At 35.9% G+C, this 72,089-nt stretch overlaps 1 protein-coding gene across 3 annotated transcripts; it reads right to left on the bottom strand.

The window, feature by feature from the left end:
- Positions 1-19,381: 19,381 nt before the first annotated feature.
- On the bottom strand, positions 19,382-63,967 carry ppargc1a (peroxisome proliferator-activated receptor gamma, coactivator 1 alpha). Of its 3 annotated transcripts, none has more exons than XM_051114039.1 (13): positions 63,705-63,967; positions 60,491-60,670; positions 44,937-45,131; positions 43,976-44,098; positions 42,084-43,281; positions 41,226-41,271; positions 40,970-41,043; positions 36,996-38,034; positions 35,941-36,033; positions 34,708-34,828; positions 29,752-29,873; positions 27,987-28,138; positions 19,382-22,145 (listed from the first exon to the last, which is right to left on the bottom strand). In XM_051114039.1, exons 1-13 carry the CDS (start codon positions 63,750-63,752, stop codon positions 22,042-22,044), a joined length of 3,495 nt encoding a protein of 1,164 aa, XP_050969996.1. In that variant the 5' UTR covers positions 63,753-63,967; the 3' UTR covers positions 19,382-22,041. The 3 variants fall into 3 exon arrangements, with proteins under 3 accessions (XP_050969996.1, XP_050969999.1, XP_050969998.1); XM_051114042.1 differs by having other exon boundaries at positions 42,927-43,281; positions 44,937-45,128; positions 63,705-63,907; XM_051114041.1 differs by having other exon boundaries at positions 42,927-43,281; positions 63,705-63,898.
- Between the last annotated feature and the right edge of the window lie 8,122 nt (positions 63,968-72,089).

Below are 72,089 nucleotides of genomic sequence, written 5' to 3'. Positions count from 1 at the left end.
TTAAGTTGAAGTAATCGCGCCGACACACACAAATACAACCAAACACCACCACACCCGCCCCACTGTGTCACCGTTAGAACACGACTGATGTACAAAGCCTATAATTTACAAAATAATCTCCTGTATAAGTTTTTGCTTCATATTACGTATTATATCACGTATCACACAATATCACACGGGCAGCAAGAGCAATATGATATGAGTGCTGATTTTGTCCCAATCTGTCACAAGCAAAAATGTGATTTTATACAACGATTCAGTAAATAAGAAGTATGATATAGTTATATATTTTAAACACAATATTATGTGTTTTTGCTCAATTTTTGCAGAGAACATATTCATTTTGAAGCCACTGCAGAACTGCTGTTTCCGAGCAACACAGCAGTGTTTAGTTTCTAAATGAATCTGCGTTTTGAACGAATCGCGTGAATCAATGATTCAAAGGCCCATTCATAAAGAGAGACGTTTATTTCATTCCTGAATGAATCAGCTGTTTGAACTAATCGAATGACTGAATGACTCATAAAGACATTTACCGCCACCTGCTGACATAATAAAACATAAGAAAAATTAAAGGGATAGTCCCCCCCCCCCAAAAAAAATACATAAATAAATAAACAAACATGTACTCATCATTTGCTCACCCTTATGTCTTTTCAAACTTTTCTTTAGTGGAACATAAAAGAAGGTATGTTGAAGACTGTTGGCAACAAAGCTGTTTTGGTTAACAATGACTTTCACTGTATGAACAAAAAATCTTCTTTTATGTTCCATAGTTTACGATAAATGTTTATGTGTAATAAATTTTCTGCTAAATCAAACAAAATATTTCTTTCTAAAGCTACAATTTGTAATGTTGTGTAAAGTCGTACTGATTTAGAGCAACATGAGGGTGAGAAAATGATGTTTGATTTTTGCCTGAATTCTTTTAATTGTCTAACTCCAGTTCATCCGCATGTAGAGATCTTCATCTGCATTCCTGTGTTGACATTTGAATCTTCCGAACTTTCAAACAGAAAGGTCTGTAATGTGTCTGCGAGAGAAGAGTAGTGACATGCCAGCCATCAATCAGGAAACATTGCTTATTATACACTTGCCATTAGTCTGACAGCCGCACCTGCCATCAGCATTAAAGCAGAGAAACTCAACAGACACGGATGCATCTAAAACCTTTAACTCTCTTTATCATGCTTCATGCATACAAATGATTGTTATCCTTTGTCCTCAAGAACTGTAATGCTAATTCACCACAGAATAAAAAAAGAAAAAAAAAACAAAAAAAAAAAAAAACATTTAGTCGTTGTCGTATGTTGGAGCACTTTGGCAGTGGCTCGTCAGCTTGGCTGATTTGTAATCCTCAAAAAGTGACAGTACTCACTGCATGCGTGCACACACAGACTCCTTCAGCTCTCCAAGTAGGTCATGGAGAATCAGCTACTCTTGAAATAATAATAGAGACTGACCCAGCTGTGAACAGGTATGAAGACTGGCCAGTGGAACAATGGAGAAGCATGCTGTTAATGCCATGAATGAGGCTTTTAGGCTTTATCAGGCTTTATTAGTCATACTGGGAAAATGCTCGTTAGAAAATCATAAATGATAACAATGTAGTAACGCTTATATGTGTGTTTTGTTTTGCTGTTTTGAGGTCCTGAGATTATTTAGATATCAGCATGTTACTGTTACATAATGCTATGTACTAATACCAAATAAAAATGAAAAATAAAACCATGTCAAAAAAATGTCATGCTATTAATATTCAAAATTATTTGTTTTATAATTTTTTTTTACCAATTATTATAAATGATTAATATATTTATTTTGTAATTATGAATTTACATTTTACAGTGTATATTACATATTTGAAACATTATTACATCTGTGAGTTTTATTGAATAATAATAAAAAAAACTATTATTTTTATTATTATTATTTTCTGTCTATTGTGTTATATATGCTGTGCATATGCTAGGCATTGTGTTTTTATTTTTATATTTACATTTCAGTCTTACTGAATAATAATATAATATCATATAAAATATAATATAAAATATAATATAATATAATATAATATAATATAATATAAATGCATTCCCATCTTATTGAGCCTTATTGAATATTATTATTATTATTGTTATTATTATTCTGTCTATTGTGTTATATAATGCTATATACGCATTGCATTTTTATTTTATTTTATTATTATTATTATTATTATTATTTATTTATTTATTTATTTTTTACTTATTTAGAGATTTTTACCGGAAAACATGCTCATTAATAATTTACATTTCACAGTGTATATTATATATTTAAAATAATAATATATAATAATAATAATAATAATAATAATAATAATAATAATAATAATTATTATTATTATTATTATTATTATTATTATTATTTCTGTCTGTCCATTGTGTTATATAAAGCTACATATGCATTGTGTTTTTATTTATTTTATTTTATTTTATTTTTTTTAGAATAAATTGTTTCAAGATTTTTACTGGAAAACAATAACGTTAATTAAGAGTTTAAATTTCACAGTGTATATTACATATTTAAAATAATACAATATTAGAATAATGTAAATTATATACATGTAAATGTATATAATATAAAATATAAAATAGTATATATTTACTTTCTTATTTTAATGTTAATGTTAACATTAATCTTAATATTGTGAGATTAACTTAATTATTTTTATGAAAGAGAAGAAGTCTATTTATCTTTAGAGGTCAGAAGTGGAGGCTTTTATGTAACTTTCACTTTTAACACAATATGACTATGCTCTTTTTAAAAAAAAAAAAAAAAAATCCAAAGCACAAAGGCGAAAGTGGCCAAGAAAGTTGCAAGCGGCAACTTCCGATAGCACTCTGTGTAACAGCAGCGGTGTGTGAATCCCAGAGTTGTTGGCCTGCTCTCCCCCGTACAGCGAGTGTGTTCTCTGGTGTGATGTCCAGAGACTCGGCTTCATGCACAGTTAATGTCTCTGCTGTCTGGATGATTAACGTGGGCCGTTTCACTCTCCCGTATGGGCCCCAAAAACTTCGTCCCACCTCACCTCACCTGCTCTGCCCGCTGCACTCATGGCCTCGGTAAAAATAGACCCATCGACTATGTGAGCTGCCTTTTGTTCTGATTTCTAGGCAGGAACATACAGCCTGTTCTTATAGACTGCTGGATATACAAGCGTGATGGACACGACAAAATAAAAAATTGACCTTAACGATATTTGTTTGTTTATGTACACTGTTTATGTACTTACCGGTCAAAAGTACAAAATACAAAGGTACAATTTTTTTTCTTTACTAAAAAATACAGTAAAAATTGTAATATTGTGAAATATTATTACAATTTAAAACAACTTATTCTATTTCAAAATATTTCAAAATGAAATTTATGTTTATTTTATTATTATTATTATTATTATTATTATTTTTTTTTTTTTTTTTTTTTTTTTTTTAGAATTTTTGATTATTTAGAGATTTTTGCTGGAAAACAATAAAATGCTGATTAGAATGGAGTAAATTACATTTTAAAACCTATTCAAATAGAAAACAGTTTGTTTGAATTTGTAATAATATGTCACATTTTTACTCTATATTTCCAGTAAAATAAATGCAGGCTTGGTGAGCGTAAGAGACTTAAAAACATCACAAATTCTTAATGATTCCAAACTTTTTTTGTTGTTGTTTTATTTTATTTTATTTTTTTGCCTTAAAATTTGAAGTTTACTCAACTTAAATATCCACGTTTTCATGTAGTACAACTTAACATTTTATGTTGACTAAACTTAAAATTTTAAGGCAGCACGAACACTTACTTTTTTAAGTTGAAACAACTTTTTAAAGTTTTTTTTTTTTTTTTACAGTGTAATGGCAATATAATATACTGTAATATAATTACATCTACAGGCAAACTGCTCAGGAAAGCCTCAAAAAGACACTCATGTATTCTCCTCTATCAATACTGATTAGTAGCACACTCACTTTTGCAGTCCACGGTATCGATCCGACATGTCAATAGCAAGTCCCAAGCTGTAGCATTAATAAAACTCTTTATTGAATCGAGCCATGGACCTGAGGGTGTGATAAAAGTGGTTTGAGGACAATTAATTTCCCTGATAGCGTAGAAACGGCAAGGCCTGCGCCTGCTGCGGGGAGTGGAGCGGCTCCGTCCTTCACACTGTCTGATCTGCTCGCCAACCGCATTCAAGTCTAATGCTAATTTGAATGACACCGATGGAAATCTTGGCTCGCTTTCAGGGGACTAGATTTGGGCTGGCCCGACGACCTTCTCCACAAGAACATGGAAAACGTCTTTGCTCAATATGTCACAGCGGCGGTAATAGAGGAAGACAAGAACGACGCCGGGATCATTTTAAAACTGCAGCAGGACAGTTTGGAAAAACTAAAGAAAGTGTGAGATGATATGGCACACGCTTGACAGATGCTAGATGAGATATAAAAGTCTGTTCTCAATAGGGGTGGGAGAAAAAAATCGATTCTCCGATGCATCCCGATTCTCTCTTCAACGATTCTAAATCTGAGCTTGTTTTTTTTTTCCCCGCATATGGCACGTGTGCTCGCTAGAGACGTGGCAGGCTTCATTGCACAGAATTTACGCTGTGAGACACGTGCGTATTGCTTGACAGTGTGTGCTTCCACCCACCGTGTTTTACTTTAGATATGCTTTCATTAATGCCATTTGGAATGCAGTACTATTAAATACACGAAACTTGTGCACTGACGCACTTTCACGTGCGCTTTGTGTTTGTTGTCCTGAAGATCAGTTGCAGCTGCGGTTAAATGTAGGGATGCGAGGGGCACAACCTAATACTTTTTGAATTTCTCAGTTTGTGTAAATCCACATGCGGTTCAGAGTATATTTTTTGTCCACGTTAATTTCACACTTGTCTTGTAAAAATATGTCGCTTTGTTTCAGAGTTACAGAGTATACGTTTATCGTTATTTGCCTCAAAAGAAAGGAAGTGAAAAGTGACAACATGCCCCGTATGTGGGGTACATTGTAACATGTGAGGGGCACGTTGTAACATGACCATGACAGCTTAAAATGTTATCTGATAGAATGAAAAAAATATACACAACAAACTAAAATATTTTGTAAATAACATAAAATGATTAACTTTTTTCAAATAAAATAATGGCATTTTTTAAAGAATAAGAAAAATCTCATTTTTGAGGTTCACAATGAACACATCGCAACCATGCGTGGGACGCGGCCCTGACTGCAAAACACAGCAGTTCAAAACAATGTAAGCAAACAGATGAAACACATTAAGACATTCAAAAAAACACTTCCCTCCCTCCACACACAGCTCTCATAGAACACCTGACACATAAACGAAAGCCAAAATGCTTTACATTTTTTTGAGATAATAATTTATCAACATTAAACGTCAATTGTGAGTTTTTATTCATCGGTTTATTGTGGTTTCTTTTTAAAATCCATAAGAGTAAATAGTGAAAGTTACATGGCTAATGTCATAGAATAGCATAGTTTAATAACAGTGGGGCAGATTGTAACGCAGTGTTACAACTTTCCCCATCAGTGCCACTGGAATATAAAAGTGGTTCATGTCTTCTGTTGACTTGCCAAGCATTAATAAACTATCTAAACTGATAAACAACAGATTGGCGATTAAAATAATAGCAGATTTGTCTCATTTTAAATGAATACTAAAAACTGAGAAGAAAAATTTACTTCAGCCAGAAATTTACTTTTACTATGGTAAAATATAAAAAGCGATAAAAATAAAAATATTGATATCATCAAAAGGCTTTTGAATTTTGTCGCACTTTTTACTCTGTATAGTGTTGCCATGTAATTTGGTTATGCTAGCGTGTGTGGAAATATTTAAACCACGTGTGTTACAATTAACTAACAAATTAGTTTGTGCCCCGCACACCCCTACTTCCATTTTCGAATACTTTTATATGAAATTGATGTTCACACAGTCATTAATGCTGAGGAAAAAAGAACTATTAGCTGTAAACTTCTGGATACTTAAAGAACACTTATTTTAAATAAGTAATTGTTTTAAAAGTAGCCTGCTTATATAATAATAATAATAATAATAATAATAATAATAAAGTACATTTTGCACAAAATAAATTTGATATCAAATTTATATGAGAATGTAGCCATATGCAGTAATATAAAAAAACGAGAATGTGACGCATCGTGATATTAAGTAACTGAATTGAATCGTGAAACCAGTGAAGATGCGCATTCCTATAGTACTTTTATAATGGCAGTAGCCCACTGACATAAAGAGATTCCATCTATAAACAAAAAGCATAGAAACGTTAGAATTAATTGGGGAAAAGATGTAGATCAAGAATCGTTTTGGAATTGGATCGTGACTCAGGTTGAAGCGACCCCCATAACATGATATTTAGCCCCAGAATGCAAATTTTACCAGAGGAACCCCATCAAAAAATGTGTATTTTGCCCACTGGAACGCAATTTTTACCGGGGGACACCCTTGAAACGCGATTGGGCTAGTTCTGAGTAGCAATTGGGTCGGTTTTCTTGTGAAAACCTGGCAACCCTGATTTTATGTCCCTTTCAGGGAGAGAAAGGTACATTTCAGATCATATTCCTCATCTGTTACTATGGTGCTCCTCAAGGCTCTGTCTTGGGCCCTCTTTTATTTATAATGTACCTATTACCTCTTGGTCATATTTTAGGACATTTACTGTATCAATACTGACAATTAATTTACATATGATTATTAAAGCAATAAGCCCCATGAAGCTGTGGTATACAGTGAATTTTATAACAGCTAAGGAGCGTTGTTAGGCACGACATGAAACGGAGTTATAAATTCACTGTAAACCACGGGTTCACAGGGCTTATTGCTTTTATAAAACGGTTATTTGTAATTTGTAATTGTAAATGTAATTTCTGGCAACCAGTCAGAAAATCACAGCGCCTTCAAAACAATCCAACCGGGGTGCATAGACCATAGACTTTTTTGTCAAAAAGTAAAATAACTGAAAAATGTCTGCACACTCCATCTAATCACAAGTGAGATGAAAAATGTAGTTTATATTAGGGCTGTTAAATGATTAATCACATACAAAATAAAAGTTTGAGTTTGTCTAATATATGTGTGTGCGCCGTGTGTAATTATTATGTATATATAAATACACACAAATTAATGTATATATTTAAGAAAAATATGATATTGATGTACAAAATATTTGTATTTATATATAATATAAATTATATAAAAATAATACAGTTATAATATTATTATAATATAAATTATATTATATTACAATTAATTATATATTTATTAATAATAAATACATATGCTTGCAAATATGTCCTAAATATATACATGAATGTGCTTGTATATATATATATATATATATATATATATATATACACATAAAAATTAGTACACACACATATATTAGGCGAACTCAAACTTTTTTAAATTTTGTATGCGATTAATTGCAATTAATCGCGATTAATCGTGTGACAGCCCTACTTTAAATTTATACTATACTGTATACTATACTTTTTTCTACTTTATGTCTTTATATTATATGTTGACTTTTTCCATCTGGATCAGTGCTTGTTCTGGTTGATCATGTGATCGCTTAAATCATCATGTGATTTCTTAAATCAAGATGGCTCCTAGTTCCAGCATTGTTAGCTTGGTGAAAATGGTCAACATGTCAACAAAACAATTGCTTTGTTGCCTTGTTTTTTTGTTTGTTTGTTTGTTTTTTGAGTAAATTGCTTTCATCTTGCTTGATAGACTGTGCAGACTTTTTTCAAGTATTTGAATTTCTGCCAACAGCATTTACCTTTGTTTATTTTAGGAATAATTTGGATTAATTTACAGTTAATTTTGATCATTTGGATTTCATAGCAAGACATCATTTTACCGTCCTGTATATTAGAAAGCAAAGCAAATCAGTGTGCTAAAGACATAAACATCCTATGCTTGTATACTTAGAGACCAAATTATTTTCAAATCTTAATTACGTTTAGTGGAGTTAAATCTGAAGCAAATTAGCCTTCTAAACGCAGTTGAAACAAAAGTGTTAAAATGGGGTTAATTGAATTTTAAGCCTTGTCACAGAAGATTACGAAGTCCATGAAACACCACTTTAATTATGCTATTAGCATGTGGATTAAGGTCACCAATATTTTTAACAAGCAATTATGGTCTCACTGTCAATGCGGTTTGTATATGTCTGCTGGTTTGCCATGCTAAACATTTAGCATAATGTAGGATGTTACCGATATCTTTCTAAAATGACTATAAAATGACGTGTCTTCCATAAGACGCATTTATAAGCATTCAGTGGCAGAAACCTCATGTGCAGGCAGTCAGTGTGATATTTTCTCTCGTCCTTGCATGTCAAATCATATTGACAGAAAGCTAAGGACATAACAGTGTTAAAGAATTATTCGTGTCAAATTGTTCAAGTTATGACAGCCTGGAAATATTCACTTTCTTTTAAATCTCTGCAGCATGTTGTTGTGTATATGGATGGATGGATCCTCTTGGTTTGAAGCAAACTTTCATCCCACAGTGGAAGTGAAGTCATTTGGTCTGTCATTTCAAGCAAAGCGACTCTCGGCTATTACATTAATGAGTATTGATGACAGTTGATAATTACCGAATTAAACCAAATTACTGATGATATGGAAAATAATTGCACATCATTACATTTGCATGTTTTATTCAACAGGAGTGGATATGAGTCGGAATATGGCTTATTGCGATTATCAAAACGCAAAGTGGATTTATGTGTCATGTGTTTTAGAGTGAAGCACAGCACTGTGTTCTTTTACATGTGAGCAGCTCATAATCTGCAGCTGTTTTCAGCAGCTCGATACACAGTAAATAACTGAGTTTTGGTCATTTTAACATGATTTGTGCAACATGCGCCAACTATGTTCTCATATGAAATGAGAAGTGCTTATCAGCAAAACATCAGAAAAAAAGACACTTTAATGGCTTCCTAATAATAATAATAATAATAATAATAAATTATTATTATTATTATTATTTTACATTTATATATTTGAGATTTATAGAGAATTTTACTTGAAGTTTACTTTAAAACCTACAAATATATATATGATATGATATGATATTAATTATATTATATTATATTATATTATATTATATTATATTATATTATATTATATTATATCATATTATATTATATTATATTATTTGACTTACTCTACTGTAATTTTACCATTGTAATGTCAAGTAAAATAATAATAATAATAATAATAATAATAATAATAATAACAACAACAACAATAATAATTATTATCATTGTTATTATTATTATTATTATATTAATGTATTATTTTCTAAAATATATTTTTTATTTATTTAAAATAAAATCTGACAATAGACAGTCATAAATATTAGTTTTGTAATTTTACAGTTGTAAATTATTATTATTATTACTATTATTATTATTATTATTATTATTATTATTACTTGACATTCTATTATTAATTTTACAGTGATTCTGCAGCCTTACAAACAAGCATAGCAAACCAGGATGCTTTTAAAAAAATCACAATCATAATTTATTGTAAAACTATTTAAAATGAAATCTGACAATACACAGACATAAATATTAGTATTGTAATTTTACAGTTGTAAAATATTATTATTATTATTATTATTATTATTACATTATTTTTCTTAAATACCATTTTTTTATTTTAAAATTAAATCTGACAATAGTCATAAATATCAGTATTGCAATTTTACAGTTGTAAAGTATTATTATTATTATTATTATTATTATTATTATTATTATTATTATATTTGACTTATCTCTATTTTTACTTTTACAGTGACCTTGCAGCTCTACAAACAAGCACAGCAAACCTGGATTTTCTTTTTAAAATCACAATCATAATTTATAATAAAACTATTATTATTATTATCATTATTAATAATGCATTGTTTTTCATAAATACTATTTTTTTGGTTTTAAGGTGAAATCTGACAATAGTCATAAATATTAGTGTTGTTATTTTACAGTTGTTTATTATTATTATTATTATTATATTTGACTTATCTCTATTTTTCATTTTTTATTTGTGATTTTGATTTTTTTTTTTTTGTGATTTTGCAGCCCTACAAACAAGCAGCAAACCTGAATTTACCTTTTAAATTTGCAATCATAATTTTTCTCCAAATCGTGATGCCCTACATTGTACACCATTGTCCATCTTTCTGTACTTGTAATGAGAAGCCATTATCAACAAAAGCAATCTTTAAGGGCTCCCTGCAGTTTTTAAAAGTTTGAAAATTAAGGAATTACTAAAGCCATAAATATGAGTAATTTCAAATTTGTGTGTATATATATATATATATATATATATATATATAGATATATATATAATTTTATAGTGAAACATTACAATAAAAAATGTATATTTGTATTTACTGAATAACAATAATTATAAGATTTCATTAATATTATTGATTATTATTATCATTTTGTAGCTATAATGATTTGCAATCATACATTTTTGGGCCAACTTGTGCAGACCTACAAAAAGGCACAGCAAAAATTATTATTATTATTATTATTATTATTATTATTTTTAAAATCTCACAATGCAATTCGATTTTTCCCCAAATCGTGCAGCACTAGACATCCCTGTCAGCTACCTTAAGTTCCTTCCCTCTTTTTCCCCCACCACTGTGTCAATCTCTCATTCCCATCCCACTGTTCCCATCGTTCTCTCTCCATCCATTCATCTGTCTATCCGTCCCCCATCGCCCCCCAAGGTAAAGCACTGACGAAAAGAACATCCCATCTACCTCTCGCCGTCCTAACCGGCTCTGTCAGCGTCGGTCCCCTCGGTCACGCGACTTTCTGCTGATGTCCCGGGCGGCGCGCGCTGAGACTTGCACGCCACAGCAATCTGAAAGGCCTGCGTTAGCCTCGGGGCATGATGGGTACCTCCCTCAGAAGAGCCTGAAAATCCCGCCACAGTCCACAGCGCCTTCTGAACGTCCTTAAAACCCTTTTATTTTCGCTTTTAATTAATAAAGGCATCTTAAGCGCACTCGAGGTAATTAGCGCTGCGTTGCGTCGGCGCTGCGGAGCAGATGGTGATTGACAATAAAGGCAAGTTGCTCAATCAGTCGCCATTTGTCTGGTGTCATTAATTATCAAGCGAAGTTTACGTTTGGTCCCCAAAGTTGATAGTTTGGGAGAAGAAGAATACCGTCCCTTCTGTCGCTCATTACTCTTTAAAGCGTAAGATGGCAGCGTGTGGATGGAGATGGAGGACGGGCTATTGTTGAGCAGCTGCTAGAAAGCACCAGAAATCTCACACTCAGCTTTTTGCTCATTACTTGACTAATTGTTTGGTTTTGCATATTGCTTTATCGGCTTATTTAACACACTTAGTAAAATATTTGATGTGGACTTGGCAAACAATTTTGTCAAAGCAGCATTATTTTAGTATTATTTATATACTATTATGGTTTTGTTTTTTTTCCTCTACTTTTATTTTAATTTTAGTTTTAGTTTAGCATTTCAGTCAAGAGTCAATTTTCTTGTTATTTTGTTTTTATTCTTTTGTCATTTTAGTACTATTACACTAGTTACTATTGTAGTATTTTAAAATATTTTGAATTAGCTTTTATTTTTAATATCTTCAATTTTTATTTCATTTTAGTTTGTTTTAGACAAGCTTTGTCATTTTTTTTTTTTTTTTTTTTTTTTTTTTTTTTAGCTTTAATTTATTTTTATTTTAGTTTTAGTAATTTCAGTATTTTAATAGTAGGCTATATGCTTATATACTACCATTTTCAATATTTAGTATATTTATTTATTTTATTTTATTTTTTTGCTTTTAAATTTTCAAATTTAATTCACATTTTAGTCAAGCCTTTGTCATTTTTATTTTTTATATTTTTTATTTCAATGTATTTTTAATTTTAGTTTTAGTAATGTTAGTATATACTTGTCATTTTTAATTTTTTTAATTTTCTATTTAGCTTTTATTTTTTATTTTAGTTTTAGTAATTTTAGTACTATTACAGTACACACTATTATGTACTATTATTTATTTATTTATTTAAATAAGTATAAGTATATATATTTAATACGATCTTTTGGCTTTTATTTTTTCAAATTTAGTTTACATTTTAGTCAAGCTTTTGCCATTTTATTATTATTTTTTATATTTCTATTTAGTTTTAATGTATTTTTATTTTAGTTTGAGTAATTTTATTTCTTTTATAGTAAATACTATATACTTGTCATTTTTATTAAATTTTTAATATTTATATGTAGCTTTAATTTATTTTATTTCAGAGTTAGTTTTAGTATTATTAGTACTTATACTTACATATTTTACTTATATTTTTATTATTTATTATTTTAATGTGCTTTTAATTTTTGTTTTTTTATATTTCTATTTAGTTTTAATGTATTTTTATTTTAGTTTGAGTAATTATATACTTTCTATTATATTTTAATAATTATTTTTAGCTTTAATTTATTTTATTTCAGAGTTAGTTTTAGTATTATTAGTATTTAAACTGGCATATTTTACTTATTTTTTAAAAGTATTTCTTACTTTTTTTTCATTTCTAATATCTTAGAATTTATTTTAGCTTCATTTAGCTATATTTAGATCAAATTTATTTTATTTCAGTTTTATTTTTAATATTTTTTTTAGTACTTCAGCCTACCTATTTTATGTATTTATTTCCTGTTTATCTAATTCTAATTCATTTACATCAGTGAAGATTATTTTTGAGCGTTAATAATTTGTAACAGTTAAAGATAAAAACCCTGTGACAAAAATGAATTTCGCTGTCTGTGTTGAATGTCAGGTTAACTAAATGAATTATGCAAATCAGGTGAAAGTTCTAGATCAGTAATGGCACCTTTAACCTCGACAGCAGCAAATGTCAGTCTCACAGGTTTGCCATCTAGACACAACCAGTTTTTTTTATTACTTTGAAACTTTGCCAGCTTTAACTTGAACTTCAAACGTGGTAAACAACTTTAATGTTTTTCTGCTCCATATCAAACCCTTATAAAAATGTTGACATTAATCTGGTCCCTTGCCCACCTTACTGTGGTTTGTAACTTAAGCATTAGACCGAATAACAACATATTTGCTACCCTCAGTGATATTTAAAAGTTTTCAAAGTTAATATTGAGTGAACATCCAAAATGTTCCTTATATACTCATTTCTAAAGGTGGCGATTGGCTGGATGTCTGGGGACTTGCAGCTGTTGTCCTACATGAGAGAGTAAATCTGATAGACCTCGAGACAATGGAATTTTGTGGCGCTTATAAAGCTCTCTAAAAATAACTAGAGAGAAGAAGATGGAGCATGAGGCTGGGATCGGTGTCGATGACGCCTCAAAATACCACACTGGTGAGCTCACTGGATCCTGGACTGTCAGCTCACTCTTCCTTTGATGTGATTTCATCATCATCAATAACAGCTTCTGAACTCCATCCTAATAAATCTCACAGTGAATTCAGCTCATCTTGCTTTATTCCTGCTGCCATTATTTGTTTTCATGCAGCTGAAAAGAGAATATGTATTTTCAAGCAGCATACACTACAAGAGAACTCAGAAACTTTGGGGTCAGTGAAATAATATTTTTATTCAAATGATCAAAAGTGGCAAACTTAAAAAAAAAAAAAAAATCTCTCTCTCTCTTTTAAATAATAATAATAATAATAATTATTATTATTATTTAAAAATCATTTAAAATACATTTAATCAAGTAAAATCATTTAAAATAACTACATTAAATTTTTACTGTGATGTTAATGTTAATAACGGTCAATAAAATAAAATAAAATAAAATATAATAAAAAGGTTATACATGCCTTGGGAACTAACTGAAATAAAATAATGCACTATTAAATTACTAAAATGAAAACTGAAATAAAAACTAAAGTTAAAAAAAAAATATATATATATATATATATATACACTGTGTGCAGAATTATTAGGCATGTTGATATTCTGGTCATATTTTTTTTCCAAACACATTTTACCAATTCCAAACCACATCAGTCTTAGTAACTACTGTTAATTTTGTATTTAATCATTTATATGTGATGTATAATTGTCCGTGAAGGCTGGAAGTGAAAAACTCCTTATATTCAGGTGTGCAGGATTATTAGGCATGTTTTCGTTTACAGCTAAAATGAGCCAAAAAAGAGATTTAACCCAGACTGAAAAGTCCAAATTATTAAATGCCCATGAGAAGAATGCAATACTAATGCAATACAAGAATTTGCAAAGTTAAGGCTTGACCATTGGACAGAGAAATGCTTGTTGAGTCTGCATGGTCAGAAAAAACAGGTGGAGAAGAAAAGATGCATGTTAACTGCAAAAGAATTAGGAATTAAGGTGAAGAATTAGGTGTGACACCATCAGGAACCGTTTAGTCTCCAGCGCCACCATTTTCCAGAACTGCAACCTACCTGGAGTCTTCAGAAGTGCAATGTGTCAGGTTCTCAGAGACTTTGCTTGGTAAAAAATCCTAAAAAATGCCCCTTACTTAATAAGAATAACAAGCTGACGTCTTGTGAAATACATGAAGACAGTTTTTTTATATGCTTTAGAGACAGATAAGTTGAGAGTGACTCTTGAAGGACAAGCATCACATCCTCTTGCACCTCTGATTCAAGAATTTATCTTCTAAAATCTGGCAGTACGTTTTGGGAGTTCATTTTAGTCCATCTCTGCAAGTCAGACTTTTCAGGATAAGAGACTAAACATGAACTCCCAAAACTTACTGCCAGATTTTAGAAGATAAATTCTTGAATCAGAGGCACAAGAGGATGTGATGCTTGTCCTTCAAGAGTCACTCTCAACTTATCTGTCTCTAAAGCATATAAAAAAACTGTCTTCATGTATTTCACAAGACGTCAGCTTGTTATTCTTATTAAGTAAGGGGCATTTTTTAGGATTTTTTACCAAGCAAAGTCTCTGAGAACCTGACACATTGCACTTCTGAAGACTCCAGGTAGGTTGCAGTTCTGGAAAATGGTGGCGCTGGAGACTAAACGGTTCCTGATGGTGTCACACCTAATTCTTCACCTTAATTCCTAATTCTTTTGCAGTTAACATGCATCTTTTCTTCTCCACCTGTTTTTTCTGACCATGCAGACTCAACAAGCATTTCTCTGTCCAATGGTCAAGCCTTAACTTTGCAAATTCTTGTATTGCATTAGTATTGCATTCTTCTCATGGGCATTTAATAATTTGGACTTTTCAGTCTGGGTTAAATCTCTTTTTTGGCTCATTTTAGCTGTAAACGAAAACATGCCTAATAATTCTGCACACCTGAATATAAGGAGTTTTTCACTTCCAGCCTTCACGGACAATTATATATCACATATAAATGATTAAACACAAAATTAACAGTAGTTATTAAGACTGATGTGGTTTGGAATTGGTAAAATGTGTTTGGAAAAAAAATATGACCAGAATATCAACATGCCTAATAATTCTGCACACAGTGTATATATATATATATATATACACACACACACATTCTTTTTATATAAAATAAAACTGAAAAAATAAAGTTAAAATAAAAAAGAAATACAAATAAAAATAAAAAAAAGAAAATATTATAACATATAGAGAAATTTAATAAGTAAAATAAAATGAAATACAATACAATAAAATAAAATAAAAATAAATAAAAAAATACTGTTATTCATGCCTTAGGAACTAACTGAAATAAAAAAATAAAGTTAAAATATATAAAAAGAATACAAAAACAAAAACAAAACAAAAAATAAAAATAAAAACAAAAGAAAATATTATAAAATATATAGAAATGTAAAAGATAAAAATATATAAAATGAAATCAAATAAAATAAAATAAAGGAAAATAAAGGAAAATAAATAAAATAAAATAAAATAAAATTTAACTGGAACACATGCCTTAAATTACTAAAATTAATACTGAAAATATATATATATATATATATATATATATATATATATATATATATATATATATATATATAAAATACATAATTACTAAAACTTAAAAACTGAGAAAATACAATTAAAAATACTAATAAATAATATATTAACCATAAAAGAATATAAAGAATACCAAAGAACCCACAAAACTCAACACTGATCTTAATAATAAATGTTAATAAATGTTTTTTTTTTTTTTACATTAGGATAATTTCTGAAGAATCATGTGATGCAAACTGTATATAGAAGTTGTTAAAATATTTTTGTATCATTACATATTTTGATACTGTTTTTCAGAATATAAAATAAAAACAAAATATATATAAATAAGGGAAAACTAATAAAAAATGGCTAAAACAGCTGAAAAATGGAAATGAAATAAAAGTGAATTCAAAATATTAATAAAAATGAATAAGCATATAAATAATACTAAAAGAAAATTTGAATTTGTCAGTGATTGTGGTTCAGACATTTGACTGTTGTGTATAAATATATCAAGTACAGTCATATATATTTAGGACAGCAGGTAGAAATAGACCCTCAAAAACTGCAGACATGGGCATTTTCACCATTGGCTGTGTGAAATGAAAGATAAGGACGGATTGCCGGAGTAAGTACCTGTATCACACAAAACGACAGAGGTGAAGTGAAGCTCTTGCGCTTCCAGCTTCATTGTGTGGAAAAGGGCAGACGCCGAGAGACCTCCCGCCTGCAACATTGTGACGGCAAAATGAAAGAAGTGTCTCTTTTCTCCGAGGCTAAACCCAAGCATTAATGAAAAAAATTAAATAAATAAATAAAATCCACAATTGGATCCTCTTCTTTGAAAATTTAATGTCCGCTCCTGCCACATCTCTCACAGAAGAGAAGAGGTTATTCACCTCCTCTACCATTTCACAGGCTGAATAGTAATGATAGAGTATTACATTTCAGCCGGACAGATGTGCCATCAAACTCTCTCGGCCCCTTTACAGGCACGAACGCGCATGCAAAAGCCATCAGAGGAGTTTATGGGAATTAAGAAACAAGCTCCACGGGATAGTCATCACTCATTTTCCAGGTTCGTGTGGAGCTGATGAAAACACGAGCATTCGCCAAAAATAACTGAGTCTGCAAGTGAGTCATCCAAAACAATGTGCTGTGATGTTACGCACAAAACAGCAGGGCTCGTATGATGTTCGTATGCATGCTTTAACATCACAATGCAGTGCTTGCTAAACGTTTGGAAACATTATGATTTTTAAAGTCTCCTAGGTTCACCAAAATCCCAAATAAAAAGTAAAAACTGTGAAATATTACAATTTAAAAGGACTGTTTTATATTGGTATATATTTTAAAATGTAATTTATTCCTGTGATGCAAAGCTGAATTTTTAGCATCATTACTCCAAGCTTTAGAGTCAAATGGTCCTTCAGAAATCATTTAATATGCTGTTTTTTTTTTTTTTTTTTTTTTTTGCTTAATTATTATTGGTGCTCAGTTATTAATAAGGGTTCTTACTATCAGTGTGAAAAAATATATATATATATATATATATATATATATATATATTTTTTTTTTTTTTTTTGTGGAAGCATTAAAAAAGTATTATTAATAATAAAATAAAATATAATACAACAAAATAAAATGAGCTGGAATACATGCATTACTAAAATGAAAACAAATAAAAATAAAGTTAAAAATAAATAAAATAAAATAAAATAAAATAAAAAACTATATAAACTATATAAAAGATATAAATAAATATAAATATAAATATAAATATAAATATAAATAAAATAAGCTGGAATTCATGCCTTGGGAACTAACTGAAATAAAACAACACATTATTAAATTACTAAAATGAAAACTGAAATAAAAAAAAGTTAAAACAGATAAAAAACAATATATAATACATAAACGTTAGAATGATTTATAAAGAATGATGTGACACTATTTCCTGTATCTTTACATATTTTTCATAGTGTCTTTCAGTATACTGTATAAAAATAAAGGTGAAATATATAAAGAGCAATTTAGTATAAAACATATACAATAATAATAAAAAAAGTAATACAAATGACAAAAGTATATAAAGTTAATACAGCTTAAAAAACAAAAACAAAACAAAAGTGAATTCAAAATATTAATAAAAATAAATAAGTATATAAATAATACTAAAATAAAACAGACTTTCTAGTCATCAAAGATTTTATTATCAATGTTAAAAACAGAATAAAATAAAATAAAATAAAATAAAGCTGGAATACATGCCTTGGGAACTAACTGAAATAAAAATTAAATAAACATTATTAAATTACTACAATGAAAACTGAAATAAAAATAAAGTTAAAAAAATAAATAAAAACAATATATAAAGAAAATAACGTAAAATATATAGAAATATAAAATTACTAAAACTTAAAAACTGAAAAAATACAATTTCTAAACACTAATAAATAATATATAAACCACAAAAGCATATAAATAATACCAAATAATACACAAAAATTGATCATAATAATACATTAATAAATGTTTCCTAAACGTTAGAATGACTTCTGAAGAATCATGTGACACTAGCTGTATATATAAGCTGTTAAAATTTTCCTGTATCTTTACATATTTTTCATACTGTTTTTTAGTATACTGTGTAAAAAAAAAAAAAAAAAAGATAAAAAAAAGATAAAATATATAAAGAGCAATATTTAAAGATATATGAAGATTAGTGTAAAATATATAAAAATAAAACACGAAAAGCAAAAAGCATATAAAGTTAATACAGCTTAAAAAAGTGAAGTTTAAAATATTAATACAAATAAATAAGCATATAAACAATACTACAATAAAACAGACTTTCCTAAAGTTAAAAACTGTTTTTGTGGAAGCATTTTCCAATCTTCTGTAACATTTAAAATGTCTCTACTGCCACCTTTGATCAATTTAATGCATATTTGCTGAATAAAAGCATTCATTTCTATTAAAAATCCCAAAACCACAAACATTTGAATGGTGGGATATCATGGTTACTGCATAAGTACAATGAAGCACAACAGTTTTCAACATTGCTAAATGATTTTTTAAGCAGCAAATCAGTATATTAGTAATGATTTCTGACAGATCATGTGACACTGAAGGCTGGAGTAATGATGCTGGAAAACTCAGCTTTGCATCACAGGAATAAATTATACTTTAAAATATATTAAAATAGAAACAGCTATTTTAAATTGTACAAATATTTCACAATTTTACTGATTTTACTGCATTTTTAAACACAAATGCAGCCTTGATAAGCAAAAGAGACTTCATTTAAAATCATACTGTAGTTCTAATTGCATTCAGTTGCACAAGAAAAAGGAGGGGAAGAATAAATTAGACACAATTCCCTTTATTGGCATGGTGAGGCTGATGAAAACTACACATAAAAAAAGAAAATTCACAACAAAGATTGTACAATACGTACAACTACAAAGGCATTGGTTAGGACTCAGCAGAAGGCAACATGGATAGGAGACAGATAGAAGATAACAGCCAAACACAGTCCCCTTGACCCCCAATACACACACACTCTATCAAATCCACACACAAAACCACACACAGCCTCATTTTGATAGATCTGCTTCTTCATGAAACACAAAAAAAAAGAAAAAAAAGAAAGAAAAAAAAAAAAATCATCCAAAGCGGTGGCAAAATCCTTCAGTAGTTTTTACTATGGTAAAAAGTCTGCCACTCCAAAAGATACACCTCATCAGGTGTCGTAACATATTGCTACAGCAATTTACAAAGCAGATTTGCAACAGACACGTTGCAATGAATAAAGCCACACATATCGAACGCGACATGACGCCGTACCCAAGCTCTGTGCACAAACCAACGCTCTGTCGATGCCTCTTTCAGTGCGGAAACCGGACGTTTACGCTGTGATTCTTTTATTATGGGTTTCGCATTCAAAAACACATCAGCACAACAAGAAAACTTGTCCTTAATTGACAAAGAAAGGTTACTTCAAGTGTCAGTGACAAAGGCCTGTCGTATTTGGGCGATCTGAATTATTTACAGTTCCTCTGAGGTACCTTCAAACCACAGCAAAGACAAAAATAGCTCTCGCTTTGGAAAGAGACTTGATCTCATAGATGCAATTTTTGGCTTTTTAACCCTTTGAGTCATTGCTTGTATTGAGTTCTTCTTTCACACTCACACATACGCAAGCTATTTCTCTTTCCGACGGCGGTCTGACGATCTTTGTGGAGGCACTGGAATGGATCCTCGCGCTTGAACAGAGTCTGGGTAGTCTGTCATGTCTAAAACCATACAACAACATGAGCTAAAATACAGCTTTGAAAAATAATTTATTGCTTTTTTATTATTATCATTTTTTTTTTTTAAATTCACATTTTCATTTTTCATTATTACTTTTCATTATTTTGAGTTATTGTGAGTAATGACAAGATTAGCATCATTATATATATATTAATTTTTTTTTTTTTTTTTTTTTTTTTACATCAAATACATCTTTTTTTCTTCTTTTTAAAAAAGTCAGGAAAGAAAATTGTAAACTTCAGTTTGGCATTCACATAATCAAAAGTGTGGAGCAAAGACACAGATTTTCTGTGGTACAACAAAATACCTGCAAAATTATTTTATTGCTTCATGTAATAAAAAAAGAGATGAAAAAGGGGGATGAAAGTGTTTCAGAGCTAGAAAAACAAATGAGTTTGGAGCAGCAAAGTTCATCATGAGCCTAAAATGTGATTTATACAATTTTTTTTTTTGTTCTATCTCTGAAGGCATATATAAAAACGATATTTCTTTTAAATTTACATCCTTTCCAGTGATTGTTGAATAACAAATAATATAAATAGCAAAATTTGTAAGGCGCATCACGTGAGATGGCTGCCATAAATATTTTGATTAGAATACTGAGATAAATACATAAATAAGCATGAGTAATTCTGTGTTAGAAGAGTAATCATCTCTGTGAAAGTGTATTATCAAACAGGAACAATAACAATGATTCGTGTGCACAGAAATTAAATAAAAGCTCTTGATTCCTTCAAGACATAAGGGATAAAAAAATATCTCGGGGCTTATCTTTTTTTCTTTTTCTTTTTTTACACAATAGTGAACATAAACTCTATCTTACACACTGCATGTATATACGGAAAACACTGAGTTATTAACTTCAAAATTGGATGGAGCACATGGAGTTTTAAAACGAAAGAAAAAAACGAAAGAAAAAACTGTTGCATGCTCCCCCAAAAAAGAGCGATAAATCTCCATACATATTTTTTTTACAATCAAATCACGTCATCTAAACGCCATGTAGGTTATACATCATCGTAATGACTACAGATCAACATTCTCGATTAAGAAAATTTTGTCTTAAAAAGGCTGCGTTTTACAGTGCATAGCTGTAACAAACAAAGAACGCTGATATGCACATCAAATAAAAATATTCATTTTGTAAATAGGCGACTACATTTGTCCCCCCTCCAGAAATGTAGACGACGTTACCTTGAACATCCGAGAGATTTTCCCCAAACCCTTCTCGACAGTGTAACACCACATCCAAACACCAGATTAAAAAAGGAACAGAAAAAAGCCCACAAAAATAAACTCCAAACAATAAAAACAGACTGAACGAGCTGCGCTCTTCACCTCTCGAAAGTGCCGAGGGTCACGCGGAGCGAACTCCGGACGAAGATTCGTGTCTCTTCCAGAGCGGCACGCGGGTCTGTGTAGTCCACTAAAGCAGCGTCCGCCGCTTCGCTGGCTATTCCCACAGGTAAAGTCTCTCCTCGGCGTTGCAGCAGCTAGGTTCATGTAAACTTTGCTTGCAGATATACATATATATATATATATATATATATATCCCTTCATATACGTAGAGCTTTTTTTCCATCCACATATATACTCTTTCCGCTTAGATAAAGTGTAAAACGTCTTGTAGTCTTGTATTCAAAGAACAGAAACAACAGTGAGGTATTGCGAATCCCTCTCTTTGCAGCCAGCTGGTGCAGCGGTGCAGCTCATTACCTTCTCAGGCTATACTGGGCCTCTCGCAACAAGCTGTCAAAATCCATGGAGTCGTACTTGCTTTTAGTGGAGGCTGGATCAAAGTCGTCAGAATGGGAATCTGAAGGAAGAAAATGGCACATTTGAGCATCTGTGGAAATCACAGAAGCTGGCCTCATTTTAAAAGGTGCTACTGTGTGTCACTCGCTCCACAAGAGCTGCTTTGCATGGAAGTCTCTTTCTGACACATGCATAACAAAACATGCTTTGGTAAATCAATTATGAGATTAAAAAGTCATAATTCTGACAATTTTGACTTGACTATTATTGTGCATTTCTGTCTCATAACTGTGCCTTTTATGTCAGAACCTCAACTTATCTCACTGAATTAAAGCTCTTTGTCATAATTATGACTTATCATCATTTTGACTCATAATTCCATCTCATAATTGTGATTTAGTATGCCATAATATTGACTTTTCATAATTGTCATTTTATCAATGTAGACTTTTTATCTCATAAATTACTTGTCAGTTTCAATTATGCATATTTATCTCATAATTTACACTTTTTATGTCAGAATTAAATGAAGTAATTTGGACTGTGTCATACACTGTAAAAACTTAAAATAATTTGTAACCTGGCTGCCTTAAAATTTTAAGTTCAGTCAACTCAAAAAAAGTCTATTCAACTTGAAATGTTAAATTATACTAAGTGAGAACTTAGATATTTGAGTTGAATCAACTTAAAATTTTAAGGCAGCTGGTTTACTTACCCATCTGTTAAGTTTAGCAAACACAAATATCTAAGTTGTTACTTAGTACAACTTAACATTTCAAGTTGAATAAACTTATTTTAGTTGTCTGAACTTAACATTTTAAGGCAGCAGGGTAACAAATTATATTAAGCTGACTCAACAAATTGTGTTTTTTTATTTTTTACAGTGTACTTAAGAACTTTTATCTCATGATTTAGACAGTCTATATACTACATGGTCATTATACTAAATAATTCTGAGATAAAAGTTGAAATTATAACTTTTTATCTAATTATCATAATTATTATTTAGTATTTCAGAATCTCAACTTATAATCATGAAATTTAGACATTTTACACATCATTTTCTTTTTGTAAATTTTGACTTTTGACTTTTTGTCAATTATGCATTTTTATCTTATAATTTAAATTTATGTCAGAATCTTGACTTTTTATGACTTTTTTTAATTTCAGAATTTTGACTTTTACTGTCACAATTACGCATTTTTATCTCATAATTTTGCCTTTTATGTCAGAATCTCGACTTTTTATCTCATTGAATTAATGCCAGTTTCAGCTCTTTGTCATAATTATGAAGTTTTACCTCATAATTTTCACTCATAATTGCAACTTCTTATCCCATAATTGTGATTTAGTGTGCCATAATCATGACATCTCATAACTGTCATTTTGTCAGTTTAGACTTTTTATCTTAGAATTTTGCGTGTCAGTTTTGAATTATGCATTTTATCTCATAATTTACACTTTTTATGTGGGAATTAAATCAATTAATTTTGACTTTGTCATACTTTTCAAGAACTTTTATCTCATGATTTAGACAGTCTATATACTATATGGTCATTATACTAAATAATAATTATGAGATAAAAGTTGAAATTATAACTTTTTTATCTTAACTTAATCTTAACTTTTTTATGAAATTTAGTCAATTTAGACATTTTACACATTTCATCATTTTCTTTTTTGTAAATTTTGACTTTTTGTCAATTATGCATTTTTATCTCATAATTTAGATTTATATCAGAATCATGACTTTTTATCTCATAACTGACTTAATGTCACTTTTAATATTTGATTTCGTAATTTTGACTTTTAATGTCACAATTATGCATTTTTATCTCATAATTGTGCCTTTCATGTCAGAATATTGACTTTTTATCTCATTGAATAATGCCAGTTTAGACTTAGATTTAGACTTATACTGTCATAAATTAAACTTTTTATGTCATAATTATGATTTAGTATGTCATAATCTTGACATTTTTGACTTATTTAGACTCTCTCATCATTTTCTTCTTGTAAATTTGTCAATTATGCATTTTTCATCTCATAATTTCTCTCATAATTTAGATATAAATAAATTCAACTTTTTATCTCATTATTACGATTTAGTATGTCATATCACGACTTCTCTCATAATCATAAAATTATATCAATTTAGATATTATCTCGACTTTTTATGTCAATTACGCATTTTTATCTTATAATTTTTCTCTCAGAATTTAGACTGTCATAATTTCAACTTTTTATCTCGTAATTATGGTTTAGTATGTCACAATCTTGAATTATCTCACAATTATGACATTTTGTCAATTTAGACATTATCTCACCATTTTCTTTATGTAAATTTAGACTTTTAATGTTAATTATGCATTTCTATCTTAATTTTTCTCTCATCATTTTGACTCATAATTTATCTCACAATTAAAAATTGTATATTTATAATAATTGTATACTTATAATTATGACATTTTGTCAGTTTAGACATTGTCATTATTTTCTTTTTGTACATTTTGACTTTTTATGTCAATTATGCATCTGTCATAATTTTAACTTTTTAGCTCATAGCTATGATTTAGTATGTCAATCTCGACTTATCTCATATTTATGACATTTTGTTAGTTGAGACAAAATTTTAACTTTTTATGTGAATTATGCACTTTTCTCATAATTTGGACTTGTGTCAGAATCTTGACTTTTTATCTTATAACTGACTTAATGTCAGCTTCAAGATTTTATTTCATAATTCTGACTTAGTATCTCCTTTTTTTTTTAATCATGATTTACCAAAGCAGGTTTTATTTTATAAAATACATAAATAAATAAAAGTAATAATAATGAAGATGAGTACACTTACTTTTCTAGAAAACAGTACAAAACGTGTTTAAAACCATATGAAACCAACATGAATACAATGAACACATCTCTAAAAACCTGGCACATGTGATTTAAACCAGTTTTTTTATCAAATTGTGAAGATTGAAGAAAATTTTGTCACTTTGGGTCAGTATTATTCAATATTATACACTGTACTCTAAAATGCAGAGGTCTTCTGTTTAAAACCCAACAAATCAGTCTTCCAGGCCTCCATCTCAACCTCTGCTGTAATACACTTCTCCACTGTCTTGAACCACCTAGTTTAATAATTAAACAGTCAGAGGCAACTTCCTGAAGATGAGAATCCAACGACCATTACACATACAGTTTGATTCTCATCCAGGATAACAAATACGGCTCTAGTGGCAGACAGCTTCACAAATGGTGCCCCCATATGCACGGCGGCGCAGTCGGGGTGAGTGAGAAATGAGAATGACCGTGGCATGCAGGAGATGCCAGTCGTGATCTAATACTATGGCTAAGGGGAGAATGGTGTCATGCCGCGCACCTTGAAAGATGAAAAATGCCCCTGCGCTCTACTTAGAACTAATGGACAGTGTCTCAAAAAACAAGGAGGAAAGAGGAAGAGAAAGGCGGGAGATTGAGAGGAAGGTTTTGAGGCTGTTGTGGCTCGGCATCATTTTAGTCACTTGCTTCTCCGTCCCGCCATTCCCACTTTATCTGAACCCGTCGATGCGCTTCAGCCTACGCTCACCGTAAAACCCAACGTCTAGCGAAAAGGCCTCAAGAAAATGAAGGTCAAGCCATTTATCTGCCCTGAAGCGGGAGTATATTCCCAAATACAACGACTCTGCTATATGGCCCTTAACCAAAGCTTCCGCGTTCACCTTTGGAGAGTGTATTATGTCCACAATCTCAATACCTTTGGCCTTACCATGAGCTTTTGAAATGCACGCTAATGTCCTCATTATTTGAGCAAAAGTGCTCTTGTTCCTTTCCATTGACCTGCAGTACCATCAACGCCACTGAGACGGATCATCCCAACGTCCCGAGCATTACACGTCCCTGACCTCACATTTTGCAGAAGTGGAGCATTGACTAAATATTGAAGCGCACCATCGTTCTCCAGCTTCCCATTTGTCCTGTTATAACAGGAGGTAATAGTCTCACGTTGCATGTTGGCACATCTCGCCTTCACTAAAGGCGCTGCCCTTAGGATTCAATTCCTTCGCCTCCTATCTCGTCCCTTCCCCCAAAAGACACTTTTCCCCTTTGGGTGGAGATGATGATTGCCTATTACTGCCACAATCCTATCACAGGCATCATGGGTGGAAAAAAGCCCCATAACATTTTACAGAGGAATTTGTCACTCAGAGATCCATCATTCTGATCTAGATTGTCACCTTGGGAATCCTGGACAGAGGGATCGGTGCATATGAAACGAAAGCATGGGTGCCTAAAAGCCTTTGGGGAAGAGGGTAATAGGATGATCATGAAAGAAATGCATCAAGATGGGACACAGATGACCAGTGTTATTTTAGTAGTATTTTATATTATTATACTATTTGTTAATATTTTGAACTAGCTTTTTTAGGTGTCTGATTTCATTTTGATGTTTTTGTTATGATTTTAGTAATTTTGTTATGATATATATATATAAAGTATATTTCCTTTTAAATATAAGATTTATATTTTATTTTATTTTATTTATTTTAACAATAACAACACTGGAGATTTTTGTAATTTTGTTACATGCTTTTGTTAATTTTTCGTATTTTTATTTGGATTTATATTAATCTTTATTTTTATTTCAGTTTTAGCTTTGTTAATTTTAGTATTTCATCTTAAACTTATTTTCAGTGTATTTCAGTATACTTATTTTTAATCTAATATTTAGATTTTATTTTATTTTAGCTTTTCAATTAACCAACACATTCTAATAATCATATTTTATTTCATTTAATTTTAGCTTTATTCAATTAACAAAAACATATTTTTAATAATTTTATTACATGCGTTTGTTGATTTATTTATTTATTTATTTGAGGTTTTACTTTTTTTATCTAATATTAATATTTTATTTAATTTTAATTCAGCTTTGCAATTAACCAAAACAGTTTAATATTCATTCATTCATAATTTTAGCTTTATTTTAATTAGCATTTGTTATATATTTTAATTCAGCTTTGTAATTAAACAAAACAGTTTTATTTATTTATTTATAAAAAATACAAATATTTTTAGTTATACATTTGTTACATATTTTGTTGCACAACACTGGAGCTGACAGAGGATAATACTTTTATTTATTTATTTATTTATTTATTTATTGCAATTTTATTACATTCTTTTGTTGATTTCCTTGATTTCATTCATTCATTTATTCATTCATTCATTTGTTTGTTTGAGATTTCTGTTTTGCTGTATTTTTATTTCAGTCTAATATTTAGATTTTTTTTTCCAGCTTTATTTTAAATGACAAACTAAATTTTAGTTCTATTTAACAATAACAACAGTGGAGACGACACGGGAAAAGACACACAAAAAAATAGCGTGCAATAAATTTGCATGAATTCCCATGCTGGTCCAGCTGGTGGATTTATCCAAAATTGTTGGTCAACCGGCATGGCTTAGAATAGGAAAGAACAGAGATTGGACTGGGGCGGATGGAGATGAAGCTGTTTATGAATCAGTCATTTGCTGACAGAGCTCTTCCTCCCATTTCTCTTTTCTGTCTATCTCCTTCTGCAGGCTGCTCACTCCTCAGTGTCATGATGAGGACTTGATGCTGTTCAACATCCCAGCAGCAGGCAGAACGAAGCTCGTTTTAGAAGCAGAGACTGATGGAACGTGACCTTGCTCTCCTACCCATCCTTACTGTTTTCACATCTCACATAAACCATTCAGTGCACCAATGCATGAACATAAGTAAAGCAGAAATACTATATAGAGAATTCCCATTACTATCTGCTTTCCTAACAGTTTTTCATTCTGTATTAAGGTGTTGGTTTTTATCTGTTGTGTCTCTAGTCAGTTGTGTAGAAATGCAGTAAGCCTGTGTACTTACCTAAGTCTGTGTAATTCGATTTACTGTACTGCTTTTGTCCACCAAGGCAAAGCTCAAAGTGAGGGTCATTCGACCTGCGCAGGGTGTGTCCATTCTCAAGGGCAGCGAGCGCATCACAAGTGTAGCGGTAGGTGATGAAGCCAAAGTTATCCCTGGGTTGAAATATAGAAAATGAAGTGTCAAAGAGAGTACAGGAACTATGTGTGCTTCTTTCAGCTGCCATTCAAAATGGAATCAGTAAGAGACAGATTTAATAAACAGGGCAAATTAATGTGATATTACAGTATCATAAAAGCACCGATGGGTGTAGAAAGTTTTTCAGGTGATCTAGAGATCTACAATGTGAAAATGAACCCCTCTAATGCTTTTCACATGGTGGTCAATTTTTTTATATATATAATTTTTTTTTTTCTAAATTAAACGGACATACTATATTTTAGTTTGATGTTATTATTTATTTATTTTAATTAACATTTTGTATATTTAGGGGGTTTCATGGTACTCAAATATATTTATTGAATAGTTTTGATCCATTTATTACCTGTTAACCACTTTTCGAGCATAGACCTGAAAATAAAATTTCCAACTTAAACTGTCGTAAATCTTTAATTCTTTGGAGTTTGGTGTCTTTTCTTATGAAAATTAAACATGGTTGTACTAAAACTAAGACAAACAAATAAACAAAAAAAGGTTACTATAGTTAAATCACGGGAATCCCAAATTAACCATGGCTTTGCTACACTATAGTTTAACCATGATATTTATAGTAAAACTGTGGTTATACAATCAATACGCCAATAAATAAATAAATAAATAAATAAATAAATGAATGGTTACTACACTTTTAATAAACCATGGGTATTTTTTATAATGGAAGTGAAAAAAATGTGAAACTTAAAATGAATGAATAAATAAATAATAGTTTAAGTTATTATGAAAAATGCATAAAAAATACTATTTTCAAATTTTACATGAAAAATATATTTTGCAAAATTGTTTAACTCTAAAACAATATGAAAATCAAAACGATAAATCTAATCAAGTTGTGTTCCAAATTTGAGGTTGATATATTAAAGAAAAAGTACAATTTTGTTTGGGCGCAATACCAAATGTTTCCACTAGATGAAATTCACTTCCCATTAATTTCCAAAGTCATAATTTTTGGCTGCAAAGAGTACAAGTGTGACTATTTCATCAGGACCATTTAAACTTTTCTAATCATGTATATAATATGTAGTGTCACAAACATGATAATCAGATGCACACAATGGATAAAACATGATTTTTGGGGCAATAAATAATAGTTCAATTACCAGTAAATTGATTAAAGCAAACTTTCACCAGAGATAAAAAATTCTGGCATCTGAAAGGGAAACTCCTACAAATGCATATGCAATGAGGTCAGGCACAAAAGTCACTATCACTAATGTTTCAGTGCATGTCTTTAGTAAAGCCTGACGGTAGTTTTTTAACGCCAAGAAAGTGTTTACACTGGCTTTTCACAAGCTGTTAGCAAATGTGGCCCTAAATATGTGACTTCTCACTTTCTGTTATAGCATAAGTCTATTTGTATTCAAACACGCACTTGCATGTGCAGTAAGAAGCAGTGAAGTCTGCTTTACTAATCACCGTCCAATGGCCAGAAGTACGTCATTAACTAGATTTGGAAGATTCCTTTTATGCTGAAGGAAAATATTGACTCCCTTTAACCATTTGACACTCACACAATCCAGAAAAGCACACAGACGCAGGCGCACGGTCTTACCCGTCATGTCTCAAGTTGACTGTGCACTCCTCAATCTCGCCGAAGACTTCAAAGCGGCGTTTGAGCTCTGTGCGTGTGCTGTCGGCACGAAGACGTCCCACATACACCACTCGCCTCTCCTCCTGGTCATAAAGGGAACGAGAGAAAAGAGATTAGTCTAACATAGTGCTTCTGCTTTCTTTTTTCCCTCTTCCCCCTCTCCTTGACTTCTCTCAACCTCACCCCATGACTGTAATTAACATCCACCACTGTGGGAAAGCCAAGAACAGTCTGGAGGAAATGCCTGGAGGACTCTCCTTTATCTTTTTCACTCCGTTTTGTGTGTGTGTGGACAAGAAGCAGCTAAACTGAAAGAGCCGGACTCTCTCTTAAACGATGGCTATCCATGGGATTGTGCAAACTGGGAGAGGGAATCATATTATAGAGCTATGATACAATACAACTTTGGTCTCTGTTGATTTTAAAGCAAATTTTTTTTTTATCAACTGAAAGTGTTTTGAGCTTTAGAAATGCTGCAGACGTGTTTTGGATTGAGAAACGGAGTCTAAATCTCTTCTACAATATGTGCAGAATTTGTTATACTTGCAGGTTGATGACTTTCATCAATCTTTTACCGTCGACTGTGTTTACAACTAGAGCTGGGCGATACAGCTAAAAAAATCATCTCAATATTTTTCAGTCTTCTGACATATATTCAATATATCTCTTGATATTTATGTTTTTGTTGCGAAATGGTTTAAAGGTACCTTTTCAACCAAACAACATCATCAAAATAAATAAATAAATAAATCTGGAATACATGCCTTGGGAAATACCTGAAGTAAAACAACACATTATTAAATTACTAAAATGAAAACTGAAATAAAAATAAAGTTTAAAAATATAAATAAAATAAAATAAATAAATAAAAAAAAAAAATAGAAATAGAGATAGAGATATAAAAAAATAAAAATTAAATAAAACTAGCTGGAATACATGCCTTGGGAACTAACTGAAATAAAACAATGCATTATTAAATTACTAAACTAAACTAAACTAAAAAATAAAATAAAATAAAATAAAATGAAATAAAATAGGCTGGAATACGTGTGTGAACTGCCTGAAATAAAACAACACATTATTAAACTACTAAAATGGAAACTAAAATAAAAATTAAAGTAAAAAAAATATATATATTAGAAACATATATAGTATATAAAAAATAAAAGAAAATAGTATAAAATGTAGAGAAATTCCTAAAACTTAAAAACTGAGAAAACAATATTCTAAATGCTAATGAATAATATATAAACAATAAAAGCATATAAATAATACCACATAATTCACAAAATTGATCATAATAATAAATGTAAATAAATAAATAAATAAATAAATACAAGTTTTCCATTAGTTTTTATTGTATGTCATGTAATATTATTTAATTATTTTTAATTTATTAAATTATTTAAAATACCTAATCATTAGGTAATCTCAAAATCATTATTCAATTAGAATCAATAATATTATCTAATATATTCATGAAAAATACAGTGAGCATTTTTGAGAGATGACATCATAGAATCAGATGGAAAATGGATAGGATGCAAAACTAGAAATTTTAATTGAAATTTAGGAAATACAAGTTGCAAATGGATCCTAAGAATGTCACCAAACTACAGCATTGTGATGTACAAACATTTATGGTAACACTTTAGATTAGGGAACACATATCCAATCAATAATCTCCTAATTTGCTGCTCATTAATAGTTAGTAAAGTAGTTGTTACGGGGAATCTAAATCTATTGTCATGCAGAATAAGGCATTGATATGTTCTTTATAAATACTAATAAACAGCCAATATGCTACACTGTAAAGAGTTTTCACCAGTTTCAACTTTCATATTGTAAATTATATCAACTTAAAAGTCATTTTAACTCACTTTATTGTAGTGAGTTGAAATGACTTGTAGTTTTAAGTTGATTTAACTTACAATTTTAAGTCAGCTGCTGAACTTAAGTTTTTAGGTTGAAACTGGTGAAAACGTTTTACAGTGTAGTAATAAGCGACTAGGTAATAGTGAGAATTGGACCTTAAAATAGAGTGTTTCCACATTTGGTTATAATAAAAATATATATAAATATAATAATAATATGAATAATTATTTTTTCCCCATATAATACAGTTCAAACACCTAAATGTAGAGCGTTTATGCCAGGCAACTCATCGCATTAAATTAGAAATCAAGAGATGTGCGGCCACAGGTGTGCATTTATCATCAATTTTAGCCACAGGCTACTATCACTTTGTTCCATTATTCAATGAAGCACAAGAAAGAACACATAGATTGAGAAAACGTAAAGACCCCACCAGGCTGAATACATAAAATGGAGGTATTTAATTCAGTTTGCTAATCTTGAGACAAAACACAAGCCTCAGGCCTTATTACGTGGCATTATTTATTCATATGCTCATGTACCTGCCATTATGTGTGACAAAATATACTTCTGATCCTCAACAATAACCAGAGGTCTCTTGTAAGTCATACATAAAATTATGATACAAATCTATGGGCCCTCCACAGAGTCATAATTCACTCGTGTACATGATGTCACCGTGTCATAACAACAGCTACAACAAAAAACCAAAACCTACAAATTAGCCAGAACACCTGGGAGGGACGTTTCTTTTTTGCATTTCCTCCGAAGCTCCCCTCGCGCTTCCATCACGTACAATAGGAGACAAAAGTGTTTGCTGAATTGGTGGTTTTGTTGCTGACAGCTGATAAATGCGGTGAGGTTTTAAAGATGACACCCTGAGACTAGCGCTTCATATGAAGCTCTCACATCCTTTGCCCCCCCAAAACCTCTTCTGACAGCTCAGCCGCCGCTGCTAGTAATTGTCTCGCTGCCGCAGAACACGGAGAAAAGAGAAAAAAAAGGGGGAAAAACGTACGCCGGGGCCGAGTCATGCGTGCATTATTTGACGTGTGCATTTATCAGTGAACTGAGTTGGAAAGCCGTCTCATTTCACAGTCTGGTCAGGCACAGCGAGAGAGAACAAAACTGATATTTCATCTCGGAGAACTGCATTTCAAATACGTGAGTGTTCGAAATTAAACCCCTCGTTTTGAGCCCGAGTATTAACATACCTTTGATTTGAGGGGGGATCTTATTTCAACTTTTCCCTCGTCTGGTCGAAAGCATTTAGCCCACGGTGTGATTAATAGAATCCGGCACCGTTCGGAAACGCCACAGAGATGTTAAAAATACACATCTGGGAGATAAAGAGGAAACGCGTGTAGTCTGAATGATTCAGAGCGCCGTCTTTGCATGAGTTCACTTTTTGAGTGAGAGAGACAGAGAGAGAGAGAGCGCTGGGATGGCAGTGTGCTTCGAGCTTTCTGTAGGCAAACACAGTGATGGAAGCAGAGAAAGCCTGAGAGAAGGATAACGTCTGTGCTAATGTACGATTCCTGCCAGCAGGAGAGAGACCACAACTGAAAAACACCTCCAAGCATTATCAGGTTTTCTTCAACTATAGGCATGTTTGGCCCTGTGGACTTTTAGAAAACCAACAGCTTTAAAACACACTCTCACTAGTTTGCTTAAATTGTTGCTACTAATTATGTCCAACAGTGGACAGACATTTGAAACGTTTTCTAAAACATTTTCAACCCAGTGTCATTTCCATTGCTGACTAATTGCATTCTGAGATAGAAATAACAGATTCATTTTGAATGAATGAACATTTGGTAACAGTTTAGATTAGGGAACACTATTTACTATTAACTAGTTTCTTATTAGCTTGCATATAGCTAGCATATTGGCTGTTTATTAGTACTTATAAAATATTAATGCTTCATTCTGCATGACCATATTCTAGATCCCTTAAAGAGGTAGTTCACCCATTAAAATTCTTAATGAATCTTCTGTTGTACACAAAAGATTGCTGGTAGCCAAACAGCTGACAGCAGCCATTGAGTTCCATAGCATGGATTTAAGGTTACACTTATTTGAGGGTGTCCCTGTTACAGTGTAATTATGCATTTAAGTACTGAGTAATATTAATTAACCACATGTACTTACTATATGGTTAGTGTTAGAATTAGGGTTTGGTTTAGGGTTACTTGCATGCAATTATACATAATTTATTGTTATTATAATAGTAAGTGCATGTAACATGTAACAAGAACACCTTAAAATAAAGTGTTACCAAAAATACTATGGAAGTCAATGGCTACCAGCAACTGTTTGGTTACCAACATTCTTTGAAATATCTTCTTTTGTGTTCAACAGAAGAAAGAAAGTCAAACGGGTTTGGAACAACTTGACAGTGAGTAAATGATGACAAAACGTTCATTTTTGGGTGAACAATTCCTGTAACCCTACACTGCAAAAAAAAAAAAAAAAAAAAAAAAAAAAAAAAAAAGTTTTTTCAACTTAAAAGAGCAGGTTTTCGTGCTGCCTTAAAATGTTAAGTTTAGTCAGCATGAAATGTTAAGTTGAAAAAATGGATATTTGAGTTGAGTAAACTTCAAATTTTAAGGCAGCACAAACACTTACTTTAAGTTGAAACAACTTTTTTTTTTTTTTTTTCTTTTTTACAGTGTACCCTATATCTAAACATAACGACTACAAATAACTACATTATTTATTATCAATAAGCAGCAATTTCAGAGTTTATTGAAAGCAAACTCTTAGTGAATGTGTTCCCTAATCTAAAGTGTTAACGAACATTTTTTAGATTCAAAGTCTGAGTCAAAATCTAAATGTTAAATGCATTTAAAAAGTATTAAAAGTAAGTTATTAAAGCAGTGAAAAAGTTATCAAGAAAGTTTTATATGCCCTTTATATAACAAACCAGCAGCTCTATTTGTAGTTTTAACCTATAGGTTTTAATAAAAAACAAGCCCAGGGATATAAATGTGTCCATAATTGAAAAAAACGGCCAATAAGTACTTAGGTGGGTACACTTACTATTGCCTTTTGCCGTTGTCTCTCCCTCTGCTCGGCCCTCTCGCATTCCCGTTTCTCGTAGTCACGGCGGTACTCTTCCCGCTTCAGACGCTCGTGCTGGTATTCCTCGTAGCTGTCATACCTGCAGTTAAAAAAAAAAAAAAATCATATCAACTTCTTTATAAACACATAACTTTAAGAAACAAAAAAGAGATTATCTTTAGTATCTGAATTGTTTCTCCAAGATGAGATTAGAGAACAGATGGAGATACTTGTTTAGGTCTCCTGCATCTCAGATTCTTTTTTCTGAGGAAAAATGTCCCTAGTAATTATCAAGTGTCTCTTGTTTCAGAAAATATCTCAAAAATGTCACAAACACCAGTTCTGCAAATGAAAAAGATTCATTGGGAACTCTTGTCAAATCTTTTGAGAACCAAATTATCTCAGCTGTGTGATCCAAAAAAAAAAACAATTGTTAGGTCTTCTGTTTTTATTTTTGTAGAAAAAGCGCAACTGAAACATAATTGAAGACTGTGAAAGAGCAACCACTGAGCAATAAAACTTTTCTCTGAGTACATAGATGTATTGTTTGCTGTTTTGCTCAAGTGGCCTTGGGAATCAGCTCGCTCAGAGCAGACTGCTTTCCATTCTTCTTAGCGTGGAAGACAAACAAACACATTAATAAGATGTCTCATTACATCGCGAAAGGTTACAGCTCCCAATGGCGGGACTCTTAAGGGAATATAGCAGAAATTTGGCAGCTGTGTCTGTCAGCACAACTTCACATGCCATTACTTTTTGCTTAGTTTGAACTTTACGTCCAAAAAGTGCAACTTTTTCTATAGCCATTTGCAACAGAGGCAACATGGTGTAAAAGCACAATATGAGCGGACTAAAGCACCATCAGGGAAAAGGTGTAGCTGGGCGGTAGTGGGTCCCTAATGCAAGCTGCTCTTGCCAACGAAAGCTTTATTGTAAAAGTTTGAAAAGTTAAGGCCTTGAAATGATGTATCATCATAACTCATCATATCAATTAGACAGAGTCAGCAAGTGACTTGCTTCCTTTGCATAAGGACAGACTCTCAAAGTATTGCAGACACAGTATATTATCTTGCAGCACTTATTTAAGTCTGTCTCATGTACAGGTCTATAATATCAGCATATATGAATTTTTTTAGCTTAAGCGTCATAATATATGCACGGTATATTAAAGAGTTATAAACAGTAAAGTATTTGCCATGCAGAAGCACTTACCTGGGTCTCCGACCAAAAATAGAATGAGCTTGGGACTGAGGGCTTCTATAAATCCTGGGAATAAAAGTGCTATTGTCCATATTGTGAGGAGACCTGTGTACAAGCAGAAAGACAACAAAATCCTTAGAAAAATGTCAAACGCAAAAACAGACATATGCAATAAAAAGGGAAATAATGTGGAGATATCACTTGATATTAAAAGGGGGTATACAATCCGAGAAATCTCCTTTATCGGTACTATCGCTTTATCATGTGTTGCTAAAAAAATATAGAAATAGGTATATCAAAAAAGAGGCATTGTAAATATTGTCTTTCTGGCATGCTATCTGGATGTAACCCACTTTAAAGTGTCCAGGACTTCACTCACTGGGCGTTTCTTTCATCTCGCGGGGATGGAGCGGGCAACGCTGTCGAGCAAAACAACAGCTGCTACTAAAAACAACAGAGCTCCATCAAAGAGTGCTGGAGAGAAATTAATCTAAAATTCAAGCTAAAGGCATGGAGGTCCGTTGAGGAAACAATGTGAGACTTCCATAAGTCTCTCAAGTTTCTCAAGTGACACAAGCTTGTTTGCCCAAGAAATGACTGTGCTGGACTCTATTTGTCATCCGCGCTGTTTGCGAATGATGAGAGATGAAAAACTTCTAAATGAAACTTCAAAATGCCTCTGAAGGCATTTCTGCAATTTATAAAAAGTATTGCTATAACGGTGAGCGAATGTCTGAACTCAGGTTTGGAATGGCTCATTTGGAGTAACAGCAAGTGTGCAGATGAGCAATTTACCACCTAAGACACTGTTTATCTTCCAAGCTCATTTTATCTTGTGTCTCTCAAAGCCTACGCTTACCGTCTATTGTACGTAATTTTTCTCTGGTTGTGCAAAATCAGCCGTAACGACTTCAGTGGCCACGCTGCGAGACCCAGACTCGCGCTTCGTCGCAATGACAGCCACAGAAAGATGTTTACCTTCCTTACAGCCCCTCCTGCTGAGACACGTGGATTTGTGTCCAAAGAGATTGCTAGGTAAACGTGTGTCTGAGACAGGCGGAACTTACCGAGAGGGAGAACGGCTGTCGGGAGACTCGGAGCGGGAGTATGGAGACCTGGAGAGGGATCTGCGTCTGTGGTGAGATGAGGAACGGGAGCGGGAGCGTGGGATGGAGCGTGGCCAGCGGAGGTGCTGTGGGGAGAGCTGAGTGGAAGGAGGCGAGACAGAGCTCCATGAGAATGAACTGCTGGAAGGGGAGCTGGAGGGTGACCCTTCGAGGAGCAGCTCGAGTGGAGAACCTTCCCCCAAGTAGAACAGGCGCTCCCGGCCTACCTCCAGGTCCTCAAAGTCAGGCAGACCTGGGTGTATGTAGTCATCGAGAAGACCGGGGTACTCGTCCCCAGAGTCACTGTCCTCGAGAGGCCGGATGCCCCTCTGCTCTCCCACTACCCCGCTGTAGAAGGCTTGTTGAGGCTTTCCAAAGTGCTTGTTGAGCTCTTCCCGGATCTCCTGGTCCCTAAGTAGTTTCCTGCCAGCAGAACTGCCGTCCGCTGACGCTTTGGAGCCCGAAGTGGAGTCGTGGTCCTGTCCGTGAGCATCCGTGTCCGGACAAGCCTCCTGAGCTTTGGGGGAAAGGCCCTGAAGCTGCCTGGCTAGAGAGGAAGACGAAGGGGAGGCGGAAGACAACGATGATGTAGAAGTAGAGGAGGTCGGCATGTTCGAGTCTTTACATTCCACATGCCGGCCCTCTGTTGGCCCAGTTACCGCTGCAGCTGTGGTGGTGCTGTCTCGTTTTGTGCTTGTAGACTGGCAATAGTCGTGATCGCCAAAGACGCGGGGCATGGGCCGCTTGCCCCGACGCTCCTCCAAGCCCCCTAGGGGCATTGTAGAGGATGCCTTGCTCAACTGGGCATAGAGCTCAGTCTGCTCTGGGCCCTTCCGAATAGAGCCGCTGGTTGGCTGAGGGCAAGAGCCCCCATTGCTCAGCCTGGGCCTTTTGCTTGTCAGGGCCGAGGGAGAGCATGAAGACAACTTGTTTTTGAGTGATACTTTGAAAGGGTTCTCTTGACTGGCTTTGTGAGGAGGCGTGGTAGGTGGTGTCAGACCTGGAGGGAAGAAGAGACAACAGATTAACCAAACGAGATCCCTTTCCCATTCCTTAACAGTGCTCGGTCTGTCTCTGAGTGATTGAACGAGCACACGCCTGAGCATGATTAAAATATTCCCTTTCATTTAGACCTAATCCTTATCCGCATTTTATTGCAACCCTGACAGATTAATGTGACCTCAGATTGCACCGCGATACAGACACAGCTACTCAATTAAACTTCCTCCAGACCGTAAACAGTCCTAATTCATTAGAAAGTAAACAGTCAGATCTTGTAATAATACTGGTGCTTTCGACAGATGCATGAATGCCGTACTCCTGGGACTGCGATGAAAGCACAGTGATGTGGGAGCTGTTATCATTCTCTTCATCTTTGCCACCTTTTCTCCTCATGAACCCCCAGCCATCTTGACAGATTTATGTGCCAACAGATGGCATTTATATGGGAAGTCTTGAGATGTGCTGCTTTATGGCATGGTTAATGCACTTGCACAAACAACCGGAGGTAGTTCCTCTTTATTTTCCTCTACTTCTCCTTCTCTCTTTCTATTTCAGCATCTCTCTGATTTTTGTTTTCCTGATTTATACACATTATGACAGCAACCTGTCTATAAATGATCCTTTTTTTGATTAAACACACCATTCAGTGCATCCAACTACAGCCATTTTCTGAACGTTTTCAGGACCGTGTCCTTTTACGACCATATCCTAAAACCGCTATTTCAAACAAAATACCCATTAGTTAAAGGAACGTCCCCCATATCTCTCTTTTTCTTTCCTCATTCATCTACGTCAATCACTGAATTAAATGGATACAGTACTGCAGCCGGCACGAGCCTGATTCGGCATACAAAACAACAGCGGCCATGACTAAATTTATCATTATGCCAATGCAATGAGCTATGAAAAGAAAGCATGCACTGCCAAAGGAACTTCTGCTGCACCAATCAAACACCATCTGGGCATACAATGCACGCAGGGTCATAAACCAAGGACCATTATCGCCTTTACATTACATTACATAAATTACATTACATAGTATTACATAAATATGTGCTGTTCAGTCAAAGGCAGCCATGATGAATGCACATGGATACAAACACTAATCATATAGTGGCGGGTTCTCTCGTCTGTTTCTGGCAGGGTGTGAATTACGCAGGGACCTCTGAACGAATTATTACTTAAAGCTTACAGAACTGATCCCCGTGGTAATCTTAAAACGCCATGCAAGGAGCGTAACACAGACTGACCTGGGTGTCATATGATACCATAATTAAAGGAACCCCCCGCTCAAGTTAATCTATTAGAGGGATGGGGATTAGGGAACGGTATTAAATCTGGCACTTTCATAGCACTGGCTATTCTGCAGGTGTCAAGGTGTTTTGCTCTGCAGTGAAACGCCTGGGCATTTTCTAATTCAACAGCACCATAAAAATGGTTTCTCGCGCTGCTGTCATGATGCCACAAACCCCAATGGAAATTTATTTTATGACTTCAGAGTCCCATCTGGCTTTACAGTGACTTGTAATCAGTTAATCTGGTACGATCGTCAGTAAAGACATACGAGTATGAAGGGTTAAGGTAATCTATAGGACAGGAAAATGTAAACTAATGCTCAAAAGAGAACTTCAACAAAGCACTTCCCCTTAGCATGGCTGTTTTAAATTAGCAATGAATCCCAAATCTGAAAAGAGGGTCTCGGCCAAAAAAAATTGTGCAGCTTTCTCGAGTTTTGCATTGAACAGGGGTTGGATTTGCCTCAGGCTAGTAGGCACAAACTCATGCATTAAATACAGAGATAAATGAAGCCTTTAGCCTTGCATAAGAGGCTATAAAGGTGTCCTCACATGACTCTTAAATCTTGAAACTAACACACATCTTTAATATAGGAAATCAAGAACTCTAATAGCTTGTCGAAGTCGTAACATTCCTCGAAATGTGTAGCTTCACTAAATAGCTATGACATAATCCACATTTGAGCAAAAACACCAAACACAGAGTTACATTGTACCCTCGGGCTAGGTCAAATCTGTACACCGAGGGCCATTACCTTGTAGTAAGTGAATACCAAATGGCCCATTCACCAAGACACATTGTGAGAGGAAAAGGGCAGCCATTTTGTTTTTATTGACCTGGAATGATTAATCTCTGCACGGGGGATACAGAAATAATTACCTGCATGATTTATGCTGAGAGAAAGAAAGTGAGAAAGGGGAGAACTGCTGAAGAGTTGTGTTTCAGCCCCGGCTGACATACACTTCGTCTGGGTTTAATTACTGTGGGTCAACACCAATGTATATATATATATATATATATATATATATATATATGTGTGTGTGTATGTATATATATATTCCCCTTTTTATATAAAAATGCTTAGGCTCAATTTCACAAATGGACCCTTCGCATAAATAGCAGAATTAACATAGGAAATTGCCTTAATGTCTCTAATCAAATTGACTGTCTGAAAAAAAAAAGATCCAGATAATATCGGCAAAACCAAATTGCATGGCAAAACCAATTAAAACAATAATAATGCCACAACAATTTATCTCTGATGTACTGAAGCAGCGACCTGCCCAGTCAAAAAGCATTAGAGTCTAAATGAGAAAGAGAGAATATTAACTCTTCAAAGGGGAAGAGTGAAACTTTCCAATAAATCAGCTAAAGAATGAAAAAAGTAATCAATGAAGGACTCTGTAAAATTCTGACCATGTTCCATCGGTTCACCTTGAACCTTTTGCTTTAATTAAACTATCAAAGTAGGCTTGTAAGAGACTTTTCACTTTGCTGAAGAAATGTTACCTTTACTAGCGATATTTCAGATTAACAAGCATACAAACAGAGGAAAGGGGGGAGCTTTTCTGGCACTCATTAGATACAATTTTCATATTCTTTTCTTGGTTATGAGCAAAAACCTTGTGTTTGTTTACCTGGGGTTCCACAGATCTCCACACTCAATGTGTGTTCAATGGTTTTGTTCTCAAACGGAGATCCCTTGTGGTCACTGTAACACAAAGGGGAAAACAATATATGAGAACTGGGATGGAGTGCTAAAAGTGTTTGTGTGAGCTTACAAATGGAAATGAAATTAACAAAATGCCTCATCATTGTTCTGTTGTTTTTTTTTTTTTTTTTAGTTCAGATTTTGTCTGCTCTACAAAAGTTGTGAAAAACTCTCTCACTTACTTTGGAGACTCTGGGGTCAAAGGAAGTGGCAAGATGGTTGGTTTGGCTGCAGAACACAAAGGAGCATGGGTAATTAATTTACTAGTTCACACTATGCCCAAGATATTTCAGGTCTACAACTAAATATCTTAGACTCAATCAGTGACAGCAATGATGTTGTAAATCCAACCCTGCGCTGAAAGGCTAGAAGACTCTCCAGCCAGACAGAAATTTTGGGAAAAACCAATAGTTGGACTAACTTGACCCCATAGTTTTTGTCTTTATATGACTGCATACTTTGTGAGGCAGGATGAAGTGATGACATGTGTTCAGTTCCCCAGCCCATCATACAAGGTCCACCACATTCCAAAAGTCAGAATGAGTAGAAAACGTAACAAAAAAACAGACTATGACATGAAAAAGAACGGCACAAATGTTTCATACAGCTAAAATTAACTCTAACAAGAAGATATTTTGCATGCAATTGAAACCAAAGCAGAGGAAGAAAGAAGAGTCAAGGAAGCGTGTGCAGTTGCCTGAGGCTGCGACCGTCTCCAACTGCAGCTAGGGAGTATCTCTCAGTTAGACAGCTATATTATGGCAGCCTGAGAAAGAAGCTTTTCAGCACAGATCTGAGTTTGAAATCGGGCGACGTGATAGTTCAAAAGTGTTGCAGGCGTTCCCCGTCTTTCATTTATAATTAATCTACAGACAAAGGTTTGTGCCAATTCAGAGGTTTACGCTTCGGAGCCGCATCAGTTTTCGCTCCTGAGTAAATGTTAGGTTTGGGTTAGCGCTGTGGTTAGTGTGTGGTCAAACTGGGAAGCAGTTAAAGGAGGAGAGGCAAAGGAGAGAGGGCAGGGATGCAGCAATGATTACCTAACATTGGTGGGACTTGGTCATCGAGGTGCCTGCGGAGTGCCTGTTTTTGTGAGTCGGAGGGCGTGCGCTCTGGAACTAAAGAGTCTGGGAACAATGGGCTTGGCAGGCCCTGTGAGAATGACATGGGGCTGCCTATGACATCATCAAAAACATCCTCCCCGGCCTGGCCCACCAGATCATGCAAGCTCATGTCTCCTGTCACCTGTTCTGGCATGCTTAACCAACTCTCTAGTAGGTCTAATTTAAGCTCTGCTGAACACTCAAGATCGCTCTTGTCGGCGACGCTAAATGCCTGCTCGTGTAAACTAGGTGCCTTTCTAGGGTGCTCGCGACTAGCTCGGTCTAAGCGTCCCTGGCTCTTTTGGACTCTGGAAGCCGTGTCAGCTAGGTCTCGCCTTTTACTCTGGGGGACACTGGGCAACTGCAGGTGAGCCCGGTATCGGGCCGGCCTGGGCCTGGAGGTGAGCAGCTGACTGAGCATGGGGTGCTCTAGCTCTTGCCTCCTTTTCCTAATGGTCACCGTGACGTGCCTGTTAGCACGGCCAGCCTCAGCCAAGCCGCCTGCCTCAAGGCAATGACCACAGCTGCCTGCATGACCCGTCTCTCTAGGCGGGAGAGAGTAAGAGTGCATGTACCTAATAAAGCGGGCAGCGGCCAAGCTGCCTGGGTCAACACCTGGCTGCGGGCCTGGCGGCCTTCCCTCTTCGCCGGAGCAGGCATGGCCACAGCCGCCTCCATGGGACAGCGCAACGGGGGCGGAGTGCTCCCCTTGAGTACACCGCCGCCACTTCCCCGCCCCCTCACCAGCCACACTACACGTGCCGGCTGCCTGGCTCTCACCTCGCTGGGCCTGCACTGCCAGCTGCTGCTGCTGTTGCTGCTGCTGCTGCTGCTGCTGTGATGATGGGGAGGCAGAGGACGTCTTCTTTTTGGAGGCGGTGGAAGAGGAGCAGGACGACAGGGAGGAGAAAGAGGAGGTGGACGAGGACGATGGAGAGGAAGAAGATGAGCAGGAGGATGTGCAAGCCCCTCCCCTGTCCTTGCCGCAACCTGTCCAGGTGCTCTTGGCTTCCCTGGCTTTGGTCTGGAAGGCCTCGTCGCTAGAGGTGAGGTACTTGAGCAGCTCAGTGCAAGGGCGTCTCACGGACCGGTTGGAACAGGACCCTCGTGGTTTACTGTTCCAGGGGTTTTCTGTCTGAAGAGAGAGAGAGAGAGGGCAGAATGAGCACAACAGTAACATAGGGAAATCAGAACAGGGGGTTAGCGTAGAGGTGGTTTAGTCTCCCAAAAGGCAACGTGAGTGTGCTTTGCCCATCATCTTAATTACGAGGTCTTGGGACGGCTCCAGGAAGATCTGCACACAGGCAGCAGGAGGAGACAGCGGTGTCCTCTGGGACCCTGCCATGTGCAGAGCTCCAGAAACAGAGGAGTCAAAGTCATTATGGAAAATTAACTCCTCAAAGAGAGCTGCGCATGTGCACATGCGTGAGCGTGTTTGTGTGGAGGGGAGAGAATTATGCATGATGTTCACCTCAAGTAACTACTCATTTTTCTTCTAGTTTACAACATGACTGGGCCTGTGGTAATAAATCATTGTTTTTGAGACAACGAGACCAACAATGCTAATTCTATCAAGACATCTCAGCGTTTTCTTTTTTCATGGAAATGAGACGGTGCCATTCAGAAGTCCTGAACGTCATCAAGGGTAACACAACTTTAGATGAGACAGCCACAACACACCTCCATCACACACACAACTTAATCAAGCTTCAGCTCCCTGGAGGGAGCAGACTATTTGTATAATTTATCAGAAAGGAAAAAATTACATGGAACTAGCAGATGAGCTCACACACCAGGCCTTTGATGCAAGAAGTGCAGCGAGCAGCTACCTTGGCAACAGCAGGTGTTGGTCTGATCCGTTGGTTGCTGGCTGCATGGTTCTGTGCCTTGCCACCTGGGTATTGATTATAGCTGAGCTGGGAGTTAGCAGGCGCCAGGAGGAGCTTCTTCAGCTACAAACAGAGCAGAGAAACAGATCACGGGGATTACAGCTATGAATTTAAAACGAAATGCAAAGAACCCCAAACAATACTTACATTCACATCGCATTCATGCATTTGGCAAATGCTTTATTCAAAGCGACTTACATTGCATCTGAGGTATGCAGTTTATCAGTTCATGCATTTCCTAGAAATTTTTGCATGCGTTTTTTATAGGATTCTCTCTGTAAGTTTACAAACTGTTTTGAAAAAAATGCAATACATGACTATTTGTATGCTTTAACATTAAACTATAATGATTTCATTTTGCAAGGAATGAGTCAGATAGATCAGACTAATAGTGTGGCAGCATGTCAAGCAGAGCAGGAGCCTGGTGTAAACATTAAAGTGCTAATATTCAACAAAATAATTGCAAGGGGGATTTTGACTTTTGCTGCTTACTGTTGTTTATTAGAGAAAATGCAGATTAAAATAGTCACTTGATTAAATTCCATTCTTTCAGCTTGACACTTTTGTGCATGTTCCTTTTTGCAGTAATGAACAATGCAATTAACACCTCAGGAACACTGATCTACTTAGATTTGCTGTTTCGTGAGCACCGCAGCTATGTTTTGTGCACAGACATCAATAGGAGACAGCCAGAGCTGCTGTCTGGCGAGTCTGTACCCATTTTTGGTGACAAGCCTGCAGCATCTCCTTATCTGGTGCTAGTGAAGACCAGACAGTGGGAGCAAAGCGAAACACAGTGGGACCGAGACAGAGCGAGGGAAGGAAACAGAATGAGAGGGCCATGCTTCATGGCAAAATAGGATTGGGCACATGGGAGGCACGGGCGGGGAGGATCTCTTACCAGGGAAGGCTCCTCTGGCTCTGGGGTGCGTGGCGAGCCGTCTGGGGTGGAAGGACAGCTCTGATCACTGGCATTGGTCACGTCCCCATCTGCCAGGGCCTCGAACGAAGGCAACCCGTCTTCGTCCACTGGGATACTGTCCAGGGTTTCTGTGAGCACTGCCAGCAAGTTGGCCTCATTTTCCTCATCTATCTTCTTAAGGGGTGAAAAGAAAAGGGGAAAGAGAAAGAACAGTGGAAGAAAATAGGACATTTTAGTTTGAAGCAGTCGATTTTCTCTGTTTTCAGGCTGGGTGGAGCAGTGCTCCATAATCGCTTATAGAGGATGGAGATTTTTTATTTATTTTTTATTTTGCAGCATAAACTTTTTTTTTTTTTTTTACTACAAAATCTCTTTCAACTACAAATTGCTTAAGCCACATGAGTCAGCACTGTCAGTCATACATTAAACATGCAGCTTACTGGACCAAAATAATATCTCCCCTAAGAAACCCATTAACTGAGCTGACACACAGCCACTACCCAGGGAAGTAGCGAGAAAGAGGTAAGAAACAATATGAGGGAAGTTAAGTTCCCCCAGTCCCTAACTCAGAAGTCTCAAATGGCTCATCAACAAAATTCAAGCTGGCAATCCATAGATAAGCAGCCTTATTGTGACTTGAAATAGATGCAGTTTTTTTTGAGCATATGAAGTGTGATTACAGAATCAAATGCTAAACGCTAAACTCTTTGATGTTTTCGTCTCTGTCTCCGTCTGCAGATGGTAACGCAGGAGGGGCAGTATCTGTGGAGCGGTGGCTGTGTAAAAGTCGCAGGCACTGGAAGTTCCAGCACCAAAACCCACGGGACTTAGCAATTGCAGAAGATAAACACCAAAATTGCTGGGGGACATGGCGTATGCAGGCCAACAAGAACAAATCCTTTCATGCACACCACAGGATTAGTATCGCTTGCTGATAGCATTCGGGCACGATCGTGGTGGCTGCAGGGGGACTGTCCTCTTTAGATAGAAGTGTTGCATTGCTTAGCCTCCAGTCCCATGTGCAACGATCACCCTGTTTGATCCCTTTTCTATTAATAGTTTCCCACGATTACACACCAGCGTGTTCATATGCTCACGGGAGCTGCTTTTGAGACATCAAAACAAGGCCATTTTACTTATCTCACTCCATTTAAGAGATTTCAGCGCTGATAGCGCTAACGTTTGATTAGCCACTGACAGGGAGGAAAATGCTTTTCACTGAGTTCATAATGCCCTCCTTGGGACATGTTTCCTAATTCTGCTCTGGAATTGATAACATAACATTCGCAGAGGCACCTGAGTTCTGACGCAAGGCAGCTAGAAAAAAAAACGCAGCCTGTGACTTTGCCTACTGTTTAATGGTTGGATAATAATGTCCTTCCAATGAGCTACGCTTTTGCTGTCTCCCCACAATTTGTCTTCTGCAGCTTCATAAAAACCTAGGCAGCCACTAAAACAGAGGGCAATAACAATAAGCATTTCCTTCAAGCTAATTATAATCCTGGTTATTTAGGATGACCTCCCATAGATGCTCAGTGTTTGATTTAAAGGAAAGCTTTTATTCATTTGGAGATTTTCCATAGCTCTCACTGTATCAGTGCTTAACCAAATAAGGACTAGCAGTTAGTAAAACCACTCGTTACAAGTGTGAACTCTCGGTCAGACTTTATCTAGCACGACAGAAGGTACTGCAGGGTTTATACAGCAATCAAAAGTTCTGCACTCCTCTTACAACATCGGTTATCTGTCGGCATTCTATGCAACAGGCCCAATAAGCTTTGTCCTCCATTCAAAGTGTAACCAGCACTAGCAAAGCACATGTGCCAGAGTGGCTGGAATTTCCAGGCAACCTCTGGAGCCGCGTCCGCAGCCATCGATTGCCTCTAAAGAGAAACGGTCTGAATAAAAAGGGAAGAAAAATAGATAGGACCTTTCCCATTCCGCTTAATGGACCCCACCGAATTAAACAGATCTTAACAATCGTGGGCTAATTGTGGGATCACAATATATTAACCTGCTCTAATTCTAAAGGGTGCCATTCATGGCTGTTTTACCACAAATGCTTCAATTAGCCATAAAACACACTGGCAAGCGCTCGGCAGTCACACTCCATCTAGCTCCCCTCCCTTCCCCAGTACTTCAGAGGCACGCCAGCGCTCACCAGTCATTCATTATCAGGTACGCTCTTTTGTTATCAGACAGGCTGTCTTTGAAATTGTCCTTGCTTTAACTCTTTTATTGAGTTCCACCTAAGCCATTGTATTCTTGAGATATAACTTATGCCACTGATAACAGGTAGCACGGTCCTTTTCTTTTACTCTGACTTCGCGGCTGGAAAAAAAATGGTCCGATATCATTTGGGGATCTGAGCGAATACCCCACCGGTAACGAAAGGATATAAAACGAGTAAAATCTGAGGTTTGTATTTTGATCGTGTCTGCGGCCTTGCATCTCCACCGTGACGGAGAGGGAAAACTCTGCAGGTAATAAAACCTAGAAAGTCAATTACTCAGAGTGCGTTTTACAACCGAAGGCTTGCACCATCACAAAGAAGACATTAAATGACCTAGAATGTGTGGAAAAAGGTTAAAGTGAAGATTGATGTATTTTTCTTTTTCTTTTTGTTCTCTCTGAAACCAAAATAGAGTTCGTTTCCATCTGATAGAAACTATTCGCTCTATTCAGTATTTGTCTATAATTTTACCTTTCCTAGCTGTGACCCAAACAAAGTTTGTACACCGTTCAGAATTGAACTTAGAATGTGTTTTAAATTTCAATTCAACTCTTGAATTTGAAACAAATTTGAATAGAGGTATTGGAATTTGAAATTGTAATTATTATAATAGAAATTTTGTTGGATTGGATGCTAGTTGGTCAAAACCTCATCTGATAGTTTTGAAACAGGTTTAAAAAACTTGAAAGTTTAAAGGACAAATCCACTTCCAAAACAAAGATTCACATATAATGTACTCACCCCCTTGTCATCCAAGATGTTCATGTCGTTCTTTCTTCAGTCGTAAAAGAAATTATGTTTTTTTGAGGAAAACATTTCAGCAATTTTCTCCATATAATATGGTGCCCCGATTTTGAACTTTCAAAATGCAGTTTAAATGCGGCTTCAAACGATCCCAAATGTGGTTTTAAACGATCCAAGCTGAGGAAGAAGGGTCTTATCTAGCGAAAGGGTCAGTTATTTTCATTAAAAAAATACAATTTAAATACCTTTTTAATCTCAAACGCTCGTCTTCCCTTGCTCTCCCTGAACTCTGTGTATTCTGACTCATGACAGTTAGGGTATGTCGAAAAAGAACTCCAATCGTATTTTATCCCTCAACTTCAAAAATCATTTCAAAATCATCCTACATCGCTGCAGAAGTACCGACCCAGTCTTTGCAATGTGAACATGCAAAGAAGTTCAAACACCCCTAAAAAAAAAGGTAAAACAGCGATATAGGACGATTTTGAAGTTGAGGGAGAACATGAGATGGGAGTTTTTCGACATACCCTAACTGTTATGAACTGGAAAAAAAACAGTCCAGGCAGAGTAAGACAAGACGAGCGTTTGACATTAAAAAGTATATAAATTGTATTTTTTTTAATGAAAATAACCGATCGTTAAGCTAGATAAGACCCTTCTTTTTCAGCTGGGATCATTTACAACTGCATTTGGGATCGTTTGAAGCCGCATTTAAACTGCATTTTGAAAGTTCAAAATTGGGGCACCATATCAGTCCATTATATGGAGATGCTGAAATGTTTTCCTTTAAAAAACATAATTTCTTTACGACTGAAGAAAGAAAGACATGAACATCCTGGATAACAAGGGGGTGAGTACATTATATGTGAATCTTTGTTTTGGAAGTGGACTTCTCCTTTGAAGGCCTTACATAAAAATAGAACAATAGGTCTCTTTATTTCTCTTTTTTTTTTTTTTTGGTAAATTGTCTCATTAATATCTGATTCCACAGATAACAAATCCAAGTGACATCCTAGTCATAGCATTGTAGGTGGGGAGAAAGAGGATACACACGAACAAAGACATTTTTGACCAAATCCAGACCTCCAATAAAAGCAATAAAAGACCTCACATATATAACAAGTCAAAAAAGACATTGTTCTCTCACATCATCAAAAACATTCCAACGTAAGCCTCCCTCGATAACCCTAACCAGATTGTGTCACAGTATACGTACACGGCACAGCAGTCATATGTCATACTCAAAAATAGGATTCTGCCAGTGGAATCACCAGCACTATTTCAAACCTCATTTCCCCCGCAAATGATCCTGCAAGCTGGGCACCGAGGCATGCCTGCTCCAGAGGCAATGATCACAGAGAGACCGAGTATGGCAAAGATTAACTTTTCATAACCCGCACCAACATTACCACCCTTTCTGACTCGGTCTGGACCAGAAGCTCGAACAGGTAGCAATCAAGCTCATCAGCAACAAGTATAAGTTATTTTTGCGTGCAAACAACCAGAATAATGCATAGTGAAGAGGGAAATTAAAATATAATACTGCTAAATTAATATGTGCTTGCAATTTCTACCTCGAGATAACTGCTGAAAGAGCTGAAAGCAAACTGACATGATCTAAACGGATGCACTGAACATAAACAGAGAAAGAGCAGTTTGCATGCTGTTTCTTAGCTGTGGTGCAACAGATGGCCCACAGCTTTGCTTCTAATGCAATTAGAATAAACTTAGTTTTCGGTGCTCAGACATATTGATGCACTGCTTATTTTAGAAACCCGCCCAATAATGCTGACACTAGGGTGCTCGGATTCCTAAAGAGCTGGAGTCTAAATATTTTAATGCAGCGGAGAAAAGAAAACACACATCGTTATTCCTTTCTGAAATGCATGCAAACAAAACTTCGCTTAAGTCTGAGGTGGCAAATCTGCAGAGGTAGGCAATCTTTTGTGAGCATAAACATATAAAGGATGGTGATCTTGCTAGGAAATACAAGAGGGGGATGAAAAAAAAGAGTCCTGTTTCATTCCAGCGCAGCAGGAAACGCCATCCATATGGAAACAAGAAAACGTAGACATATAAAGCTGGTATTTAAGCATGTAAAGTCACCCTTTTTCTCTTATTAAAAGTGCTTTGTTACCCTCCGGATCCTCCTCTGACCTTTCGGCTGCTGGCAGGCTTATGAGCAGCACACCGGCAGGGCAGCCCGTCATTTCTCACCCTGATATCAGCAGCGGGGCACATCATCACCGGCACTGCACCAAACATGCGGAGGAGCGACAATAAAGGGGAAAGACGAAACTACAGCAATCTTTCTATAATAAAGCATGTGTTAACTGCACAAGGGTCAATTGCCTGAATACGTCTGTGTGAAAGCAGAGGGCAAAAAAGCGCTTACTGGCTGCATGACTGCATGCGTGCGTATTTTATGCTCTTGTACGACTATCCATGAGGAACGAGTGAGGTTACAGACTCCAATATCAAAAAATGTATGGTAATTGAAACCACCGAATGTGTGTAGAAATGCAGTCGATTTGATTCGGCTGCAAAAAGGTCATGCTATTCAATTTACACTCAATGCTGAGTACAGTAGCCAGCAAAACACCTGAAAGCAAATGATCTTATCAGAAGCCTCTGCAACGCTCTCACCTCACTGGATAAAAGCTATTTGCTGATTAATAAATAAATGCATTATCTTTTACCTTGACTTCCATCTCCTGTAGGTGAGGGAAGATCTACCAGACCTTGACTTTGTGAGACAATTATTTCCATGTTTCAAGCCTGCTTTTTTTTTCTTCTTTGATCTTTTTGTATGTCTATATGTATGTTAAGTCTGCAAAACATGCCAGATGTTGGCTTTTAAGCAATATCAACATTATCCTGGTTATTTTATTTTATTATTTTTTATTTTATTTTATTTTTGCAACTTGACTTCACAACACTATGAATGCTTATTTAAAAAAAAACCTGAATAAATAAATAAATAAATAAATAAAATTAATAGTTTCAGAACCTAGAAAAATACCATTTCTAAATTATTTCTAAACTTCTGATTGTTTTGTGATAGATAGATTTTTAGAGTATGTTTTACAAGAAAACACTGTTTCTACTTCAAAATGTTGGGTTTTATTTAAAGTGTTACTTGCTCTAATTAATTATGAAATTTATTAGCAATTTCTGAGTAAAAATTGCAGAGAGACCAAAAAAAAAAAAAAGTCATTTTTAGTTAAGGTATAAGGTGTGATGACTCAATAATCTTAAAAAATAACAAAACAAAAACAGACAAAAAAGTTGAATCCATTAATCAGCCATCACAGCTTCCAAAGGGGAGCATCTGACTGTGATGTGTATATATTGCCATAATTATGCATTCAAAAAGATAAAAAATATTGCTGGTGTTGTAAAGTAATTTCAAATTACTTTAATGCATTTATGCCAAGAAGTGATAAGGATTTATGCTCACGTTTAAACACTTTTGAAGGCACTGTGCTTATGCATGCATGTAAACCTTTACAAGGTCTGATTTGGCCTGGGCCAAAAATTAAAACACCAGCCAAAACTAAATTTGCCTTTGCAATGCACTTCTTCACAAAAAGATTTTTTACAGCACTTCAACACATGTTTTAACTAATGAAACAAAAAGTGACAAGGATGCAACACTCTCAACATATTTTCACACTTTACATTGTTGATGTCAATTTCCTCATTTCCTCATTGTGGAAATTTAGCATTTTGTTTATTAATTTACCCCCTCCATGAAATCGTGCAGCGTGACGTCACTAAGCTATGTCCGAAACACCCTGTACCCTGCAGTGCATAAGCCCTAAAAGAACCAGCGTTCCTGGAATTCAGAGATCCAAACTCCCCCTCCCTGCCATGTTGAAGTATTAAATAATCCAGGAATCGCCTGTACCGGGACTCACTTTCTCTCCCAGCCCAGAGTTGAGCCAGACGCCTGGGGCTTATTGGCTTAGCGTTTCCGGCCAGGTTAGAAAGAGACGGCCCTGAAAGGCTCTTAGAAGAGATTAACGTCCCAAACTAAAAATAGCCCACAATGGTTATCCCGCACTTACAACTGGTGACACGTTACAAAATGCGAATATTGCTGTATTGACCGCATGCACTTGTGTGTTTGGATGCTCGAACGCATCAATGCAGTTCAAAGCATCAACATATAAGCATAATATAGGCCATCGTCAAATCCTTGAGTAGTACTGGTTGTACTGTCCACGTAGGATATTTATCACAACTTGGCATCAGATCAGTGCAACTTCCAGCACAAGCCGTCTGGGCCAGACTCATAAAACATGATTTAAGAGGCTGACCACCATGTCCAAGGAAAACCCCATGTGTAGCTCATCCTCAGACATGGAAAAACCGTCTCATGTGTGACACCACCTGTGGTGCTTCAGTTCTGGGTAGTGGCTGTCAGCTGACATTAACTGGCAGAACACAGTGTGTTCCAGAGCAAAGGAAGCTAAACCTTGTTACAGCCATTTAACAGTACCAGCATGTACACGAACACACACACACGCACACACATGGGAGATATGTGTTAAGATCAAAGCTTAAGGTAATTCATACCGGTGGCTTGAGGGATTTAGATAAGATTTGTAATCAGATATAAAGTCTTGGTAAAGAATTATCTACAACATAACGATGACAGCCAGAAGTATTTGGCTGTAGCACAGCATCAGATAATACTTTTCGGTACTCCATATACTAAGACAATTACATGATACTTCAAAGAACATCGTGGCATCACTTCACTCGGAGAAATGCATGTGACCGCACTGTGTTTGTAGTGTAAATGCTAATCTGTTCTCATATGCCTCAGACAACAGTAAAAGACCGCCTACTCAGCTGTCAATCAAGCATAGCGCTAAAACAAGGTTCATTTCATACTCGACTAAAATAACCGAACAAGTCTCTTGCGAGATATATTTAGAGAGGAAGAGTGTGCTGATTCTTCTGTGCTTTTAGCACTGTATCAACATGCAGATGCAGCATACAAGCGATAAACAGATGTAGTAAGTGATGTAGACGGTCGTTAATTTAGATCTCTAAGAAATCCCATGATTACAAAAGGTCACAGGAGAGACATTTCAGCTAGCAATGAACATGAAAGAGCAAAACTTTTATTTTTCGTTTCTGCCAAAATAGTTTTGGAGAGCTGTACTCATTAAGATTTTGACTGTAATCATCTATTCTGTGGAAAATTGTGGTAGTGACGTTACAACAGGTAGATGTCAGCAGTGTATACAAGTATATATAAAAACACACACATACACGTATATATTATGGAAAAAATATTTTAGGTTTATATGTAAAATATTTATTTATTTACAATCAAAATTATATATATATATATATATATACATATTTATTTTTATTTTTTTTTAAATACATACATGCACGTTTGTGTATTTATATATACATCATAAATATACAGAGCAAACACATATAGTATGTAAACATAAACCATTTTTTTGGATGTGATTAATAGCGTGATTAAATTTGACAGCCCTAAAATGTATGTATTTTTTCTAGTTAACGAGCTACAAACATTAAATGGCTTTTCTGAGGTATACGCAAAACTGACAGAATGATTGACCAAAAATAAATAAATAAATAAATGCATGAAATAGATGCCAGCATAGCAAAAATGCATAATCGGACAAGTGCTAATTAGACGTCATCATTTCGGTCAGTGATTTTGCCCTCCAAAACTGTTGTGGCTGAAACCAAAAATCTATGGTTAAATATTTTGGGTTGTTGAAATTTTGGTCCATGCGATACTAATATAAACAAACTAGGTCTTTTATGTCAATAAATACCAATAACAGGCAGACAGTGTAATTAAAAAACTCTTTCCTTCTCTTTCTCTTGCAGACACAGACTTCAAATTCCCTTGGTAACAAATTCCCCCCATTCTTTCTCACCCGCAGGGGTGTGTGGGGTGTTAAATTGGTTCTGTGATGAGCATCAGGTGGCTAAGAATCAAGATCAGCTGAGGCTACAGGCCCCCGAAGAAAGATCTCACATGCAACTACCGCTTTAGACAGCAAGGGATGCAAAAGCAAGCAAGAGAGAATAAAAAATATGGTTGTGTGGACAGAGAAAGATGACAAAAACATGGAAACGAACACAGGACAACAACTGAATGCAAGAGTACGCAAGCAAGCCGAGCAACAAGCTTTATGTTAACTTGTGCTTCTCCAAACATGCCCTGCGGGGACTATTTTCCAACTGCAAGTGATGTTACCATCCCTCTTCTTTCCCTCCTCCTCACGCTCCCTTGCTTTTTTCCCCTCCCTTCATTGCAAAGTGAATATATTTGCTTATGCCCGCTGGATTTCAGACTCTCTCTACGGCTGTTTGACAAGCTCCACCGCCAAAACTTCAGAGGCTCCTTGTTGATGACAGGGCTCTGTCACATTTCGAGACTATTGCAACTAAGAGGTCGACCTGGTACGGCTGCAAAATTGCCCAGCTCTTTTTGATGCTCTATATATGAGAAACAGACTTCAAATGTGTGCCGAAACAGCCCTAACCGATAACCTGCACTGACCAGTTGTGGCACCAATGCTACTACTCTAATAGACAGGAAAAATACTACCTATTTACTATCTAGGTGTCCAATCCTCTTCCTGGAGGTCCGCCATACTGCAGCTCTCAGCTCCAACCCTAATTAAACACACCATAACTAGCTAATCAAGGTCGTCAGGATTACTGTAACCCTCCAGGCAGGTGTGTTGGAGTAGGTTGGAGCTAAACTCTGCAGGAAGGAGGCCCTCTGGGAGCAGGATGGAGCCGTGACATACGGCTAAATATACCTACAGCTCATGCAACATTGGAGATACAACCAAGGAAATTCACTTAAGCTTTCAGATTCACTCTGAAGCAACAGAATAGCTAATTAATTTAGTTGTCATGTGAGTAAAAATAATACAAAAAAAAAAAAAGGTAATTGAAAAAGAGCTGCAATAAAATAAAAAATATTAATAATGACAGTGCCTGCAGATAATGCAAAATGAGAGATATAACTAAGGAAATTCACTAAAACCATTTAGATTCACTCTAAAACAACAGAATAGTTAATTTATTTAGTTAGTTTTCTGGTGACTAAACATAATACAACCATAAAAAATAACCAGCATTGTCGTTCTTCTTCTTACTTAATACTAAAACTATTAAAAGTCATTTTTGCAATTAAGTATAAAACACTTGATTATGCAAACTGGTATTTGTTGTAGTATTATTTAATCAGTTTGTAGCACAAATAGTCTTATTGAATGTTTAATGTGCTTTGTAATTCTAGTTATTTACCTATAATTTGCGCTTCGAGAGGCACGGCCAGGAGATAAGTCAAAGTGTCGAGCATGTGTGTGTACAAGTGCGCGTGCGTGTAAGTGTTCACTTGAGGAAATCACATTATACAGCACAAAATGATAATATGCTTGGCCCAGCTGAACTTGTGCAGCTAAACTGATGGTGTGTTTTCAAATGTCAGCATAAATTTGCAAATTAAAAATGCGAAGCCATCAGCAGTCACCGTTAACACCATGTGCGTGTGCGTCTCGGCGTGGATGTGCTTGTGAGCGTTTTTGTGTCTTCTGAGAGACGTAGGCCTCCAGTACATTTGGACGATTTGATCTGGGTTTCTCTTTGACCGTTTGTAGATTTACAAATTACTAGACGAGCAAGAAGCAAATAGGACCTGTTTATGTGGATGTGTTTATGTGCAAGTGTGAATGTGTGTACTTGAGTGTGCATCTGATTTATTTTAGCAGTTAATCTTTCACACTTAGACATCCGAGCCTCCGAACACACACACCTACAAATACATACTTTGACTCATTGCCAATAGCTAGGTCAAAGTCTGGTCAAAGTTTTGACCGGTCATCGGTAACTGCATTCACCTTACAGAGCACAGCCAGTGCTTTCACTCCATGAACAAGTTGTAATTCCAAACACTCGCTGGCAGCATAGTTTCGTGTTTGGATATAAACATCACACGACCCGACCGAAGAGCCTTGGATGATCTAATACAGTACAGTCTTTAACAGGGAGTTATTTTGACTAGGTGTCAAGTGCCCTTAAAATAAAAGGCTGCGGCAATCACTTGGAGTCAGGGAGTGTTCCATTCCACACATTGTCCATGCAGTGGAGAGAACAGCAAGAACTCTAGCCTGGATTCAGCGCCGAAGGCCATCCAAAAAGACAGCATGTTACACTCCAGTCACCTGTTTACCTGTTTATCAAATCAGGGCTACATCTAGGACTAGACCTTTGCTTAAAACATGCCTATAACATGTTTTTGGTCACAGGACTGCTAGAGTTTAGGGCGGAATTGCCTTGAATTAATGACTGAAAATCGAAAGGTATTCTGTAAACGACTACTCGTTTTACTGACAAAGTCTTTATATTCCAACACCATTTTTAAAGCCAGCTCAATGGCTAACTTGCTACTTTTGCTCATTCACTATTCTACACTAACAGAAAAACTACAATGCTTTATTATCAGAGTGTTTTGGACGTGGTACCATAGTAATACCATGTTTGGACCATGGTATACCTTAAAATGTGTTTTATAAATTAATTGAAATAATATTTACTTATTTTTTTCTATTTATTATCAGTAATAAAAACAACATAGACTCATTGGAAATAAGTGTGAAACTTCAAAAATGCACCTACACTTAAAAAAAAAAAAATTAAACACAAAAAAACACAATATTATGTTATGACCTCAAAACATTTTTAACATATAGTGCATGATTTATAAACTTGAATTTTGCATTTCTGACGGTGTAAACTTGCTCGGTTGCTCACCTGGTACAACCTTGCATTGCACATTTGCATTGCACATACTGGCAACATGATATCATTTTGCAGAAGTGGTGCTCAGGCATATTTTTCCAATGAGCCAGGGTTAAATAATGTATAGGAACATTTATTTGTACATCTGTCAATCATCATTGAACTGCACTGCACTGTATGTTTTGAAACAACTGATATTTATATGTATTTTATGGAAGTAGTCTGTTCTAAAGATCTCACTGGTTCACATTACAAGCTATCAGAATTTCATCACTTTTTGGCCATATAAATATCAACATCTTGACTAAATTGCTTATTTTTGCAAATCTATCTCTCTCTATTCAAGATACAACAGTATAATGATCTGTTACCATCACTGCAGCACCATAGTACTTTTTTGCAAGCAAAATAGCTACAATATTTGTCACAGCAGCCTTATACTAAAGCATCTTCCATGGATTGTCTTTTTAATAGTCTGCAAATATCCTATAAAGTGCTATCTAACTTGATTTCGCTTTTAAATTTCTGGGGAAAAAAACAACAAACTTGTGTGCAGCTTAACATTTATCACTATGCATGAGAAGTAAATGTTCCATTTGGGGAATACAAGCAGCTCAATACAAATGTAGCAGCCCTACACTTTCAACCAGTGCCTAAAAGAGCAAATCTATTTGACTCAAAACATGGTTTTACATGTCTGAGTGCTTCTAACCTCCCCACGGCCCTGTTCCCGAGAGAGGGGCTGCCGGTGACAGGCTGACCGCGCTGTCAGACCCTCTCCCTGGGGCAGAGCGAGCTGCCTGTCGGCCCCCACCTCCAGAGATCCATTTTAGCCCCTGAGATGGGCTTGATAACTAGGGCTGAACTGCCACTGAAAGGCATAAGCCGTCACGTCACACGAAATCTCTAGGCTGCGTTTCCCTGCCCGCTGCTATCGCTCACTCTCATCTGCCTGCTGGCTTGCCCCACACGGCCCTGCAATAATGGAACATCATGTACAAAATGTCAGGAAAGTGTAAGACATGAAATAATGAATCTTAATCGTGAGAAAAGCTTCATGTCGCATACGAGCGTGCGTTAAAACTGTGTATCCGTTGTGCATATATGCATAAGCCTATGTGATGATGCTTTTGCATGTTAAGCCTATATCATATTTGATATGTAAATTACTAAGGCCTCTAAATGATCAACATGATCAAAACTTTGCTGAAACCCTTTTGTGTGCAATTTACTACATGCATTCTGTCGTTGGATTGATAGCTCATACTGTTTTTAGCAACTTTGTCATTTGAAACTTTGATATTTCAAGATGAACACTTACTGGAATGAAGCAACTTAGGTTTACTTGATTATCCATGCATCTTTTTTCGAAAAATCACATTCAAATTTGAGTATCAGTTTAACAGGAACATTTATTTGTTCATCTCATATGACATATTACTGAAATATACAAAATGACAAATGATATTTACATGCATTTTGTGTAGGTAGTCTGCTTTACTACTATAACGATCTCTTTGATTTACCCAAACAAGAATATCCACCAAATTGCAAATGTTTGCTCCTTTCGGGTATCTGGTTAAAATGGAGGTGTTTTGGGCTTTCATATTCTCACTATATCATACAATATGAGCAATAAAAGCATGATGAATCAAACATAATGCTCAGCAAAAAATGCCAATTTTTAAAATATTTTGTCCAATCATTCAAAACAAACAAAAACAAAATGACTGTTATTTTATACGTCAGGCTTTAAAGGGTTAAACATGTGGGGTTTTACTGTATTTATCATGCATAAATACCAATCAAAGAATAAAAATACAAATATCTAAGGCCAAACTGTTAAAAAAAGCTATTAAAATGGCCTCATGGTCTGTCAGACCCTAAACAGCACAGGAGGGCTGAGTCTCTGTGTCCGTGTGTGGCCTGCCTGTTGTGTGACATCACAGGACTCGCTAGGCCACCCATTAACTATACTGCAGTCCGACAGGTTAAGAAAACATTGCCAGGGGTTTGAATGAGTGCAGGGGGAGGAAGAAAAAGTCCTGCCAACTAGCTTTACACAAGAGCTGGCCATTCATTAACCTGTCTTCACTCTGCTCTTGGGCACTGTACTGACCCACATAGGCCAGTATTGGAAATGCATATACAATACACACATTCATCACTATTGACACCTCATGTCCCATTTCACTGAACTAGGATCAGCTGCTTTAGCACATTGTGCTTAAACTGAAATTTTAAATCTGGGTCTACAACAGCAGTCTGAAATATCTATTTCAAATACACGTCTATTACATGAGCAGCAATGCATGTAAATTATTGCCATGTTAATTAACATGCACCCACACACAGTATTATTTTTGCCACTTGTAATTGCCGGCCCTATAAAACCATTCTCCCACCACACAGTCTAGTCCTTCAAAAATCTCCTATCACACCATGACACAAAACCCCAAATCGTGTGACAGACCCTGCACTATATTTGCCAGCACTCAGAGCAATGCAGCATTATCATTTCTCTTCTCTATCTGCCCAGATAAGACATAATGAACTAGCCAGGGCCAGAGCTGCTTTGTTTCAGCCGCCTCATTTCTTTTACTCTGGACTTTGCTTTCTTTGTCAGTGACGAAGAAGCGCGAGTGCAACAGGTTTAAAGTTTTACCTCATCCCTTTTTCAACATGACACCACGGGCAGGAACAAGCCAGTTAAAAGTGGAGCCACCAGATCAAGGTGAGGATGCAGACTGGTTGTTAAATAAACAAAAAGTGCACTGGTGAGTTCAGTAGAGTTCGATGAATCAGACTTTGTCTGATTTGTCCACTGGGAAATGGTACCATTACCACCACAGAGTGTAAAGTAAAAATGCCATTCATTTTCCTATAGTGGAATTGATTCTAAACTAAAATTAAAAGCATTAAAGAAAGTCCTACTGTGAGTTACAAGGCTTTTAATCTGTGGCATTTGCTTTCCTTGAGGCCTCAGTCAACATTATTCCAACTTATTTTTAAACTAAACAGCAAAATTCCTAGTAAAAAAACTACATTATCCATGATTCTGCAGACTAGAAATTGCACCAGTGAATGATGCAGTCAGTTTCTCTACACTCTCAAACTACTTAAATATTTGCATGGATAATATATAATTTGCAATAAATGTAAAATTATTGTTCAGTAGTTTTATATTTCTCCAGCATTTTTAATTTGTCATTTGCAGTGCGTCATAAGGTTGTAGTTTTTTAAAGTACAGTTTTTGTACTGATTTTTAAATACTTTTTTACTTCAAATCAAAGTTTGCATCAATTTTTTACCTCATATCTGGTTGGTCTGGTTTATGGCTTATAACTCTTAAATTAATAATTTTCTTTAAATCCCTATGAGAAAAATTAATGGGAAAAGTGGGCGGACACGGAGGAATGTGCATATAAACAGCCATAATTTCCAGCGCTTGTGGCCAAGATTGTAGTAAAAGGTACTAACACTGACCTTAAGTACCGGACAAAGGTTGTGTGCTTATCTTAATACCTCCCCCCCAATTATCAGACAGCATGTATAAATGCTCATTACCAATGAGTTAAGCTCTGTTATTAACTAATAAACAGCACTGACTGACTATCCCAGCTTGTTAGGAATTCCACACTTGTGCAATAAACTGCATGAGGCTGGAATCATATCTAATTTTACAATATACAAGCATGCACAATCAGATAAGAACACATCGCATGACCCTCTTTACCTCAAACAGATTCGATGCTTCATTGCCATACTGACTGGAAATGATTTCTGATTGGTCGCTGTACCACTTGAGTCCTCCCAGAAAACTATCTGCATCGAGGTCACTGACATCCAGCTCAGAGAGGTCAAGCTCAGGCAGGTCAGGGCAAAGGGGCTGGTCTTCACCAACCAAGGCAGCACACTGAAAGAGAGAGAGAGAGGAGATTGTTGAGCACATATTTGCCAAGATGTTAAACAGCTTCATTCAGTGTTTGCGTAGAAATGAACCCACCACTATTCAGTTTAGTTATGATGCCATGTGGCAATTTAAGAGTCTGCTTTGTTCAAACGGAGTTCACTATGTTTACCATTTGTTGACATTTACTTTGCATCATCTGCGTGATCTCAAACACAAACTATAAACAGTATCAAACGGTGGGATCAACAGATATTAAATCCTTTAATGCTGGTCAGGCTTTTCAGCAACTTGCATACTGGCAACAGTCTCCATATAAACATGTTACTGGAATAAGCTTGCAAACTCATTTATTTAATGCAAACAAAACAGCCTGCACACTCTAATAGAGACAAAGAAAATCAAATGTGAAATAAAAAACCCACTGCTTTAATGAAAAACTGCAAAATAAGGCAAACATCTCAAATCTATTTATTTTTCAATGCTTTCATTTATTTAAAACAAAGCCCATATTTATTTTTACGTTGCTTTTCATTTTTTAAATCGAATAATATGTAAAACTTGGATAATGATGCTTTGTCAGGTTTTTAAAACATTATGCATTATAATACTTAGTAAAATGCTTTGTTTCTTGAAGCAACATATAAGCATGTTTTTCATTACCTCTAATAAATCTGGCATAATATAAAAAAATAAACCTATGTACCATGGCATTTGAGGCAGTTTGGTATTCAAGTATGAAGTTACTCCCAAATGTTTTCCTTTAGTAGAGCTATTTGAAGGCTAGAATGATAAACACTGAAATACTGACAGTAAATCATTATTTCTACAAAACAACTACAGAAACACTTTCCCCACTTAATTCTATCAGTTTAGCTGTCTTTATAGGCAAAACTTTGACAAATTGGTCCACAGCATGTGTCATCATATCTCAGATCTCTGCACCTGTCTATTTGCACAGTGTGTGACTGATGTAACCAATAACTCTTCCTTTATTTGATTCATAGGGAGTGCAACTTTGCTACGTAATTGAGACCTGTGTGACTACCACGCAAAAGCTACTATTTGGGATTCATTATTACAAATTAAACATACTAACAACCAAATGAAGTGAAAATAAGCCTAACCAAAATGCATATTCAGCAGTGTACACAGCATTTGCTGCATTTAGGAAACCACAACATAACCAACCAGAAAACAAACAATTCTGTGATTGGCTGAGGGATGGGAGGGGGCGGGCCGTCGTGGGGAAGAGCGCCACAGCCACGCCCTCTGGTTGGTCAGATACTGTACTTCATATCACCGAGTATGTTGTGAGTAAAATAGAGGCGAAGTGGAAGCTCAACCAACAGCAGCTCGCGGAGAGACTGCGCGCACAGGTGTATAGAGTTTTGACAAACGGCGGAGGGTGCTGTAGAGTGATGTAATTTGTGAAAAAGCGACACATAGAGAACAGTGAAACGTTTATTTTGTACAAATATTGTGCGAAATGCTCCCGTCAGCGCGCTAACTACTGATAACGTTACCGCTTCCCAAATCCTATTACTCTGCTCTTTTCTCGCTACTGCTGACAGAAATGTAACGTCACAATAAGTCAACAAAATAAAAAAGCGACTTTGCTTAAAGGCAGCTAAAGAAATGAAAAAAAGAATATCGCACGTCAAACTGATTATTGGTATCTAGATCTATTTATGCCACAAATCCTGTCATTCCGCTGTCACAGATATATAGACGCCGGCGAACCGGTGACAACCAATGGTAAGCAGATGATAAAATCACATGCATCAAATGCTGGCATCTTGTTAAAAACCTTCTCTCTTTTCCTCTCCAAAATACGGACACGCTTAATCACGAGCACATGCAGAGAGAGAGAGAGACAGAGAGGGAGAGGGAGAGAGAGAGAGAGCATAGCTACTTGTGGGCACCTGGAAATTATATGATTAGAATTGGAACCGAGAAGCAATTTGCTGATTGTGTTTAGATGGATTTATGCTCCGACTGACACACTTAACTAACCTTTTAAAAGGAATATAACAATAGCGTACTTGCATACCTTGCAACCTAGACAGGTGCCTATACAGCGCAGCGGTATTTTTCTATATACTGAGTAAAAGTTTCAGCTAAGCATGCTGAAAGCACTGCTTTATGAATATCTGAAATGGTTAAGACTGCAACCAATACGCGACTAGATAGATACTAGATAGACTGCACTGATAATGTATAATTTAGGTGAAAGTGCGACGTTGTTATCCATCTCTTAACATTTCGCCGAGCGAACATGAAACACGCGTAAAACGCGTTTAAACAAACCTAAAACGTCCCGAAATGCCATGATTCGCACTGACAACGATAAACGTCATGCACAGCTATGCAGTCGTTATTGATATATTGCATTGGAGCAACGCTTAACCCTGCGATGGGGTCTTGCTAAATAAAAAGTAAACGAGGTTCAGCAGCTTTTCTTTGCTGAAGCCCGATTTACAGCACGTATTGTCCAATAACAAATCCAGCAGGCGCTCCGCATGCATGCAAATAGCCTTCTTCGAGACTGTATCTGTGTTCTAAAAGGAAAGTTTCAATGTACAATACCTGACGCGAGAACATATTAGTAATTCCAGCACATCGGCAGTGGCACTAGGCTCTCACTGAAGCAGATACCTGTCTCATCATCACCTGCGTTACAGCGAGCGAGCGCACTCCATCCACGGGCATGTCAACACAATTTCCCACGACAAGACATCCTAAGTAGACTGTCACTGTTCAACTCCGACACAGCTTGAGAAAAGCCGCACGCTATGACCAGATAAATCACTGAACACACAATTTCTGCCAACAAATTAGACTTTATCACAGTATTCCCGTGCATTCGGAGCGTCCGTGTCTTCCGCGCATCTTACAGGATCGCTCGACTTCACATAACGGGAACTACGAGCGCAGCCAGTCTTGGACGTTTCCTGCGATCCGTCTCCTCAAAAAAAAAAAAAAAAAAAAAAAAAATGTGTTCCAGCCCTGGAAAAATAAGTTGCACGTCAGTTCTCACCTCTAGTTCTCTCCACACCGAATCCTGATTACACCTGTCCCACGCCATCCAGCCCCTGAATGACGGTACGAAAAAATAAAAAAGAAATCACGGGCAAAAGAGAAAATCCACTCGTTCCCTCGCGCCCCTCACTGACAATGAACCGAGGGCACCTGTCTTACAACTGCTTTCCATCACATGACAAAGCTATTAAAAGTAGGCAGGGGAGTGACTCCCCTTCGCTGTTACTCGCCAATGACGTACTGTAAGGAAGGCGGAGTCTGGCAAGCGCATAGTAAATCTTCCCCAACTATAAAACCTCTCGCTCCTCTCAACATGCCTCTAGTAGCGGCTAGGGCTGGGAACCAAGAACCCGTTCGGTTTTATAAATACTACCGGAACCGAATGTGTCTCATGACTTTCGGTTGCATAACGCGTGCATTCTTACTCCGACGCGGACGGGAGTCAGTACTGAATGCTCTGACTATTCAGCGGCGCCGGAGCACCGCTACTGAATGCACAGAGTGGAACATACAGTGACCAATGCAGTTCGATTCCCGAACGAATGACTCCTATGAGCAGGTTCTTTTGCGAGAATCAAATATATCAGTTCGATTCCCGAACGAATGACCGACCGGTTGTTTAGTAGATCAAAAACATCATGAGGCTACTGACATCGCGAATGATTTCTTTACATAATCAAAGAACTGTTGCATAAGGCGTGAGACTGCTGTCTCATCGGATTTATGTAGCTCAAACATGCAAAATCAGTAGTATCTCATTTTAAAACCGATTATTAATGAATTGCTTAATGAAATAGGTTCCCACTTCCCATCGAGTATTTTATTTAGGAATCATATTCCGAATGAACTGACACAATGTAGTGCATATAACGGTGGAGGAAATCCAGTTGATACAACAGAAAAGAAAAAAAAAAAAAACACATGCTGTCTGTTTAGATGCTAAGATGGGTCAGCGCGGTCAGAGGGATAATTTACGACTCTGACGGGACTTTTTACCCATCAGGGCATCCATCAGATATGCTATTATATATTTTTTTTCTTGCGAACAGCTTCCTCATTCGCCATATCAAATGTAATTATATTGGTGCGCTTAAGAAAAGCTTTTAATCCTAATTACTTTCGCTCACCGAAGTAAACAGTTGCTCTAGGCCTCTTTATTAGGCAGATCTGCGGCGGTATCGTTCATCTCCGAGCACGAACGGAAAATAATGTAAATAAAGACAGGATAAATGGGTTGGTTATATGAGAACACGGTCGATAAGTTGTGAGGACTGTGGTGGTTCACGGAATACTTTGAATCTATACAGCCCGAGGCGTTTTCTTTACTCGAATGCTCCCAGTCAGAAGCGTGCGAGGGGGTTGCTGTGAGCTCAAATACTATGTTTCATGGTATATATATACGCCGGCTGACTGAGTGGGGACTGGCTTCTTCATTTCGAGCTCATTGGATGTCGTGTCACATTTAGCACCCCCACCCATCTCCCTTCGCGTGATTTATACTCTCAAGTAATGCTTCCATACATCGAGGCATCGCAAACGAAGCAACATCATCGGCTTGGCTGCTCTGGAGAGTCATAACGGCTGAAAGATAGTGTGTAATGCGCTCACGACGGATTTTCTTCCTCCCTCGAACGCCGGGGACAAGCAGGTGACGAGGTGTACAGTGTCAACAGCTCATGTATACGCAACACAGATAGAGAAAACCAAAACACGAGGTTTGTACACAGTCAAAACAAAACGCAGCTCGACCACTGATGACCGCCCACTTTTGAGAGCTGAAAGCCCGCTGTTTATCAGCGGCTTCATCAGTTTTCATGACGGAAACACTGAGGGAAAGAGTTTAAAATATGTGCTGGACAAATAATGGTTTGCAGTAGTGGTTTGTATTAAACAGAAGCCTAGTGCATGTATGTATTTCAGGAAGCTGATCCCATGTCAGTGTAATGAAGGCATGTGCTCTATCCACAGGCGACCACTCTTATCTCAGATGGTTCTTACATGGTAGCGTAAACACAATACTAATGCAACACACAGATGACACACTGATGCCATATTGTAATCAAGGCTGGAGCTGGAGGGATGAAAATAGTTGGTTGCTCATTGTATGGTAGTAAAGGCACGTGACTCTCCCTCTCTGTCCCTTTGCTTTCTGCTCTCTCGTGTGCTCTCTCTCTCTCTCTCTCTCTCTCTTACTCATGCAGACAAGCTGCAAGCCTTATCTGATTGTTCTCTTTATGGCAATTAAGAAATTGTGGGATAAAAAAATGGCTCTGTTGTGATTTCCTTTTAAATGGATTTTGATTTGTTTTTATTTTTCTTCCTTGTGCAGGCAGCTGAACGTTTCCGTAAGGAGGAGATATTCAGTTCCAGATAGAACTAGTGCACAACCTGTCACGAGTCTGTAGTTCATGCTGGCATGAAACGTGTAAATGAACAGCACGTTCTGAACGTAAATGAATGTCCAAACTGTGACACATTCAAATAAACAGAATGTATTCTGAAATATAATATAGATACACTTGTAAAAAAAAAAAGTGCGCTTAATTGTATTAAATGTGCATTTGTAGTGCACTTCAAATTTTAAAAGTATATTTGTGACCCTGGAACACAAAACCATTCATAAGGGTAATTTTTTTTTCCATTGATGTATGGATTGTTATGATACATGAGATACAGCTATTTGAAAATCTGGAATCTGGAAGGTGCAAAAGAATCTACATTTGAGAAAATGGTCTTTAAAGTTGTTCAAATGTTCTTAGCAATGCATATTACTAATCAAAAATGTTTGTATGGTAGGAAATTTACACAATATCTTCATGGAACATGATCTTCACTTAATATCCTAATGATTTTTGGCATAAAAGGTCATTTTGACCTGTACAATGTATTTTTGGCTATTGCTACACATACACCCGTGCTACTTAAAGGAGAAGTCCACTTCCAGAACAACAATTTACAGATAATGTACTCACCCCTTGTCATCCAAAATGTTCATGTCTTTCAGTCGTAAAGAAATTATGTTTTTTGAGGAAAACATTTCAGGATTTTTCTCCATATAATGGACTGCTATGGTGCCCCAAGTTTGAACTTCCAAAATGCAGTTTAAATGTGGCTTAATACGATCCCAAATGCAGTTGCAAACGATCCCAGCTGAGGAAAAAGGGTTTTATCTAGCAAAACGATTTAAAACGGTTATTTTCATAACAATAATACAATTTATATACTTTTTAATGTCAAACGCTCGTCTTGTCTTGCTCTTCCCGACCTGTTTTTTTCCGCTTAATGACAGTTAGGGTATGCCGAAAAACGCCCAACTCTTGTTCTCCCTCAACTTCAAAATCGTCCTATATCGCTGTTTTACCTTTTTTGTTTAGGGTGTTTGATCTTCTTAGCATGTTCACTTTGCAAAGACTGGGTCGGGACTTCTGCAGCAATGTAGGATGATCTTGAAATGATTTTTGAAGTTGAGGGAGAAAATATGATTGGAGTTTTTCGGCATACCCACACTGTCTTGAGGCAGAATACACAGAGTTCAGGCAGAGCAAGACAAGACGAGCGTTTGAGATTAAAAAGTATTTAAATTGTATTTTTTACTGAAAAATATCGTTTCGCTAGATAAGACCCTTCTTCCTTGGCTGAGATCATCTACAACCGCATTTGGGATTGTATGAAGCCGCATTTAAACTGCATTTTGGAAGTTCAAACTCGGGGCACCATATTAGTCCATTATATGGAGAAAAATCCTGAAATGTTTTCCTTAAAAAATACAGTTTCTTTACGACTGATGACAAGGGGGTGAGTACATTATCTTGTTGTTCTGGAAGTGGACTTCTCCTTTAAGACTGGTTTTGTGGTCCAGGGTCACAAAAAAAAAAAAAAAAAAAAACAACTTACAAATAACGTATTAATGAAAGACAAGACCACTTAAGTGTACTGAAAGAGAGCATGCTCATTAAAGTGCACTTTGTAATAACGTCAAATATAAAGTTTCATTCAAAGCACACCTTAAATCACTGCTTTCTTATTCTTTGTAATTCTGTTGGAATACATTACAGCTATGTTAGATATGGCTTAGACACACCAGCACTGTAAAACATTTATTAGCGTGGACTTGGAGGCAGATTTGGGGCAAAGCCCTGGGAGCTTACCTTGCAGTTTGAAGGCATCTGTGCTTATATTCGCAAAGCTATTTTGTGGATATATACTTCCCCAGTGTTTCAAATTCAATTTAAACATAGAGAAACAAAACAAACGTATGCATCAAACTATTTTCTTAATATATAATATTGTCTAGTTTTTCGACGGTGCTTTTGAATCATAATATACCGTAGTGTTCACTGGTAGACACAGATGGATGATAGAAACACAATGCGTTGCTGTGATTTCCATATCTGGTAGGCAAGTATATCTAGAAGCAACAAATGAACACATGACAAGTTCACTCCAGCTTTTTATAGTTCTTATCATTAGATCTCCTCTGCAAAATAAGAAAAGCAGATGAAAGCAACCTGAGAGATAATACAAGGGCCTCTGAAATACACTTAACACTTAAGATGCATCACCTCACCACACAACGTACCACGGATACAATAAAACCCAAAATAATAGCAGCAAATGGAAGACAGTTCCTCTGAAAGGAAGTCATCTTGAGAGAGGAATCAAAGAAAGCTATTCAGCCTAGTCTATCAGAACAAAAGGCTTTCTATTGACGAATTCAACCATTTCACAGGAGGTTTGGAGTGTGGCCGATTGCTACCTTGGAGGGCCCGGTGTGTATTATTGCAGTAAATGGCATAGCGAGGCTGGGGCGTGCTAGCCAGGACTCGGCTATGAAATTGGAAATAACAATGGCGGGACACAACAGCATATCCACACCAAGGACATAACTCAAGAGAGAAGTGTGGGCTCAGTGGGAAAGCCCTGTGATATTTTTTCGAAGAGAAAGCTTGACGCACCGAAGCCTCCCGTGGACAAAAATACCACGGTCAAGCAGGAAAGAAAAAAAAGTAAAAACTGGCTCCGGTTTCTTGTCAGAGCAGCATATGTGGAAAAAGCTCCCCCATCTGAGGCTGTTATTACGGCACGTTAGAATCACTATGCAGTCATGAAAGATGCATGGAGAAAAACATGAGTCTGGCAAGAAGACGAGCACTAGCAGGGATGTGTTTACAAGCTCCGAATGACATGCGTTCGCATGCGAGCGAGATATTTTTATGACTTTCTCCTGACAGAACGCGAAGGACGATTCTCGGCTGAGTGGAATTAAACTGATTGAAGCCACAACATCAAAATGGTCATACTTGTTATCGGCATTAAAACGGAGGAGTTGAAACGCATTAGCGGGCGTTCTTATGTAGTCCTGGTATGATTAGACCTCAGACTCCCTTTGTGAGAGAAGATGAGTTTGCCTCTCTTGCTCTCTCAGCAGCGTTGGCATGCTTGGGAAGAATTAGGTCACTATTTGAGTGGTGCGCCTGCAAGAAACTCCATGTTAAAATCGTATCATGAAATGGTGAAAAATGGGGGAAGGGAGGTGCACAGGTAGAACGGTTTAGAAATGTTATCGAAATGTAGTGAGCTGCTCGTGACCGATCTAATTGCTCTTAGAACACGTGAGGAGAGAGGGAAAATTACATGTGAGTTGTTGGCTTGCATACAGGCGAAAGCCCTTACGGCATCATAAAAAAGAATGTATCATCATCTTTTTTTCCCCTTACAGAGGGAATTTCTCCTGTATGCCACCCCTTCCCCCAAATTACTGTAGCGTACCTGGGCTGCGAGTGAAGACATGCAGATTTAGTGCTTTTTAATTTACATATATAGATCATGGAGACAGAAAATGACATGAATTCATAGATGGCCACAGGAGAGAGAGATTGATGGGACGATCTGAGAACGAATGGCTTCACAGGCAAACAGTGGATTGATACAGTTAAGGAAGACTCAAAACAAAATGCTCCTTTTGTATTGAAACTGAGTTGCACATTTGCTGGGTTGCTGAGTCTTAGACTGTTTTGTGTGCGTCCATCACAGGAAAGACCATTCTGGGCTGGAAAAACTGGTTCTGCACCAATATCGTGAACAATTTGGTCCACTTGTTGAGTCTGCCTGATTAGAAATCATGCAAATCTGCTTTACCTTGTGAAAAAGAAGTAACATTTTGTGTCATTTTTAAAAATAATGCTTATTATGGGGGAAAATACTTGAATGTAATTATTCAGACTTTTAACAAAATGTTAATTGCAATTAAACAATAATGCATTATAGTTTTTATTAAATGCAATTAAATGAACTTCAGAGTGCTTTTTTGGCCCGCTTAATCACATCTATATATGCCATTTCATAATTATTTGTATGTGTTTATGATAATTTTATGTATGGTATTTATAATCACATATTTGTAATGATGCAGCTGGAATTTAGTACATTTAAATATACAACAACAAAAAAAGTCAGGGTACTTTTTGCTCACTGCATCCTAAGCCTAACCTATACTGCAAGTTGTTAGCATGCTAACTTAGCCTAAACCAATGCAAATGACCTTTTATACCTTTTTTATACATACGCATGTTTTTTGGAGGTTAATCAGGCATTACAAACAGCTACTCAACCCAATACATGGAGTGTTCAGGTGTCCAGAAGTTCATGGTCATGAAGAAAATGCTGTCACTCTTGCACTTTTTGATGAATATAATCATTGACTGAGACAAAATAATAATGTAGGAATAATATGTATTATGAAAAATATATTTAATATATTTAGCTTTTTTTCTGGTGAAAACATATCATTAGTGAGTTTAAAAAGACCAGTATAAGCAATTGTTGAGCTTTAAAAACACTAACCATTCTAGTTTGTAGAACGCATGTATGAATTACTACATGAGCCTGTGGTTAATGTTAAATCTTTCCCCGAGTGGTTAACCACAAGAAGCATTTTCATGGTGAGATGTGCTTTCTTTGACTTCAGTTTCGTTCTACACAGCAGTTCCCATGCCTTGGTTAACGAATATCTCTCTGGCAAGCCACTAATGTTGTGACACGTGAAGTCTATGGAGGATAGTTTGGTACATTAAAGTAGTGGAGGAAAGAGTGGCGGCCCAGTTGGCCTCAAAAGCAGTCATGCAGTAAAGTGCCAGCGCTACAATTCCTGTGTAATTAAGGTAGAGATGGTTGGGTGATTCAATGGTAGTTTTCAGTGAATTTTTTTGAGCAGGGAAAACGAAGGGAGCTTAAATGAATGGATAAACCCGGGAAATGTTCTTAATATAGCGCTTCTGTGATCCAATAACGGTGACATTTGATACCCAAACGTGTAATCTGCCTTAAAGTGTCTGAAAGTAGCGAGGCTTCATTAGGATCAGAATGGCCACTGATTTTGGTCAGAAAATGAGCACAGCTTTGCAATGCAGATCTATCACAAGTCCAACAGTATGAAACACTGCTTTGAGCAGCAAGGTTTTTTTAGCAGGACATTTTTTATTTTAGTCTTAATGTGGCACAGGCTGGTACCTGAGCATGCGGCGATGCACGTCCTGATTTTGCTGAGTTAGATGTGTGTTGACCCTGGAACAATATTTTAATCCAAAAATTAAATCTTGACCACATCCCTACATCTAAACCTAACCTTACCCATGATTAATCCCTAAAATCAGAGGAAATGATAGATGAATGACACTGATGTACAAGCAGCAAACAGTGATTGTAAGCCTAAACTTTTTAACACACATTCTTTATTGGCATCTAAGGTTTAAAGAAAGCTTTTAACATCCATGGAATCTTTCCATTCCATTAAAATGTTCCATTCCAAAAAAAAAAAAAAAAAAAAAAAAAAAAAAAAAAAAAATCCATTATTAAAATGTTATTTCAAGTACTGTTCTCTAAACCGTTGATGGCAATAATGAAGCTTTATTTTTAGGACTAAAGAGCCTTTTGTGAAATGAAAAGTTTTATAGATGTTAAAGGAACCACTGATGCAAACAAAAAAGTGTTGGAAAAAAAAGTATTCTTCTCAGAAATGTTCATTGAAAGATTCTTTGGAGACCCAAAACTTGTTCTTCTATAACATTGTTATGATAAACAGTTTTTGAAAGTGTGTGTAAGAGTGAGGAACATTTGAATAGTCTGAAGAACCTTTTTACATTATAAAGATCTTTTGGAATGGAAAGATTCCATTGGTGTTCAAGGATTTTTATGGAACCATTAATGCCAACAAAGAAAAACAGGTTATTCTCAGAACTTTTTAATGAAATGTTTTTTTGTGGAACCACAGAAATGATTCTTCTATAACATCACTGTGAAAACCACTTTTTGAAACCATTATAAGAGTGAAAAACAACAGTCTGAAAAGCTTTTTCATTTTAAAGAATCTGTGGAATGGAAAGAT

This window comes from Labeo rohita, chromosome 7 (genome assembly GCF_022985175.1).
Source record: "Labeo rohita strain BAU-BD-2019 chromosome 7, IGBB_LRoh.1.0, whole genome shotgun sequence".
NCBI lineage: Eukaryota > Metazoa > Chordata > Actinopteri > Cypriniformes > Cyprinidae > Labeo > Labeo rohita.
The sequence above is the reverse complement of the archived record's forward strand: the minus strand, read 5'-3'. Positions and strand labels throughout refer to the sequence as shown.

Coding starts and splice junctions, on each gene's coding strand:
- ppargc1a (XM_051114039.1), bottom strand. CDS start 63,752: ATGGCGTGGGACAGGTGTAATCAGGATTCGGTGTGGAGAGAACTAGAG. Junction 44,099..44,936: donor AGCCAGAGGAGCCTTCCCTG/GTAAGAGATCCT, acceptor CTCTGTTTGTAG/CTGAAGAAGCTCCTCCTGGC. Junction 36,034..36,995: donor GACAGCCGTTCTCCCTCTCG/GTAAGTTCCGCC, acceptor GCTTGTACACAG/GTCTCCTCACAATATGGACA.